This window comes from Drosophila gunungcola, unplaced genomic scaffold (genome assembly GCF_025200985.1).
Source record: "Drosophila gunungcola strain Sukarami unplaced genomic scaffold, Dgunungcola_SK_2 000064F, whole genome shotgun sequence".
Lineage (NCBI taxonomy): Eukaryota > Metazoa > Arthropoda > Insecta > Diptera > Drosophilidae > Drosophila > Drosophila gunungcola.
The window spans coordinates 569-72,657 of NW_026453227.1; the positions used below are offsets into that span (position 1 = coordinate 569).

General features: G+C 36.6%; 4 protein-coding genes across 4 annotated transcripts; 3 read left to right on the forward strand and 1 right to left on the reverse strand.

Annotated features, from left to right (window-relative positions):
- The first annotated feature begins 18,426 nt into the window (after positions 1 to 18,426).
- LOC128264287 (serine protease SP24D-like) lies at positions 18,427 to 19,307 on the forward strand. Its single transcript, XM_052999691.1, has one exon. The coding sequence runs from the start codon at positions 18,452 to 18,454 to the stop codon at positions 19,238 to 19,240; it is 789 nt and encodes a 262-aa protein (XP_052855651.1). The 5' UTR covers positions 18,427 to 18,451; the 3' UTR covers positions 19,241 to 19,307.
- An 824-nt stretch (positions 19,308 to 20,131) lies between these two features.
- On the forward strand, positions 20,132 to 21,070 carry LOC128264286 (serine protease SP24D-like). The gene has a single exon (XM_052999690.1). The coding sequence runs from the start codon at positions 20,164 to 20,166 to the stop codon at positions 20,950 to 20,952; it is 789 nt and encodes a 262-aa protein (XP_052855650.1). The 5' UTR covers positions 20,132 to 20,163; the 3' UTR covers positions 20,953 to 21,070.
- Positions 21,071 to 40,244: 19,174 nt separating this feature from the next.
- LOC128264300 (NPC intracellular cholesterol transporter 1 homolog 1b) lies at positions 40,245 to 47,146 on the reverse strand. Its single transcript, XM_052999716.1, is given in 7 exon segments — positions 40,245 to 41,194; positions 41,674 to 41,828; positions 42,173 to 42,582; positions 43,387 to 44,343; positions 44,933 to 45,234; positions 45,771 to 46,643; positions 46,645 to 47,146. Coding segments are annotated over 7 exon segments (3,768 nt in total). The 5' UTR covers positions 46,963 to 47,146; the 3' UTR covers positions 40,245 to 40,441.
- Positions 47,147 to 49,022: 1,876 nt separating this feature from the next.
- Positions 49,023 to 51,794, forward strand: LOC128264301 (uncharacterized). Its single transcript, XM_052999717.1, is given in 3 exon segments — positions 49,023 to 49,283; positions 49,340 to 49,585; positions 49,588 to 51,794. Coding segments are annotated over 3 exon segments (2,547 nt in total). The 5' UTR covers positions 49,023 to 49,108; the 3' UTR covers positions 51,714 to 51,794.
- The last annotated feature ends 20,295 nt before the right edge of the window (positions 51,795 to 72,089 follow it).

The following is a 72,089-nucleotide window of genomic DNA, read 5'->3' on the forward strand; positions in this document are numbered from 1 at the left end:
TTTTTGATAAGGGTGGGGGTCATCAATTTTTTCGAAATTTGAAATTTAAAAAAAATTTTAACTGGAAACGCCATTTGATTGGGAATTTAAAGACGAATTCACAGAGGTATGACATTCCATATTTTGGCCATTACTTCTCAGCGTTTTGATAGAAAAAACTAATTTTTAAAATTTTTTTTGGGGGATTAGGAGACTTGTCAAAAAAAAAAAATCCTAAAGAGTCCCTTTTGTTGTAACTTGGCCAAAATTAGACGTACAGCCATAAGAGTGACTGTTTTGTAAAGCTGGCGACCTATACTACCCATCCACATTCGGTTTAGATAAATAAATTTTGTTTTGATGCAAAAACCGATTTTTAAAAATCAATTTTTTGAAAAAATTTATATTTTGACCAATTTTTGCATTTTTGATAAGGGTGGGGGTCATCAATTTTTTCGAAATTTGAAATTTAAAAAAAAATTTTAACTGGAAACGCCATTTGATTGGGAATTTAAAGACGAATTCACAGAGGTATGACATTCCATATTTTGGCCATTACTTCTCAGCGTTTTGATAGAAAAACTAATTTTTAAAATTTTTTTTGGGGGATTTGGAGACTTGTCAAAAAAAAAAAATCCTAAAGAGTCCTTTTGTTGTAACTTGGCCAAAATTAGACGTAACGCCATAAGAGTGACTGTTTTGTAAAGCTGGCGACCTATACTACCCATCCACATTTGATTTAGATAAATAAATTTAGTTTTGATGCAAAAAACCGATTTTTAAAAATCAATTTTTTGAAAAAATTTATATTTGACCAATTTTTGCATTTTTGATAAGGGTGGGGGTCATCAATTTTTTCGAAATTTGAATTTTAAAAAAAATTTTAACTGGAAACGCCATTTGTTTGGGAATTTAATGACGAATTCATTCAGGTATGACATTCCATCTTTTGGCCATTACTTCTCTGCGTTTTGATAGAAAAACTGATTTTTAAAGTTTTTTTTGGGGGTTTTGGAGACTTGTCAAAGAACCAAAATCCTAAAAAGTCCTTTTGTTGTAACTTGGCCAAAATTAGACGTAACGCCATAAGAGTGACTGTTTGTAAAGCTGGCGACCTATACTACCCATCACATTCGGTTTGGATAAATAAATTTTGTTTTGATGCAAAAACAGATTTTTAAAAATAATTTTTTGAAAAAATTAGTATTTTGACCAATTTTTGCATTTTTGATAAGGGTGGGGGTCATCAATTTTTCGAAATTTGAAATTTTAAAAAAAATTTTAACTGGAAACGCCATTTTATTGGGAATTTAATGACGAATTCACAGAGGTATGACATTCCATATTTTGGCCATAACTTCTCAGCGTTTTGATAGAAAAACTGATTTTAAAAGTTTTTTTTGGGGGTTTTGGAGACTTGTAAAAAAAAAAAAAATCCTAAAGAGTCCTTTTGTTGTAACTTGGCCAAAATTAGACGTAAAGCCATAAGAGTGACTGTTTTGTAAAGCTGGCGACCTATACTACCCATCCACATTCGGTTTAGATAAATAAATTTTGTTTTGATGCAAAAACCGATTTTTAAAAATCAATTTTTTGAAAAAATTAATATTTTGGCCAATTTTTGCATTTTTGATAAGGGTGGGGGTCATCAATTTTTTCGAAATTTGAAATTTTAAAAAAATTTTAACTGGAAACGCCATTTGATTGGGAATTTAAAGACGAATTCACAGAGGTATGACATTCCATATTTTGGCCATTACTTCTCAGCGTTTTGATAGAAAAACTAATTTTTAAAATTTTTTTTTGGGGGATTTGGAGACTTGTCAAAAAAAAAAAATCCTAAAGAGTCCTTTTGTTGTAACTTGGCCAAAATTAGACGTACAGCCATAAGAGTGACTGTTTTGTAAAGCTGGCGACCTATACTACCCATCCACATTCGGTTTAGATAAATAAATTTTGTTTTGATGCAAAAACCGATTTTTAAAAATCAATTTTTTGAAAAAATTTATATTTTGACCAATTTTTGCATTTTTGATAAGGGTGGGGGTCATCAATTTTTTCGAAATTTGAAATTTTAAAAAAAATTTTAACTGGAAACGCCATTTGATTGGGAATTTAAAGACGAATTCACAGAGGTATGACATTCCATATTTTGGCCATTACTTCTCAGCGTTTTGATAGAAAAACTAATTTTTAAAATTTTTTTTTGGGGGATTTGGAGACTTGTCAAAAAAAAAAAATCCTAAAGAGTCCTTTTGTTGTAACTTGGCCAAAATTAGACGTAACGCCATAAGAGTGACTGTTTTGTAAAGCTGGCGACCTATACTACCCATCCACATTTGATTTAGATAAATAAATTTAGTTTTGATGCAAAAACCGATTTTTAAAAATTAATTTTTTGAAAAAATTTATATTTTGACCAATTTTTGCATTTTTGATAAGGGTGGGGGTCATCAATTTTTTCGAAATTTGAAATTTTAAAAAAAATTTTAACTGGAAACGCCATTTGTTTGGGAATTTAATGACGAATTCATTCAGGTATGACATTCCATCTTTTGGCCATTACCCTTCTGCGTTTTGATAGAAAAACTGATTTTTAAAGTTTTTTTTGGGGGTTTTGGAGACTTGTCAAAGAACCAAAATCCTAAAGAGTCCTTTTGTTGTAACTTGGCCAAAATTAGACGTAAAGCCATAAGAGTGACTGTTTTGTAAAGCTGGCGACCTATACTACCCATCAACATTCGGTTTGGATAAATAAATTTTGTTTTGATGCAAAAACAGATTTTTAAAAATAAATTTTTTGAAAAAATTAGTATTTTGACCAATTTTTGCATTTTTGATAAGGGTGGGGGTCATCAATTTTTTCGAAATTTGAAATTTTAAAAAAAATTTTAACTGGAAACGCCATTTTATTGGGAATTTAATGACGAATTCACAGAGGTATGACATTCCATATTTTGGCCATAACTTCTCAGCGTTTTGATAGAAAAACTGATTTTAAAAGTTTTTTTAGGGGTTTTGGAGACTTGTCAAAGAACCAAAATCCTAAAGAGTCCTTTTGTTGTAACTTGGCCAAAATTAGACGTAAAGCCATAAGAGTGGCTGTTTTGTAAAGCTGGCGACTTATACTACCCATCCACAATCGGTTTAGATAAATAAATTTTGTTTTGATGCAAAAACCGATTTTTAAAAATCAATTTTTTTAAAAAATTAATATTTTGGCCAATTTTTGCATTTTTGATAAGGGTGGGGGTCATCAATTTTTTCGAAATTTGAAATTTTAAAAAAAATTTTAACTGGAAACGCCATTTGATTGGGAATTTAAAGACGAATTCACAGAGGTATGACATTCCATATTTTGGCCATTACTTCTCAGCGTTTTGATAGAAAAACTAATTTTTAAAATTTTTTTTTGGGGGATTTGGAGACTTGTCAAAAAAAAAATCCTAAAGAGTCCTTTTGTTGTAACTTGGCCAAAATTAGACGTACAGCCATAAGAGTGACTGTTTTGTAAAGCTGGCGACCTATACTACCCATCCACATTGCTATATGTCGAAGAACTAAACAAAAAATTAAAAAACAGAAAAGTTATAATTTTTTTTCATTTATTTTTCCGATTGTTCCTATGGGAGCTATATGCTATAGTCGTCCGATTTTGATGAAATTAAAACCATAATTCTGAAATATTAAACCATTACTATATCTCGAAGAACTAAACAAAAAATTTAAAAACAGCAAAGTTATAATTTTTTTTCATTTATTTTTCCGATTGTTCCTTTGGGAGCTATATGCTATAGTCGTCCGATTTTGATGAAATTTAAACCGTAAATCGGAAATATTTTACCATTACTATATGTCGAAGAACTAAACAAAAAATTAAAAAACAGCAAAGTTATAATTTTTTTTCATTTATTTTTCCGATTGTTCCTATGGGAGCTATATGCTATAGTCGTCCGATCCGGCTCGTTCCGACTTATATACTACCTGCAATAGAAAGACAACTTTTGGGAAAGTTTCATGCAGATAGCTTTAAAACTGAGAGACTAGTTTGCATATAAACGGACGGACAGACGGACGGACAGACGGACATGGCTAGATCGACTCTACTAGTGATGCTGATCAAGAATATATATACTTTATAGGGTCGGAAACGTCTCCTTCACTGCGTTGCAAACTTCTGACTGAAATTATAATACCCTCTGCAAGGGTATAAAAATCAATTTTTTTAAAAAATTATTATTTTGACCAAATTTGAAAATATGAAAAAAATTTTAACTGGGAACGCCATTTGATTGGGAATTTAATGACGAATTCACCGAGGTATGACATTCCATCTTTTGGCCATTACTTCTCAGCGTTTTGATAGAAAAACTGATTTTTAAAATTTTTTTTTGGGTCTTTGGAGACTTGTCAAAAAAACAAAATCCTAAAGAGTCCTTTTGTGACTGTTTTGTAAAGCTGGCGACCTATACTACCCATCCACATTCGGTTTAGATAAATAAATTTAGTTTTGATGCAAAAACCGATTTTTAAAAATCAATTTTGTTAAAAAAATTAATATTTTGACCAATTTTTGCATTTTTGACAAGGGTGGGGGTCATCAATTTTTTCGAAAATTTGAAAATATGAAAAAAATTTTAACTGGGAACGCCATTTGATTGGGAATTTAATGACGAATTCACCGAGGTATGACATTCCATCTTTTGGCCATTACTTCTCAGCGTTTTGATAGAAAAACTGATTTTTAAAATTTTTTTTTTGGGTCTTTGGAGACTTGTCAAAAAAAACAAAATCCTAAAGAGTCCTTTTGTGACTGTTTTGTAAAGCTGGCGACCTATACTACCCATCCACATTCGGTTTAGATAAATAAATTTAGTTTTGCAGCAAAAACCGATTTTTAAAAATAAATTTTTTGAAAAAATTAATATTTTGACCAATTTTTGCATTTTTAATAAGGGTGGGGGTCATCAATTTTTTCGAAAATTTGAAGATATGAAACAAATTTTAACTGGGAACGCCATTTGATTGGGAATTAAATGACGAATTCACCGAGGTATGACATTCCATCTTTTGGCCATAACTTCTCAGCGTTTTGATAGAAAAACTGATTTTTAAAGTTTTTTTTTTGGGTTTTTGGAGACTTGTCAAAAAAACAAAATCCTAAAGAGTGCTTTTGTTGTAACTTGGCCAAAATTAGACGTAAAGCCATAAGAGTGACTGTTTTGTAAAGCTGGCGACCGATACTACTCATCCACATTCGGTTTAGATAAATACAATTTGTTTTGATGCAAGAACCGATTTTTATACCCTTGCAGAGGGTATTAAATTTTAAGTCAGAAGTTTGCAACGCAGTGAAGTAGACTTCTCCGACCCTATAAAGTAAATATATTCTTGATCAGCATCACTAGGAGAGTCGATCTAGCCATGTCGGTCTGTCCGTCCGTTTCTACGCAAACTAATCTCTCAGTTTTAAAGCTATGTGCATGAAACTTTCCCAAAAGTTGTCGGTCTATTGCAGGTAGTATATAAGTCGGAACGAGCCGGATCGGACGACTGTAGCATATAGCTCCCATAGGAACAATCGGAAAAATAAATGAAAAAAAATTAAAACTTTGCTGTTTTTTAATTTTTTTTTTAGTTCTTCGACATATAGTAAAAGTTTAATATTTCAGAATTACGATTTAAATTTCATCAAAATCAAACGACTATATCATAAAGCTCCCATAGGAACAATCGAAAAAATAAATTTAAAAAAAATTATAACTTTGCTGTTTTTTTAATTTTTTTAGTTCTTCGACATATAGTAATGGTTTAAATTTCAACAAAATCGGACGACTATATAATATAGCTCCCAAAAAAAACAATAAAAATATTAAAAAAAAAATTTTTTAAGTGTTACTTCTTTATTTTGTATTTTTTTTATAAATTCTTTTTGATTATTTAATTATTTTACAGTTCAGTTACGCTTTAAATTTTATTAAAATCGGAAAACGGCATCATATAGCTGGCATAGGAACTCAAATAATTGAGCTGCAAATCATCATAGCTTCAATGCTTTTAAACATACACGCAAGTAAATCATAATTTTAATGTCTTCAAGAATATTTAATTTTTGCAATAGCTGCAAGGGTATATGAACTTTGGCTTGCCGAAGTTTGCTTCCTTTCTTGTTTACATATGCTTTTGTATTTGGCCAAATTTTGTTAATCTAATTTTCTTGGAAAATGTATCCCAATTTATCGCCCAAAAATATCACTAAAGTGCCCTTAACAATGGAAATAGTGGAATGTCATAACTCGCTGAGCTCGTACTGAAATTCCGAATCAATTGGCATTCAAATCTGGACTTTTTTGTTTACGAACCGTTTATAGAAAAAAGGTAAAAAAAATAAAAACTGCGAGAATTGGTCAACAACAATTTTTATCGGTGAATAAAAGGTATTGTTAGATTCTATGTTTTTTGGCTGAGCGTCTATTTTTGGCCTTGGTAAAACAAACTTTTAACATTTCCTATTTATTTTTGAGAGTCGACTGAGTCATACGTTTAATAATACACAAGACACTTTGAGTTTTTAAGTTTAAATTGATGTTGTAACCAAAAAATTTGGTGAGTGCATGAAAAGGGGTACATAAAGCAGGGGTCACAAGAGGGGGACGTAGGATGTGGTGGCAATCCCGTTCTCTGATTCCTGGGGTGCCCGCTGCTGCGTAAAAAGTGGGCTAAATGTCGTTGGCAGTCGACTGGCAGCACAGCTGGGATCTCTACCATCTCTACCTCCTTTGGCCCCCTCGGAGCACCAATCCCAATCTGAATCCCAAGCCCATGTCCAAACCCAAACCCAAACCCATGCCCAAGGCAATTTGAGCGCTGTGAAGCGGCCAACGAAATGGTCCAATTGCCGGGCAAGTGGACCAAAAGTGCCGACGTCGCCTGTTGGATCTATGTCTACTTTCAGTCTCCCATTTACCATTTCCCCTCCGACTCGGACCCATTTTGCTCCTACTTCCCACTTTATATATCCAGTCACCTTATCCGCCTCGTTCACACCTGAGCTGAAGATTTGCGACAGCCACTTAAACTCCCAAGGATTTATAGGGACCACAACTATACTTTAATTAGGTATTAAGTTTTGGCTGGCTTGTCTTAAGCCAGCTAAGAAGCTGAGGTTGAAGCTCTACCTACTTCTTATATAATATCAAGCAATTTAAGCTGATTGTAACACATCAAACGACATCAAACAAAATGTATTCTTTAGCAATTAGTGTTGGTAAACTGTATTGGCAGGAAAATAAAGTTTTTAAAGCATTTAATAAAAATGATTTGTATTTCTTACTTTAAATGCACTAATGTTTAATTAGGTGTTTAACTGTAAAAGTTTGTAGCTGCAGTCGGTTAAGAGAATTAAAATAAAAAGTATTGGTAAGTTGTATCGGAAGAAAAAAAATATTTGTTTTTTATGCACTTTATAACAAAATAATTTAAGCCTTACGATCAATGGCAAGAAATCCCTAAACACCTAAACAATTTACGCACATTTGCCAATTTATTATGGTACGAAATTTGATTTCGTTTCGCAATTAAAATGCAATATCATTTTTATCAACGGAAATACGCGGCTCGATATTGTATGATGGAAAAACAATTCAATTTATTCAACACAAATGTGCAGTAATGAAAGCGTGCGCACACAAGCTGGCTATATCGATGGTTAGTTAGTTGTATATATTATTGATAACAATAACTAATAACTTAAGCTGCTTTTGCGGTTGCAATTTCATAATTCCATTTTTTTAATGTTTTTTTTTTGTGTTGTGGGGGGAATCGCACAGATATGTAAGTATAATGTAACTACAATGCACGGGAGCGTGGAACAGAATGCGAGACAATACAAAATTTTGCGACCAAAAATTCTAAACAAAATTGTGGCCACTAACCGAAATTGCATTTGCTGCACTCCACAACCGCTTTCCACCCATTTCCCTGGTCTGCTTTTCCCACTGTTATTGTTGCATGTCATAAATGATGCTGCTAAAGAGTCAAGAATAATCCGCTTTTGTGTGCATATCACAATCAAATGTAAACCACCAAATGCAGCCGACTATCCGCCCCCTTGAAAAAGTAATACAAAATACAAAGTAAAAAAAAAAAAACGGCTTATCGCCAACAGTAAGGATGATATTCCTGGGCTGGCACTCAAAGGACTCGGAGTTCTGTTTCCCAAATAAAAGGAAAAATACCTGATAAGGTCATTAACTACCCGTAGTCTTGGCTACTCGGAATTAAGGCAATTCCGTTGGGGTTTCATGATGGATTTCGGAAAGCCCAGACCTAAAACTTTTTAGGGAAAGATATCTAGGTAGAAAATTAAGCCTATGGGGAAAAATTACTCTTTGATTCCAATTAGCAACGAAAAAATGTACGCGAACAATTAGCCAAAGTTTTCAAGTTATTAAATAATCAGGAGAATATAAAGATGTTTAAAACGGGTCCTCGAAAATTGTAAATTTCTAAAGATTAAAATTTTAATTTTATACGATCAATTTTAACTGCTTATACGGAGTCCATTGATTTTTCGAAAAAAAATTGTATAAGATATGGTAGTTTGTGTTATCTTATGTTGTTTGCACTGCAAACGAAGGAGATCTTTAAATGTTATAGTTAATACTTTCATATCCACCCTCCCAAAGTGCTTCGTATATCATTAACCAGAATTGCAACTCTCAGCCATATTTCACCAACAATTTTACCCAAAATGGACTCAAGGCGGGGGGCGTGGCATGGTGGGGGTGGGGGAAAGGGTTCAGGGGGCAGGGGGTCATGTGCCGAGGAAGTTACAAACAACATGGCGCAGCATACCAGCAACAAAAGTTACAACAACAGCAGGCACATCAAACGCTAGAAGAACTGGGACGCTCACACACACACACTCCCAATCACACACACACACAAGTGCAAGTGCTGGACCCATACACATGGACGCTAGGTGGCGCTGGACCAGGCAGTAAATACACTGAAAAAAATAGGTGCAAAAATCCACCAGTTTTAAAGTGGCCAAAATATATTCCTTCGCAAATGAAAGAGTATGGCACTTTTTATTTTAGAATAATAACTTTAAACCTTTTATTTCATTCTTTTTATCTGTAACAACAATTTTGTATATTTTAATTCAATTTAGTTTAATGTTATCGGCAATAATAATAATAATATTTTGAACACTAAATGAGTTATGAAAATTAAATGATAACATAAAAACCTAATTTACATTTAATTTGGTGTTGTTATTAGCAGAGTTTGCTGCTGGTTGAATTTAAATTAAATTTAAACTTTCAAATTTGTGACTTTCAATATATGTTTCATTTTCTTTTAATATTATTATTATTTTTAAATCTTTATTGTTTTCACTGCACTCCTAAAGTCGTGGCTTGGAAAGCAAAGCCTAAGAAAACACAACAACAGCAAACAAACAACAACAAAACGAAGAATGAGAAGAAATCAACAGTAACACATACTCACCACAAAAAAACCCACACACACAAACATGTGCTGTCACACACACACACTCACACTTACAAATTAAAAATGCAGATTTCTATTGCAACATTCGGAAGTGCTTGAAAAATTGTTGTTGCCACTGTTGCCGCTGCATCGTTCCCAGTCATCGTTATTGCCAGCTCCATCTTCCATCGTATACCTCCTGGTCCATATATATACCCCCCAACCCCCTACCCCCACTCCATAGCTTCCTGCTGTTCCTGCTTCTGTTTAAAAAGCCTCGCAAAGCCCCCCACCCACGCCCCACCATTTGCCCACCGCCTCCTTCTATTCTCTAAGTCCCTTCTTCCTCGCTTCATTCGGTTGTTTTGAATGCCTTGAATGAGGGTCCTTTATATTCGGAAGATCCTTTAAAAAAAATATAAAACCAAACCATGAAATCATTTAGAAATTATAGTTTCAAAAGTTGTTTAAAATTTAAATCACAAAAGAAAGAAAATTCAATTAAAAATTGATAAAACAACACGATTAAATTATTCGATGTGAGTAATTCACAATACTTGAGCTGCTTATCAATTCGTTTATAAATTGTAAAACGTACAGAAATTTCTTTGAAATCATTATTCAGAAGCTAAAATAAGATATTATTACATAGTACTTAATATTATGTTTTAGGTGTTTGGTGTCCTTCTTAAACCAGTTTAAAAGCACAAGTGGTTGTATTTCAAAATCTAAATTGAACACAATGAAGAATATAATGTTTGAGTTTATCAACAGAGTTGAGAGTGTTAGAAACTTCGTTTACTTTTAAGTCGTTCGCTTTCTTTTTGTTTTCTCTCTTTTGTGTTCAGCAATAGCATCAAAATTGCAAAGAAAAGCCAGCAAACAGTCAGTAAAATATTGTAGCTGGCAGCTGCGCGAAGACTCCAAAAGAGGAAAAACGCTGAGGACTGGGGCTAGTTTTGTATGAAAAGCGAGCGTAACAAAACAATGAAAACATCGTCGTCATCACAATCATCGCCATGCGGTGTTTTCTTGCCATTTGTTTCCCGAAACTCTTTCGCTCACTCCTCTGGCTATCTCTCTTCCTCAACGTTACCCTTCTCGCTTCAGCACGTTTAGATCCAACAAAATGGAAGCGCCACAACAACAACAACAGATAGTACATCCGAGTGAAACGTGGCCAACAAAAAGTACAAATAACCCACTGTGGAGGCGATTTTCCAGACTCCAGAGTCTAGGGCTTAGGAAGACCTCGGGAGTATCCTTAAAAAACACACTAATCAAAGCAAATCAAGAAACATGTACTTAAAAATTAAAAAAAAAAAAGTTTATGATTAAAAATCAGTCACTTTTCTAACACAAGCAGAAAAATAATACTACAAATAATGTTATTGGCGCCCAACGTGGGGCCACTGATAAAGAAAGATCTTCTGCCTACCTTAACGTAAAACTTTGCTTATATTAACAATCTTTTGATGGAAGTATAAAAATAAATCACTTAGTTAACGTTCAATTAATGCTTAATGAAAACTGTGTCCATTAAGATTGGCAAAAACATCCAGTATACTGACTGACAGAGACAAAGAAATTCTGATGGTTAAGGGTCAAATACCGCTTATAGATTATCCACATTTGATACAACACTCGGAATTAGGGAAACTGAAATTTAAGCTCTGAAATTCCCAGTCATGGGTGGCCTGGAATTGGGCTCTCTTCCGGCCGGGACCATCTTCTTTCTTTGCTTGAGCCAAACGCAGTTACCAAAGTCTGGTGCTGCTGGTTGGGCCTGCCATCGAGCTGACCCCCTTCCTTCATGTGGCATCCTGCATGTGTGCATTGTCTTTGATGTTGTTGTTGTAAGTTCGGCTTCATCTTCAGCTGCAGTTACAGCTCCCCATTCGCACTCGCAGTCGCAGTGGCAGTCGTACTATATCTGTGCCACGTCTAAGTCTAATGTTTCAAGCGTCAGCAGCAGGAGTGCTGTACAAAAAACAACACACACACACACACACACACGAACAAAATAAAACAAAAAAAAAAGAAAAGGCTCAGAGGGGGAAGAAAGAACAAAAGCCATGGCCAGACAATTAACCAGCCATCAGTCATTTGGTTTTCTGCCTGGCACGCATCAGGGAAGGTTGTCTAAGTCCCAGTTTACCAGTCCCATCTCGACCAGAAGCCAGTGGGTGGTAAGGTTTGATAATCCCAAAAGGAGGTAACTCTTAGGGAGGAAATCCAGTGCTTACGACAACAAATATCACCGAAAATACCTAGTCAAAAAACCAGGTCATAACGTTTAAAACTGACTCAAACGATAAGCCAATAGTTATTTTTCTTTTATATAATACATTGCTGACTGCATTGAAAATCTTTTGCAAATAAAGAGAAAATGTCACATTGAACGACACCTGATATTGTGATTTGCAAAATACAATATTATTAACAAAATAAATAAACAGAATTTCAAAAGCAGATTATCCCAAAAAAAAAAATGTTTGCCATGCTTCCTTTGAAATAGCAAGCTTTCAATTGACATTCCAATAAAATAAATAAGTAAACTACATAAAATTGCTTTCTCTGCGGAATCTAATGGTTTCCATATGCACACGCCTATGAAAATAAATATATCTATGTATTATATATGTGTGTATGCATGAATATCCCCTCCTTTGAGTGCACAAAACTTCGCATTGAATGTTGGGAAAATTTCAAACATATTTAAAAGATGGCGCATAAATTATGCACAGACATATTGGCCAAGTGCAAGACAAGGCTCGAATCCTGCCCGAGTTCGAGTTTTCCCGCTTTTCATCCCATTTTCGCCACCCGCTCGGTGTGTATGTGAAAATTTATGGCCACCATAAATTGCATATTTCCCTTTTATTGAATTAATTAATTTCACAAATAAAATTGTGAAATAAAGGGAAGGCCAGAAAAATGTTTTTAAATGCTAATATCGATTTGTTTTGAATTTGAATTTGATGTTGGTAACACACAATAATGAAATATGATTATAGGTATTTCAAATAACAGATTGTAAAGAAATTATTTATGTAATATTGTATTATATTTTTAGATCTATGACAACAAAGTTGAACAAAGTGGGTCTTCTGTAGCTTCCCAAAATAACACCTGGCCACAGATTTGTCCACACTCTATTGCCACTTGCAAATTGGGCCACATCTGATAGACAGTCATCATACAAACAGCCCGAAACCGAAATAACCAGATGCAGTGGATTGCAGGCCTTCGAGGGATAATCGAACGGCTGGACTGGACAGGATCGGTAACAGGGTATACCCCCCGGCCAATCCTTTTGGCCTGACACCCAACAACAAGTAAATTCCATTAAATGTACGAAATGGAAATTAATTTCGTTTGCACACAAAAACACACATATGGGGAGGATTTTTATGTTTTCATTACGAAGTCGAATCTCCAAAGGGGAATCCATCGCAAGTAGTGAGAAAGTGAAATGAGCTGTCATCGCAAGGTAAGGGGAAGGGGTTGTGATGGTCGCTGGGTAAGTGGCGTGGTGCGAGGCTCCTCCAGCAGGATGAGGATGAGGAGGAGAAGGACCTAGGGGGGCAACGGGTGACCCCTGGCCAGGCCAATGTTAATTTCAATTGCCTGGAGCATGGTCCTTGGTCGCATGTCGTTGACTCCTTGCCGCAACTAAATCAAGTGCTGCACGTGGCAGATGCACTGGGCCACTACTCTTCTCTTCTTCTCTCCCCTTCTCCTTCCTTTTTCTCCATTTCTTCTTTCTTTTCCGCCCTTCAACCACCTCTTACCCCTTAAGCCTCATCCTCTTTCTTTGCTCTCTGTCTCGAGCGAGGTTGATGCTCTGTTATCGTTGTTTGGGCACACTGAAATGAAAAATATGCAGAACTGGTCACATTGCATTGGAATTTTTTGCTTGTGGCAATTAAAAGAATATATGATGTTTAAAATGTTTACAAATAAAGACTGTTTCCTTGTTGGAGGAGTTAATACAACAATAAAACTAATATGCTTGCATATTTATTTCACAAGCTGAACTGAGTACATTCCCAATTTTCAAATACAATGTCAACGTTTTTTGGATTGTTCTGTATAGCGTTGAAAATCAAAGATACCTAAGTAATAAAAGGCTAATCAAATTACTTAATGATTATTGCTGTATACTTCATACCTAAAATTACATTTAGTTTTCCTTGTACAGTTTATTTATTGGGTTGTGTTAAAGTACATTTAAGAAGCTTCCTTTTTTTGCAGTGTCGGAAAAGCAGGAAAAGCTGCTGGGCTTGAAGGACGCTGAGGGGGGGTGGGCTTACGCCTCCTTTTTTGGCAAATGTCGCGAGTCGCGAGGCGTCGCTAACGTGGACATGGACATGAGCAATGTGCAATGGCGATAAGGAGGAGCTCTCGCAACGGACATGGCCAGCATCCCCATCTCCAATCCCCCTTTTTCGGGGGCATAATTGGCCAGTCAGTCACCCCGCGTCACCCCGCCCATGGCACTCCACAATCAATTGAAGCGTAATGGCAACAGTTCAATAACTTTTTGGCCATTCTCCATGGGATTCCATTGAAGGCTGAAGATGATGGCCACCACGCCGATGATGATGCCTCAATTATCTATTATGGATCTAATGAGTTGTCATGTTCGGATATTACGGGAATTGATTCGATAGCGACTTCTGTGTTGGGGACAGACGATAAAAATAGTTCAAGTTTATGGGGGTTTTTTTTTAATATCTTTTTAGTGGATTTATTTTTTGCTCCGCTGGCTTTCAATGGCTTCTTTTTATCTTGCAGTGTCTTTGATATATCCGCTCAGGTGATTGGTAATTTAATTATATTTTGATTTAAATGCTGTTAAGAGGAAATTAAAATTTGAATTGGTAAATATTTTAAATACCTTAATTGATATAAGAATTCATTCTTTCTTCAATAAATTAATATGAGCTTGTTGCTAATTATAAAACTAACTTGTTGCCAAACTTACCAATTGCAAATGTAAAAATATACCCTGATTTACATATAATTTAACCCTCCTTCTTTAAAGTAAATTTTTGTTTTAATGTTGTAAAATGTAAACACACATATACCTTCCCTTTAAGGGCATTCAAGTTTTATTTTAAGCCAAGACCCTGAGAAATGTCCTCTGCATTAATCAAATGCCAAAGAACTTAAAGGCAATGACTAATATTTTTGGCTATCAGCAGCGCCAAATGGCCAACGTTCGCCGCCCCTGGGAAACCCCCTATGTCGGTTTCCACCGACCACGCCCCCTTTTGACCACGTCTATGTGCATATTTAAGGCGGCTACCGAGACATACACACACACACACATGCATACATACATACATACATACATACATACATACATGCAATTGGTGGAGTATATGGTTTACCTGGCTTCGGCTTTTTGGAGTCACAGGCTGGGATGAAGGTCCCGAAAAAGGGGGGTTCCCTAGAATTGATGCTGCTGGTTTTGGCTTTCGGTGGTTCGCTATCATTGCACAAGTGCGCAAAATTTTGGACTCAATTCACGTGCTCGGCTGCCAAAATTGTTGCCTGGCCTCCGTACCGCCCAAACCCCTCAATAGCAGACCCCCAGCAGCCCACCCCCCCATCCCCCCACTGCGGACCGCCCCCTTTGGTACCGCCTTTCGCTCCATAAATTTGCACATTGATCGCCCTGTGGCGCTGCCTTCTATATATGTATGTATGTATATGTATGCATGTCTTTTGTCTGTATGTATTTAATTCGATAACAGCGCCAACGGTGAGGGAAGTTGTTCGAAGGATTTTTACCCGAACTCCGCCGCCCACTTTTCCACCCACAAGCAATGCACTCTCAAGTACAGTGAAATAGTTGTGAAACACTTTGCCAAAGATGAAAGATAAATCCAAAAAAGCAAATGGCAGCGCAAACGGCAGCGCTCATTTTTGCATAACTTTAAAAAATTTAATCAGAAAATTGGAGGACGTGCAATGGCACTTAAAGAAATGGGAAAATAAATTACTGTGTTTTTTTTTAATAATAAAATGCATCTATAATTTAAGCCATACAACAATTTGCTTACCATTCATTTTGATCTAATGCATTTCTAACTGAGAACAGTAAATAGAAGCTTAACTGTACGACTTTAATCTTATAAAATAATGCATCGATAATGAAAAAATCTTTATTGAAAATTCCTGGCTAAATGAAGCGTGTAAATCGGACCTCTGCCAAATCGTTTTAAGCAATCAAGTTTTGTAAACAAATAAATAATAATTTTACTAAACCTAAATAACGGAGGAATACAATTTTATATAAGTTTTGGAATATTTCTGGGTGGTTATTCGGTTTCATTTGTGCGGACTGCCCAGTTACTTAAGGCAACATTACAAATATAAAGTATTATATCTTAAAGTTGGAAATCAACAAAAGTCTTAAATTGTTATGGGCTTGTAGTGTTTGGCTAAAGTTGCGCTGTCGTGATCCCCATTGATTTTGTAATATAATTGCAAATAAAAATCGGTTGATTGAACAACTGAAAGTTCTCTAACGGGACGAACGAAAGCCGTGCATAATTTAAATGTCTGGACCTCATCCCGCTACCCCCCCTGAGTTCCACTTTTCCGACCCGCACTGACCGCAGGTCGTGGAAAGAGATGGAAACCGGGAAAAGGGCAGAAGGAAATGCAAAAAATTTCAAACAAGTGGAAAATATACTTTTGGAAAACCAAAGTATAAATACACTTACAGTTTTGTTATATATCAATGTTATCCGATTATTGGTGTTTGAAACAAAATATGAGATAGCCTTAACATTTTTAAATTAAAAATTTGTAGGTTACAATATTTAAAATTAATTATTGGATAAAGTTTTTTGTTTTCTATTAAAAATTTGGAAAAAATGTTCAAAAGTTGGAACTTGCTGAACTTGTCATAAAAGTTGCAATTGATTGGCAATTTTATTTATGGTCAATTTCCGTAAAAAATTAATGTAACAGCTTCTGAAAAATGCAAAATTTGGACCAAAAATAAAAATATCCAAGTCTACAGTTAAGGTGGAATATTATACCTTGATGAACTTGTCATTAAATTTCCTGTTAATTTCCTAGTTGACATTTTTTTTGTAAAAAATGATGATGATATAAAGCAATAAAACTAGTAAGCAATATAAAATTCATAGTGTTCATATCTAATTGTATATTTGATGATTTATTATCATAAATAATATTGCTTACATTTTTATTGGCAAAACGAAGGTAAGACTGACGATGAAAATCAAAATACCATCTGAATATACTCTTTAATAAGAGAGAATACCTCAAGCATCCGGCCTGCCACTGTCAATAATTAAGTGCGAACCTTGATATAAACTTTACGCCAACTCCGCTGACGGCCGGCGCTACTTCCGTTGTTTTTTTTTTTCAGAGTCTGCACTAAGAGAAATTTCGCTATAATTGGAAACAAACTGTTGAAATGGAGTCTGATTCTTTGTGGGCAAAGCTAGGTTAAGTTGAGTTATTTACCTAAAACCAAGACTATTAAATATTCAAAAAGCTTAAAAAAGGGTTGAAATTTTAAAAATTTTTTGCACTTTAAATCCCTTATGTATTTAAAAAACTTATAAATTGTTCGCTTATTTGTTTTCTTTAATTAAAAGTTAAAACAATGTTTTAAAGGTTAACTAAAGGTTTGTATATTTATATATATATATATATATGCCATGTTATTGGCGGAACGTTAGTACACATAACGTTTTGGGCTTACGAGATATTCAATATCAGTAAATCTTTCTGAATAATATCATATTTCCTTCTGTGCACTAACGATTCATCCTTTTCTTTTAGTCTGTCTGCGTTTATCCTTTCGCAGTCTCTTCTCTCTTTGCATTCGCTTCGTTTTGATTAAATTAAAAAGTTACCACAGTCTCAGTCGCCCACAAACACAAACAAACAAACACGCATACGATTGCAAGAAAACAAACAAATAAGTGAGGAGAATTCCTTTCGTCCCTTCTCTTTCCCACTGCCCTTGCCTCTCGCTCGCTCTTCCGGTGGCTGCCACGTCCTCTAATTGTGTCTTCAGTCATCAATTGTTGCCGTCCCTTTCTGTCGACCACAACCCCTCTCTTTCGCAACGCCAACAATGCAGCTTTGGATGAGCTAATAGATTTATCATGAATCGTTTCACAGTCCGTTAGCGTTATTGTTCTTGTGCCACTTCCTTCGCCATTGTCTTTCAGGTGTTTGTTGTTCTTCTCTATCTCGCTTTCTCTCTCTCTCTCTGTCTATCTCTTTCAAGCCAATTCTTCAGAGTCTTTCGGCATTGCCTGAAGCTTAGGTCACCAGGGAAAGCAAGTGAATTTGAATTTAATGTTTGGGGTTCTAGAAACCATAGTATTTTCAATGCTTCTCATTAAATAATCATGTTAATTCTTCTGGAGGCTTACGATTCTCACATAGATTTTTGCACTAAAAAGATTCCACTGCCTTAAAGTATGCAACATTTTTATTGATTTGGCAAGGTCAAACTATTGAATGAAATTCCCCATCAAGATTAGTCCATAAATTGCTTGTCTGCCACTAGCAATCGCCAAATCTCCCCGATAGTTGACCACTTCGATAAGATTGGTTTATACATGAGGCCTCAAAATAAATCGCATTGCGCGATAAGATATTACAGGCTTAACGGTAAAGTTAGCAGAGGGGTTAAAATTACTTAAGTCTTCTGTAGAATAATAAAATCAAAAAAAAATGTAATTGACTATGTTTCTGTGTTTCTAAATGTAATCAAATTTCGCAGAAACAATAACACTTAAATAACATTTTAAATATGTGAAACAATTATATAAAACATTGCCGCTACTACATTTTAAATGCTTTTGTTCACATAGCGGTTAAGTATGGATAGTGCGATGCCATAAATCAAGTAGAGGTAGCAGAGTCAATATAAGAAGGAACACCTACTTGGGCTTTGCCCATTTGAAAAATGAAATCCGCTCAAGTTACTGCCCTCGCGACTCTGGTCGCCAGCTGTTTGCTGCTTCTGGTGCTGCCCGTACAGTCGGCACCCGGTAAGCTGAACGGTCGAGTGGTCGGCGGCGAGGACGCGGCCAAGGCGCAGTTTCCCCACCAAATCTCCCTGAGGAACGGCGGCTCGCACAGCTGTGGCGGCTCAATTTTGTCCAGGAACTACATCCTAACCGCCGCCCATTGTGTGACAAATCAGGATGCGAGCGGAGCTCACATTCCCATTGCCGCAGAGCGCTTCACCATTCGAGCGGGCTCAAACGATCGGTTCAGTGGCGGAGTATTGCACCAGGTGGCCGAAGTGATTGTCCACGAGGAGTATGGCAATTTCCTCAACGACGTGGCCCTGCTGCGACTGGAAACCCCACTGATCCTGTCCAGCAGCATTCAGCCCATCGATCTGCCCACCGCGGACACGCCAGCGGATGTGGATGTCGTAATTTCCGGCTGGGGAAGGGTCAAGCATCAGGGTGATCTGCCGCGTTACCTGCAGTACAACACCTTGAAATCGATATCCTTGGACAGGTGCGACGAGCTGATCGGCTGGGGAATTCAGAGCGAACTGTGCCTGCTCCACGAGGCGAACAATGGCGCCTGCAACGGGGATTCCGGCGGTCCGGCCGTCTACAACAACCAGGTGGTGGGCGTGGCCGGGTTCGTGTGGTCCGCCTGCGGCACCAGCTTCCCGGACGGATATGCCAGGGTGCACTTTCACAACGATTGGATCAGGAAGAACTCGGATCTGTGAAGGAGATGAAACCAAAAAGCAATGATACAAAATGATAGTTCAATAAAACTTTGATTGATGATTTAAACTTTACAATGTGTACTTATTTGAAAATAATCGATATTTGACTATCGATATTGGTCTATCAATCGGTTTTAATTAGCAAATGTTGCTTTATATTAGATATCGCCATAAGACATCTGTAAAAGATCAGGAATTTTATCGATAGTAAACGTTGGGCTTAAAATATTTATATAAACTATCGATATGCTTATTGTTAAAGTACTATCGATAATGTGCCAGCTCTACATTGAGCTCCTTAATGGGATTTTGTGGGTTAAATCCCTATTCTGTTTAAAAACGCACTAGGGATTCAAAATACATATTTAAATGGTTTGACCAGATTGCTAAATTATTTTCAATGTTTATATTTACATTTAAATAATAACTTCCTGAATAAAATCACTTCCAACAAAAGTCACCTAAAAATTCAGAATTATACGATTTCCCCTTTGTTACCCCTAATTATCCCATTTGATACTAAAATTTTGAAATCCATTAAATGGCAGGCTATTAACCGCACCTGCAATTTCCCCCTCTTGCCTGTTATATCAAAATGCTATAGTTCTGCGCAAAAAAAAAAAAAAAAATAAATCGATTGTTGGTGTTTGCCAAGGTATAGTAGTTTTTAAAACTGCCAAAGAGCAAGCAAACTGGCATCAAGATTAGCCAACAAGCCATAAAACAATTATCAATGACAAAATTCCCAATCGCCGCCACGCTTCGATTAGATTAAAGGCCGCACCACAGAACACCAGCTATATAATAAATCTCGTCGGTCGATGATAAGATACGATAAGATAGGGTGTGTTGCAAATCAGGAGCCCTAATCCCCGGCTCTATATAAGGAGCTTCGGCTGGTCGGGCCTTGCCCATTTGTGAAAATGAAATCCGCTCAAGTTACTGCCTTCGCGACTCTGGTCGTCAGTTGTTTGCTGCTCCTGGTGCTGCCCGTACAGTCGGCACCCGGTAAGCTGAACGGTCGCGTGGTGGGCGGCGAGGACGCGGCCAAGGCGCAGTTTCCCCATCAGGTTTCCCTGAGGAATGGCGGTTCCCACAGCTGTGGCGGTTCGATCCTGACCAGGACCTACATCCTGACCGCCGCCCATTGTGTGACCAGTGAGGATGAGAGTGGCAATCTTATTGCCATTGCCGCGGAGCATTTTACCATTCGAGCGGGCTCAAACGATCGGTTCAGTGGCGGAGTTTTGCACCAGGTGGCCGAAGTGATTGTCCACGAGGAGTATGGCAATTTCCTCAACGACGTGGCCCTGCTGCGACTGGAAACCCCACTGATCCTGTCCAGCAGCATTCAGCCCATCGATCTGCCCACCGCGGACACGCCAGCGGATGTGGATGTCGTAATTTCCGGCTGGGGAAGGATCAAGCATATGGGTGATCTGCCACGTTACCTGCAGTACAACACCCTTACGTCGATTTCCACCGCAAAGTGCGATGAGCTGATCGAGTTCGGATTCGAGAGCGAACTGTGCCTGCTCCACAAGGTGGACAATGGCGCCTGCAATGGGGATTCCGGTGGCCCGGCTGTCTACAACAACCAGCTGGTGGGCGTGGCCGGATTTGTTGTGGGCGGCTGTGGGTCCACCTACCCGGATGGCTATGCCAGGGTTTACTACTTCAGGGACTGGATTAAAAAGCATTCGGATGTCTGAGGGACTCAAAGGAAATAAAACTTTTTTTTGTTAGTTGTAAAGATACATAAATGCAGGATATTATTTTTTGATTTTCAATGAGTATTACTTATTATTACAATAAACAAAAGAAACAATACATACAAATGCTCATGAAATAAGGTAACATTTTATTATTTCTATAAAGAAAAGAAGAAAAATATTGACCTTAAGCAAATGTTTTCAAGTGATTTTTAATTTCACGGGACACAGGACGGCTTTGTTGTGCGGCCTAACTAATATTAATTAACGTATCAAGCAAAGACATAGTGACAAACTATCAATAAATTTTAGTATATTGGGTTTATTTCTGCGCTCTTAACAGATAAGCTAGAGTTCGTGGAAGCACAAGTGTCAATGCTTTAATCTAGCCAAAAAATAAATATTTGAAAGTGACTAGTCATGGTATATACTTATAAATTACATTTGTTAGATAATATATAAGTTTGTTTTGACCATTTGCAGTGGATATTTTGCCTATAAATTTACATGTGTTTTGTAAAATTCACACCGCCGAATCGTTGAAATTTTTGGCACCCTATTTGCCATTAAAGTGTTGGGCTGCCCTCATCTCCCGGCCCCCTTTTGTATGATACACATTTTTTGCATATTTGTCAAGCAATTTTACTCTAAATTTGCCAATTATGCGCATTTTTTGAGCGTGACCCGAATGGCCACCAATACCCATCCGAAAAATGGCATACCGACATGGATTTACACTTGCGAGTGTATGGGGAATATAGGCTTTTATCGCTTTGGCTACATTGTCTCCTGGCCATTGTTTTGGGCGAGGGTAGCTAGATAGTATTAAATAAAATATTTTAAATCTTATTGGATTGAAAATTAATTTAAGCCTTTATAGAGAATTCTTTTTGGTTTTTAATTTCCATGGTTTTCTATATTTAAAAAGTATGTAATATAGGCACCGTAAACTTAAAAAGTAATATACTTGTTATTTTTAAAGAATAAAGTTATTCACTAAGAATGAAATCTGCATAAGTCCAACAACAGTAAAATGAAATTGAAATTCAATTAGTGAAAAATTAAAATTTTTATTTATATTTAATGTTATTATGTTAATTTATAAATTAAAAATTAGTTGTTTTTTGTTTTTAAGAGTGTCCACAAAGCATACTTTAAAAATCATGCAAAAATCAACACTATTGAATTTAAATAATTAAAAAGGGTTCATATGGAAAATATCAGTGTTTTCATTGTCACGTTTCGGTTTTAATTAAGACTAACTAATTGGTAACTCTTTTGCCCACCCTCGCTCATCTTTGGTGTCTCTTTTTGTCTCACTTATTGGCCATGTTGTTGCTGCGATCTCGCGCATTTTCAAACTTATATTGGCATAATTTATACTTTAGCAGCATTTTTATCGCTGCGCTCGGCACGAAATACCAAATACAAAATACAATAAACAATGGGCCGCAGCCGAGGAATAATAATAGCAATAACAACATGCCCGTTCAATGTTAGTCCCATACAAAAGACCAAAAACCAGAAAAAAAAAATTCCGCCCTTAACCCCCTGCCTTAACCCATTATGCTGCATTTTCAGTGCGCCGTACTTTGCGTCACTTTGCACGCTTTATTTATTTACGATTTTTGCGTGAGCCTCGTTCGATTTTTTGTTTTTGCTTTTGTTTTGGTTTATTTATTTTATTTATTGATTTACAATTTATACATGCTCGGTCACACATGCACTCACAGTACGTATACGTAATATTTGCCAACGAGTGTGTGTTGTCACCATCATAGCCAGCATCTTTATTTGGCTTCGGCTGCGAATCTTTCTCTCTCACCCTCAGCTCAGCTCTATGTCAATGCCATCAATCATTTGTAGCAGCATTTTTATGTAAATAATTAAAATAGAAAATAATCGTAAAATAAAAGGAACGAGTGTAATTCTTTTTTGACGCAGTCTGTCGAATAAGATGACTGCGCCAGTTGTGGCGGTGGCGATAAAATGCTGGAATTTCCGATGAACCTTGTCGCGTGTCGCTCTTCATAATTTCCCTCTTAAATTATCGCGAGTGAAAAGCCACAGAAGTGTGGGGAAAAGTGCGAGTCGGGAATTGAAGAGGAAATATTTGAGTTCGTAAATATGTGGAAAGCAATGAAAGAGCCACTCGCGTTTTTATTTATTTTTAAGCAATCTGATAGCAAGTGGTTTTTTTTATACAAATTTAAAGACCTTTAAAAAGTAGTAAAACCATTTTTTGGGCTCACAATAATACTTCATTTTATATTGAATTTAATTAAGTGACACAATTTTGGAACTACTTTAGGGGGATTCACCTGAAATAAACTAGGTTTGAAAAAGTGTCCAAGAGCAAGGAATTTGTCTTTGGGAATGATTTTCACGGACTTTCGGACCTAAAATAGATTGTTTTATACTCTTAAAATCCTCATTTAATAATGTCAAAACTTAAGTAGTTACTGTGGCTCCTCAGATCGTATCGAATGAAGGCAAAATATGCAATATATTTTTGTCAGAAAAATCTTTTCAATTGATTTGATACCGTTCTGTTTGTTAGCCAGTGGAATGGGCAGAAAGTGGCCATCAATTTGTTGACCATCTATCAATCTAGTTTTACACACAAGCAATTGCAATATTGGTTTCCAAGTCAAGAGTTATTAAATTCCACAAAAATAAAACCAGTTTGATCATTATTTTTCTGTTATATGAACAAGTGCAAATTGAACAAGTTCGAAGGGGAAATAATAAACACGAGTGGCACACTCCGTCAATCCCCCAATTCGGACTGACATTTTGCGATGTGTCATTATTCGACGGTATCGACGGAGTTGAGGGACTCAACTATATTTTGCATGCACATTGGAATTTTTAAATAACAAGAGAGGAAGCAAACTGCGGCCAGCCGAAGTTTATATGCCCTTGTAGCTATTGTAAAATTGGAATATTTTTTAAAACTTAATAATTACAATATAAATAAAAACATTGAAGCTGTGATGATTTTCAGTTCAATTATTCAATGGTTCCTATGGCAGCTATAAGATATCGTTTTCAGATTTGAAAAAAATAAGAAGCGTAATTCTGAATTACAGACGGATATGGCTAGATCAACTCCCCTACTGAGGCTGATCAAGAATATATTTAATTTATAGGATCGGAAATGCCTTCTTCACTACGTTGCAAACTGCTGAATGAAATTATAATGCCCTCTAAAAGGGTATAAAAAGAAGCATAGAGCTTAAATTTAAATACTGGGCGATAAAGGGGTAGAGTGTGTGTTTGGCATAAGAATGCGTCCAAGTGTATCAACGATATAAACTTCTACGCCCACATAGACATATAGACATACATGTATTCATGTTTGCGCACATATCTGTGCATATATGTGTTGTTTTATTTAAATGAATTGCAAGCAGCAGCAGTTCCAAAAATTGATTTCGGCTAGAGAATGCAATAAGCAAAATATTTTATTTGTGTGTTTGTTTTTGCACATTTTTAATATAGTTATTTCATTGTGTCTTGGCTTGTTTTAATATTGTGTATTTCTCTATTACGTTTTGTATTCATTTAAGTCGCATACATTGATGCACATAATGTTCTTAATTTTTGTTAAAAACATTTTTTTTCATACACATGCAAAAATTTAATGTAAATTGGAGAAAGTAGAAGGGAATACCTTAATAGGTCTTACGATAAATTACCAAAAATTAAAACAATACTTGTTTGTTATTTATTTTAATTTAACAAATATTCTACGAAATAGTAAATAAAAAAATTTAATTTATTATTATTATTTTATTATTTATTTATTTATATTGTATTTATTTATGGTCTTTGTTAATTTTGGAATTTCAAATTTCAAATAAAATGGTTTTTTCCCCTTTTTTTTTCGTGCTTAAATTGTTAATTAAGAATAATAGAAATACCTCTTCGGAATGGACACTTAAATAAGCCGACCTACACTCACAATCACATTCGCATTCACAATGCGAGGGCGACAGACATGTGTAAGTACATACAGCTGTGTATATTGGGAAGTGTCGTCGGTTGGTGCTACTTTTGCCGCAGGAAGCGGTCGCAGCTGTGGGTTTTAAAATTTCAATTCATTTCCGTTGTGCATACCGTATACGTATACGTATACGTATGTATCCAAGTGTATACGTATACGTTACAACAGTCAGTCGACCATACACACGCAAGAGAGCACACGCACTGGCAAAACAAAAAAAAAAAAAGAAAAAAAATAAAATGAAAAACAAAATGCGGCTAAATGGCAGACAGGGCCAAAAACAACAAAAACAACAACAACAGCGGGGTCCAGGTCCTTTTTGGTCTGGCCAGGGCAATTTATGTGCCGAAAAGGCCAAACAGAAACGAACCTGAGGCCTGTTACCGGAGATCCCCGTCCCAAAACCCCTGAAACCCATGCAAACCCCTCGAAACTCCCTTCAAACCATGCCCAAACCACCCCCTCAAACCCCCCTGAAAACCCCTTGCAAAAGTAGGAGCCATCGAGGATTCCATTGCCATTCTTGTTTTCGGGTTCGAATCGAGGCTAATCTGTAATCAGCATTGAAGGGTTTTTCTAAGCGTGGAAAAAAAGATACATCATCAATCTACAGGAAATTAACAATTTCTGATTTTTCTTGATGTTTTAGGTAACTTTACTGGGGCTTTTTCTTTAGTGCACCGCGTTGAATCCCCTATATTTTTAAATATTTAGCCTAAATATATATTAGATTCCTTTAAATATTTACGTATTTTATAACGGATCTAAAATAATAAACAGATCATTCTTAAATTGTAAATTGTATAAGACTAATTTAATTTATGACCCAAAATATATATTATATTTCATTTGCTAAAATTGCATATATATTTTTAGGATATCTTATTTTAAATTTTTATTTGTATAATGCATGTCATGTAATGTTAGTTATCCTACAATTTTTTAAAATATATATAATTGTTATAGGGTATTTTCTGGTTGATAGTGTCAACACAATTGTTCTGGCTTGTTTTATGTTTAAAATGTAAAATGCTTCAAGTCACAAAATTCAATAAATGCTCAGTGCCCAGTGCCGTGCCACTCCCCTTTTGCCCCGCCTCCACCCCGTCAGTGGGCGTGGCACAATGGGGTAAATTGCATAAATGTATGACAAATGAATGCGTTGAATGCAGCACAAGCACAACGTTCGCTCAGGTGGCATATCATAGGTGCTATTGTGTGGCATTGACACACGGATATTCACTGTGTTTTTTGAGGGGGTAAGGGGGGGGGGGGGGCTATGGGGGTTAAAAGAGGCCAACAAAGGGGGTTCCCCAGCGGTTGCCAACATCGATATTAAGCGATTGATGAGAGGCTAATGAGCGGGCACCGCAAAATGAAATGCGCGATTTTGCTATTTGTGAAGAGGGAACAAAAGGACAATGTCCAGTTCATATATCAGTGCGAATTTTGCGTTATTTCGTCACTCTGAGGTTGGTTCAATGATTTTAGATTTGAACAAACGGCACAAACTGTGCAAATGACCACTAGTTGAATGGAAATGGTAATAGTAAATTGAATAAAAAGCCATTCTGCTCATTCATATTTCACAGAACACAACTAGGCTGGTTGAAAAATTGAGAAAATCCAAAAAAGGGTTTATATTATAAATATTTTATTAGTCTAAATTTTTCTGATTTGAACACCGAAACGGAAGTGAAACTGTTAGACTCTCAAAATGCGACTGAAAATTTAAGACCTGAAAAATAGTTTCGGCTTTAAATTTTCAATTTGCCTGATTGAGCATTATCCCGAAAACAAACAGGATGATTGCTAGAGACAACAGGTCAGGCACAACGACCAGATCACGTTGCAAAATCCCCAAGCAACCAAACATTGAAAATTCGCATCGATGTTGGTTATGAGTATCGCAAAAAGTAAACATATTTTTCGGGGCTCCAACATTTGGCCACGCCTACCCAGAAGCAATAAAAACAGCAGCAACAGCAACAACAACTCAAACTACAACTACAACTACAACATGGGAGCAACAACTTTGACCGCAGCAATGTTTGGGTCCCATAATTTCCTGGATGTTGTTGTTTAGCCTACACTAACCAAGGAAATGTCAACTGCATCTGAAGGCTCAGAGAAAACGATAAGGAAAATAAGTTAAACTTTAAACTATAATCAGGATGCTTATTTCCTACAAAAAATGCCATTGCCTCTTTACACAGTCTGATTTGAGTCTGAGATTTTAGGTTTTTTTTACATTTAGCAACTTGAAGGTTGTAATAAAAACAAATGGTCAAATATATAATAGATATATATAACATAAATCTTAATTGTCAATTTAACACTTTTAACCATTATTTACGTCAAATAAATTACTGTATAAATAAAAAATAAGACTGTGTAAAGAAGCCCTTAAGGTTTTAAATCTAACAAAAAATGCGACATTTAAATATGTTTGTTTTTTTTAAATCAAGTTATAATATATAAAATTAGATTTTGAAGTTATAAAGAAAGAAGTTTCACACTAGCTATGAACAAAGTTTAATGCGATAAAATGCGTCGCTAGCATTAAACAAATATTCTATATTAGTACATTTTTTTTTAGTTATGTACAAAAATTCTTAATTATTTGTAAATATATTTTTTATTAATTATTTGTAAATATATTTTTCATTATTACTTATACATATATTTTTCTTTATTATTTGTAAATATGTTATTCGTTCTTTTAAAGGGCATTTACCACTAAGTTTTTAAAAGTCGCTGGCAAAGTTCCTCCATTTGTTCAAGTTGCTTTTTGTTGCGCTACTGGGAACGTGCAAAGATTTAGCAAAAGTACTTAGGCAAGCAGCCAGCTCGGACAGGGGAATGGAGTTGAGCGCGCCTCGGAGCTGAATCTGAACCCGAATCTGAACCTGAATCTGTGGCTGGAGCTGCAGCAGCAGCAGCAGCTCTGGGCCATGGCAATAAAGGTAACCTTCTTAATTTGTTATGACTGTCATTTTGGGGCACGTAAATGGGTGCGGCTCCACCGGGCAGCTGTCCTGACCCGTCCACCTCCCCAATCTCTTCTTGCACTCCGTTTTTGCCCAAAGTAATCTGGCTCTTCTAGGGTATTTCGTATTAAGATGCTCTAAAGACTGTTGGAGAAATGCAGTTTTTTATACTTGATTTAAGGTGAAATGTTGAAGAAATGGTGGAAATGCATTTCTAAGTATTAGTTTTTAAGGTGAAATGTTGAATAAAATTGGTGAAAATGCAATTCTTTGGTTATTAAAATAAAAGGAAGGGCATGAGAAAAATTAAAAACATCTTTCTGTAATATATAACTTTATTTTGGTTTTGTATAATTTAAATAATGTTATATAATAATATTTATTAAATATTGACTTAATAAATTTCAGCAACAATTCAGTAGTTATTAAATGTATTTAAGATATTAATTTAGAGTTAACATAAAATGCTCAAAAGTTATCCGAAAAACTAATGTGTACTGTGAGTTAAATAAATTTGTTAAAAATAAATAAATAAATATAATTTTGTTCTTTATGATAAGTTTTAACCCATTTATAGACCTAGCAAGTAAATGCATCTTTGAGATTACTGGGTAATCTTTGGTTGGATAGCTCCTGTCTGGATTTTCCAATTCTTTCACCTCCTTCTCTACCATTTTCCCCGCCAATCTCTTGGCCAGCTGGCGTTTTTGGTTCGTCTCGGAGGCGCCGCCAGCGATTTTGGTCCAAAAGTGTGGGCCATGTCTGCGTTTTGTTTCAGAAGTTGCTGGAATATTTGCATTGCGGTGTTGGAGGAGCTGCGATTTGTGTGTGAAGTGTGCGAAACACAAAGAAAAGCGCCGCGGCGAAGGGGTGGAAAACTTTGCATTGTTTACTTTTTGTTTTCGTTTTTTTTTTGTATATTTTTGTTTTATCCACGTTGTGTCAGTTTGTTGCCGGCTCAAAGCGAAGCGAAATGTAAAGCTAATGCAGAGGGAAAAAGCTGAAATTGAAATGGCTGAAAAATCTGAAAACATAACGAGTGAAATGGTTGCTAAATAAATGCATAATTGGGCGATCTGCTATTTAGATTGTTGGTTGGCGGAAAAATTTACAAAATCTCCAACCATTAAAAGCTGAACTCTAAAGGTATTTTTCCCATGCCAAAAATAACCACTGCAAAGGCAACAAATCCCAATTCAAAAGCCGATAGGAAAAGATCAAATGTTGTACATTTCGGGCTTAAAGCGTGGAGAATTCCCCCAGGTCATCGATAGATATGTTACCGGGAGCATGTTCATCCCGCTGTCTATTTTCCAACCCCCCCCCCAGGAAACCGCCTGCTGTGCTACCTTGTGCCAAGTGCTCTGGATTTTTCCCCTCTTTTCTTTTCCATTCCATTTTTTTTTGTTGAGCCCACGCTAAGCACACAAAAACATAATTTGTTTGCTTGTCATTTTGCCATAATACGCTGACAACAACAACAAAGACAAGCACAGCAAGGAGGCCACGAAAAACTGGGGATGTACGAAAAAATGACGGGGGAAAAAACTAAGGAAGCTTGGGGGAGCAAGAAAATCAAGCGCAAATACTAATAAACGGGAATGGGGGGATGCTGCGAGAAAAAGGAAAACTTGCGCTCACCACTAATGTGTTTTAATTTTTGGTCAAAGTGTGAAAGAAGGAACGTGGGCGGGGTCACAAAAATTTTACCCGCAAATTTGAAGCCTGAAGAATGCTCTTAAAATGTTAAAAAAAAAATACTTAAACTTATCTTTGTTTTCAAGACAACGTTATTAAAACCTCAATTTCTTACTATTTTTCTACAATGAAATTGGTCCTTCGAGCCGGATAATTTGTTGAAACCTTTTTTGTTTAACAAAAATCCTTAAAATTATTTAAAATGTCTTTAGATCTTAAAAAAATTAACAAAATAAAAAGTATTAAGGTAAATCTGTTTGTTTTCTAAATTGTTTCTATTATAAATTTGAAGACTTATTTTTTTGCCGACCATTTGAGGGTGACAACATTTTTGAAGGTATCCAGCTATTTAGCCCCCCGATCCACTGCCATACCTTTTTCTGTCGGACTCTGGACTCTGCTTACAGAGCATAATGAATGTGCTTACGAATTGGTTATTATATTCTTCGGGGCATGGACTTGCTGGACACAATACCGGGATAAACCGGAGGCGGAGGACACACAGCTCTCTGTTTGTTTGTTTGCTGTTTGCTGGCTCTGTGTTTGCTTTTTTGGCTGCTGCCTGTTGACCTGCAGAGCGCAAATGGCTAAAAAGAAAATTGAGCGCAAAATGCTTAACAAATATTTTATGACTCCGAAGTTCAAACGCTTAAATGTGGCAACATTGTTCTTGGACCAGCTTTTTTCTTTTGTTGTCGCCGGCAAATTACCCACAGCAGCAGCAGTGGCAGCAGTAGCAGCAACTATTTCCCGGCCAGAGTAGCAACAACTATGGCATGGCATATTTTTGGTCCTGCTCCTGCGAAACAAAGGGACAACAACAACAGCAACATAGTGCACACACGGGGAAAAAGCTGAGAAGAAATGCGGGGCGTGCTGGAAAAATATATGTAGACAAAAAAAAAAATCAGAATATAAAAAAGGCAGCAGCACAAGGAGCCGAGAGAGTGGGAAAAAATTGTTTGAAATTCCTAACAAAGCATTTTAACAATTTGCTGACATTATAACGGCGACAAGTTGAGCGAAGTCAATAAACTGTTAACTGAAACTGAACAACAAAATGTCACAAAAAAAGCGTAGTAATACGACAAAAAGCTGTAAGGTCAAGTTTTTGAACATTGCGATACCCATTAAACTGATTTCTTTCAGACTTTAATTTTGGGGATTCCTTAAAAAGATGAGAGAAAATTTATTGTGAACTTTAACTTCTAAAAGTTACTAAGTTCAATACAATTTTTTTGAGCAGGTAGTTCTTAATCAATGAAATATTGAATATTTATAAATATGTATGTGCAGATAATTTATAATAGGAAACCTTATATTTAAAATTGCAAACTATATTAAAAAAGTTTTAACCAATCTGCAAAAACAAGCCAATCTAAAGTTTTGCATCCATTTTTTTGTTCTAATAAAAGTACATATGGTACTTTGATTTCATATATATTTTTTTTACTGAAAATATAACACTCGCTTAGATTCGGATGATGGGTACAAAAAACAGGAAAAACAAAATGCGCCAAAGTGAAAAAAAGTGCTGATAGTAATAGACTGGAAAGACGTGCATCATGAGCGCCTCAAATGCCCCATAACATTTCTCGGTCAGGATGGGATTAAAGGGGGAATTCGGGGTATGCGGGGTATCCGGGGTATGCGGGGTATATGGGGTATACGGAAAGTGAGGAACCATTGAGAACCGTGCGCCATGGGATTGACGAAAAAGTTTTTAACAAAATTCCCGCACAGCAGCAGGAACATCAATGTTTGGCAGCTGGCAGCATAAACGGCATGAAACTTCATTAAAGCGATAAAAATCAGAACCGAGGTGCCAACGAAAATGCTGCCACTAAAAATGAGTAAGGCAAATGCTCGACTGTCAGTTGCCCTTTGATTTCAATGAGGAAATACATTTTGTTTTAACTATTCTTTGTTTTAAGCAAATACTATCAATTATATTTAGAGAACAAGTTTAATATTAATATTTCCAAATATTAAAGTCTTTCAGACTTTACACTTTTATTATCTTGAATATAATATAAGATTAAATGCATATAAAAAATTCAAAATATTTTAAACATACCTATTTATTGACTATAAATAATATATATATAAATAATGCAGTTTTATTCTGAGGTAGAATGAGCGAATAAATGAAATTAATTTAAAAGTATCTAAATGATATGTTAAACTATAATTAAAATGTTTTTATTTTTTAAAGCATTAGTTTTGAGCATTTAAAACATTGTGTTATGATGTTAGTTTCTTTTTTATCCAAAGGCCATGCTAATTTCAGCATTTCCAGGTGGCAAGGGCAAAAACAGAAACTGCAAGGGAAAAGCCTGGCTCAAAGCATTGCCGTGCTTACCGCAGTCAAAATATCCGGCGGAGCCACATCACCTGAACGTACCGCAACAACAACCAACGGCAACGGGGGGTTAAGCTTTCGCCCAAAGTTATTAAACTTGTTCGAGGGCTTGTTTATGCAGCAGGATTCCCACTCGCATTCCCACATTTTCCATCCACATTACCCACTCACCAGGACCAGGAGACCACCCGCCTCACCTGATTAAACGCCGGGCTTGCCAGTCAAAGATTTATGACGAATTGTCTGCCCTGTAAGTGGGTAGTGGGTATATTAATTAATGGGGAATGGGTGAATGAGGGGGGCTTGGAGGTGTGATTTAATGTGCAGGTGCTGCCAGCACATATTACAGCATTTTTGCACTCGCTGATGATGGACATTGATGGACGTGAATGGAAGTTTTATGCACTGGTCCAGCATATGCCGCAGATCGTTCCGGAAATATATATATATATATATATATATATATACATAGAGAAAGCCCAAAAGTAGGCAGTGCTAAATTTTTGGCAAGGGGATTCCCCCGAAAAGCCAAAAGGTTGGCAAACCATTACGGAAATGCAGTCATAACCTGGGAATAATTCGGTAAGAATTTAACTAAGGCATATTTTGAATTTGAAATTTAAATTTTGTAAATAAATTGTATAATTATTACATTAGATATAACAAAAGGAAAAAAAATGTCTAATATATATTTAATTTTTGTTAGGCTTAGAAATCTAGAAATAAATCCAAGGATTTATTTCTTTAACCTTCTGATGCCACAATTTACCTTGAATTAAGGTCTGTTAATTAGCCATAACGTAATTGGTCTAACCAAGTCAAGACGTTCGACTTAAGTGATGAGCCCGGCCAACACTTTAGTGGCCAACCACAATGGACCCGTATGAAAAAAAAACCACACACAACAAAATAACTAAAATAATAAAGAGGCAGCAGCAACAAAAGAGCGGCATAATTTGTGCCATATCAAAAATAGTTGCGTGCTTTCACCGCTTTCGCCACATTTCCCACTCGCCCACTCTTCTTCGGTCCGCAAGAAAAGCGGGAAATCCGGGGGGAAAAACACATAGACTGGCATATAAAGGAAATCAACTATTTTGATTGAACGCACACCCACACATGAGTGCACAGAGGAGCTGAGCAGCGCTTTTTGGTTAGCAAAGATTCATAATTACGATAAACAACGCAACACTGAGAGAAACCGGGGGGTCCATCGGGGTGTCAGTGGGTGGGTGAGAAAATTTAAGTGGGCAAACAGCAGCGGAGATAAGCAAATGCTCCCCTGGTTGAGGTTTCCTTTTTGTTGCCACACGGTTTGTACTGCTGCTGCTGCTCTGCTGCTTTGTGATAAATCACAAGGGGATGCCTCCTTCGTCTTGGCGGGGCCATAAAAATGCTGAGAAAAAAAAGGGGGAAAATTGGGGTGAGAAAATGCCGGAAAACAACGGGGGAAAACCGGGCCCCGAAGTGGGGGCAAAACATCTGTGGTTCAGGGATAAGAGCAGCTCTCACCGCAATCAGTGTTCTCTGTGCTTTTAATTGATATCATTGGCCATGATTTTAATTGAACAGTGGCTGGCCATAAACCAGTAAATATTATCCTTGCTCAACCTCAACCGCGTTCCATAAAACGAATTCAACTGGAAAACTTGTAAGGGAGCCATAATAAATTTTGTTTTGATGCTAAAACCGATTTCTAAATATCGATTTTTTGAAGAACTTAATTTTTTGACCAATTTTTGATTTTTTAATGAGGGGGTATATCGTCATTTTTTGCGAAAATTTGAAAAACTGAAAAATTTTTAACTGTGATTGGCAATTTAAGGACGAGTTCACCGATGTATGACATTCCATCTTCTGACCATTACGTATAGCCATAAGAGTGACTGTTTTGTAAAACTGACGACCCATACTGCCCATCAACAATCGGTTTGGAAATTTTGTTTTGACGCAAAAACAGATTTTTAAAAATCGAATTTTGCAGAACTTAATTTTTTTACCAATTTTTACATTTTTGATAAAGAGGTTCATCATCATTTTTTAACTGTGAATGCCATTTGATTGGAAAGTTCGCGGCGAACATTGGAGAAAAGTTATAGTGCTTTTTCCGTTATTAGAGATTTGAAAATACAAAAAAAAACATTTTATTGCAGATCACAGAACATCCTTCCTAGCTCTTTCGGTATGTGTATGCGCACGTGTCCTTCTGTGTTTACCATGCCATTAATTGGATTATCTAGCGCTTCGTGGCACCACAACAAAATAATAATAATAATATTAATTTTTATTCTCGCTTACATTCATCGCTGCACTTGGGGAAAAAATTAATTAAAAGTTATTATCTTGCGTGTTGCGATCTATCGAAGGCCAATCAATCGATAGCTGCATTGCCATCTTGGCTGCCATTTTGCATGGCATTTATGAGCCACCACCTACGACCCCTTCCACGATTTTCGCCACTCATTTTCGCCACCCATTTTCGCCACCCACTTTCGCCCCCCCTACGACAATGCATTTAGATGTGGAGGTGGGGGGAATTTTCCGGGCTGCTGTTGAGCTCATGCTGTGCAGGCTTTTCCATGTGTTGGTCAAATGTGTGTTTGACATTTTCGTTATGTTCGGTGGGCAGCGGGCTGGGAAAATGGGGTGGGGGGTTTGGGGGATTGGGGGAAAACGTGCGCCATTTAATGCAACCAGCTGCTGATGCTGATGCTGATGCCTTTGTTGCTGCCGCTTTTTGCGGCATGTCCTGCGTCCTGGCTCCTGCATTTTGCATGAAATTTCTCAAAATTGTGCGCATTTGTTGAGGTTGTTGTTATAATTTAGTTGGAAATTGCTGTCACACCCACACAATCGCTCCCGCACAACACACACACTCGCAAAACATTAACCCACTGAGGCGACGGTGTCATCTCAACTTGGATTTAATCTGCAGTAATTTGTTTGATTTCTGTTATTGGCCTGTCACTCGATTGCCGGCCACAAGAAAACCCGGCAAACATTTACCACAAGTTTCCAACGGTTTCGGAATTTCCTTTCATATCTTTTCTTTGCATTTTACGGGTTGGCTGAAATTGTATTAATTACTTACTTTTTGAAATTGCAGCGACTTGAATTTAATAATGTTAACTTGTTTTCCGTCTTTTTGATACGCATATATTGGCTTAAGGTATTCTTAGCATTTCTTTAAAAACAACATGAACTTTCTTGTATTTTTGTATTGCAAAGAATTGTTTATTTCTTTTAAATAATTATTTATGATTACTCAAATTTATACAAAAAAATTTTAATTAAAATTTAGTTAGTTGTTTTATTCTTAGTTTTTTTTTTTAAATTCGAATTTCAATTTATAAGAACCTAAATCCCTAAAAACTTAATTTCTTATTTATTTAAATTGTAACTTATTATAATTATTTTTTTTTGTCAGCTTGGGGTTAAATTTGATGAATTTTCAATTTAATTTCGGAGGGAAATAAAAACAAAACATTATAGGCTGCGAAAAAAAATGAAAAACCAAACTCATTCGCTCACGCGTTTTTGCTTGGCTTCAGTTTCAGTTTGCAGTTTTAGCTTTCAGTTTGGCGAAAACCCCCTTATATATTTTTCGTCTGGGGGTTTCCCAGCCCCTCTAAAATCCCACACTCTGGGCCAATTCCACGGCCATGGCCATGGCCAACTGGCCAGTTTTGAGTTTTTTCAGTGTTGATAACATTTTAGACTCGTGAAAAACGAGGGAGATGGCTAAAATGCAGAGCGGTACTGAGGGAAAACTGTTGAAAATGGGTTTTTGGCCTGCTGCAAGTGTAATTTTAGCCAAAACGGGAATTGCGAATTGGATTGCGGCTTATAAGCACGTTTATAAATTACTGATTCGTCTATGGACTAGGCTAGCCGTGGTCCGTGGTCCGTAGTTCGTAGTCCAAAGTCCGTGGTCCAGAGTACATAGTCCATAGTCCGTAGTCCCAAAGCCGGACCCGGGCTTATGTCAGCGAATGAATAAATTAAATATTCCATCTCCATCATTGAAAATGTGGCCGTGTGTTTATGTGAGTGCTGGCGCGCTCCGCTTTAATTAACTTTTTTCGCGTTTGGTTTTGGCAGATTGTGAACTGCTAAAAATTGAATTTTCTCTTTCGTAATTAATTTGTATTAAAAACCAATTTTAGAAGGGGGCCACAGTGGGAGTGGCGTCCAAAAAAACTCCGGCTTAGTCCGGCTTAGGCCTTGTCATTTGACCCTAATGCAACAACTGACTTTGCCCCTTTGGCTGATTGCATTAATTAAGCTCCCACAAAAAAACGCATGTGGATATAATTCAAAGCAAATACAAATGCTAATTGAAAAATAATTGAAATATTTTCCCTCACTGAGTTCAAAAATTTGGGGATTATGAAATCAAAAGATGAATATTCTGGCAGCATGACATGCAAACTGGTAAAAGACATATTTATTGCCTTAAGCAAAGTGAGATGAAGGGTTACAAAGAAGTGAAATGCAAAAAAAAAAAAAGAAAAGAGAATATAAAGGCTTTAAGACATTGCTTAAGTAACATCTTTAATTAAAAACATATTTTACTTTCTCACTGTGAACGAGAAACTTAAAGGTATTTTTAAGGGCTTATTTAATACTCAAAAAGCTTTTGCATAATTAAAAGGCTTTGCTTGAACTTTGTTTACCGTATTTAACTTTGTGATTGCAAACAGTAGCTTTAAAGGTATTTTTAAATTTATATTTTATCAAAATCAAAAGCTTTTGATTTAACTTTGTAAACTGTATATTCGTTTAAACGAAAAATCCCTTCTTATCTCATTCCAATTTCCGTTTCACTCTCGAACGAATCCCGAAATTCCCCAACTAATTAAAAAACGCATAATTCAAAAATGCCACAAAAAATATTGAAAATGAAAGGCAATCCCCAAGGGCAGCCAAGTGAGTTTCCCTTTTTGAAAATCGGGTTTTTGTTTGGCCGGAGCTTTTATGGCCAGATTGCAGATACGGAGTTGTACAGATAAATACGCCTTTACTGCCCTCTCCGCGCATCCAATAACCGATTAATAAATATGCGCAAATTTTATTTTAATGCCTTGCTCGTCGGCACGTGAGTTATGACCTGGTTAAGAGTCCTGGCCGCTGCCTTTTGGTCTTTTGGCCCTTTATGGCCTATGGCCATGATGGCAGGCCGCCTAAATTGGCCACAAATCGTGCGAAAATAGCAAAACACTCGAGAGGATCTGTTCTGTGTTCGGTGTTTCGCTTTTGCATTTTTCGACCTTTTGCACATGCCGCGAGCAGCGCGAAATCAATTAATTTAAATTTTTATTGCCACACTTGCCACATTAATTCGTTGATTCGCCTCAATTTCTGCGCGAAATGTGTGTTTTGCTGCTCCACACGGATGATTTATGCGAGTTTGCCAAGATGCTCCTAATGGATTATTCATTAGCATGGTGTTTATGTGTTATGTGTTCTCTTCCAGTGACGCTTCTCGAGAGAGATCATAACTGGTGTTAAATGACTGCGGGTCGGGCAAGTGGATGCCATTGAAAATTTCGAATGAAAACATGGCCCATAAAGAGTTCTTTGGAATACAGCATATTGGGCAGATACAATAAAATATTTCTTTTCAAAAATAAGTACTCCATTTAAAATTGTGTGTTACAGTAAACATATGTCTAAGGAATATTGTTCGGTAATGTTTAAATTTAGTTCAACTATTAAAATTATATTTCTATATTATTCTTAAAAATTATAATTATTATCTTTTTTATTCCAACTATAATTCTAAAACTGTTTGAAAAATGTAAACAAGTATTTATAAACAATTGTTTAAAGAAGTGTGAAAAGAATTTATTATCAATTTGTGCTTCTAAATTACATAATTGCTTAACATTTTAAACTAACAGCTTATAACACATAATATCTGGAGCCTTTTAATAAAATTAGCAATTGGTTCGAATTAATTGTAAAAAATATTGCTTAGGGTGCCATTTACCATTTAGAACTCAAAACACTTCGTATAGTAATTAAAATTACGATTTACGAACTTCAACTCGCATTTTCTGCATTTCGCATCTAAAAATACTCGAAGACTATTTGGGCATTCGATGAGCGGCGGCATTCACGTGTTTATTTTCTGGCCGAGATGTTCTGGCTCATTGGGTTCATTTTTGGCATTAGCACTTGGCATTGTTAAAGCACTTTGAATGGCAATTAAGTGGAGGATGAAAAACATACTGATTCTGATTCTGTTTCAGATTCAGAATCTGATTCTGGCCCGCACACGCACAGTCACGGAAATATGCGTAAATACGAGTGCAAACACACATGGACAACTCAATTTGCACTTCATCTGGATGGGTGGATGTGCTGGTAATTGCTAATTGATTTTGCCATATGCATTAGTTGATACATTTATAATTATGCCTTTCAATTGTCGGCCGTTTAAAGTGCCGGCGACTCGATGAGGCATGAATCTTAATGCCGCACACATTTCTCATTAGGTGATTAAGATTGGGATAAAGCAAAGGAGGGGTGCTTTGCGTCAACCAAAATTGTTGGTCTAGTGACCACGGTGCATGCGGAAAGACCACTCTAAACTTTATTAATTTTAATTAAAAACACTCGACTCATTTTAAGGGTTAAACGCTTCTCTTCTAGCTTTTCTCTGTGTGTGTCTGGTTTCCATAAGCCGCAGAGCACTCGACTGGCCAGCAGGCGGCGAGGGCAGTTAAAAACATGGAAGCCATCAGCAGGAAAACTTACTCCTTTCGTCCGCTTCGAGTCCTGGCGAAGCGGTGAGTTTCCTTTCCCGAGTGGCTTACACCTGAAACAGCATAAAACGGTTTTTTTTTTTAGCTTTAATTTCTAGCTTATGAACATCTAAAATCATTTTAAAACCGTACATTATTCAATTCTTTGTGGGAAAAATATCAATGAATTTTTTAAGCGTTTTCATGGTTTGTAAAATATTAAAACAAGTAAGGGAGATTCTCATAACATTTATTTCAAGTAATTAAAATTCTTTTAAAAAATTATTTTAAATCAAATGTTTTTAGGTGACTAGACTTTGGGCTATGATATTTCCAAAAAAAAATGGAAAAAACAATCAACAATAAATTTAATCTATCAAAACATTTCCATGTTCCTTTTTAAAACTCATCAAAAATATGCTAAGGCCCTGCTCAGTAATGTTCAGTAATCATAAATTTATGGGGTTAGGGCATTCAGGCGTTTCCTAAAGAGAACGGAAATATCATTAAAAAATCTGAGCTAAACTTTTGCCCAAAAGGCGTAAGACGTTTTGTGTTTTCCGAGAGTCCAGAGACCAGAGACCGGGACACCAAGGAGTCAGGATAAACACGGGGGTTGCCCAGCAGCCCGGGGCCCTGGAAATCGTCGGTTTGTGCGACTTACAACCGCGGCCCGCTTTTTGTTTATTGTTTTGACGCCGCACGCGGCAGTTGGTCGCTTTAAGCCATAAAAAGCAAAGGTGCGACGACGATAAACAATGGTCCAGGGCTCAACCCCCCACCGACAATTATCTTGGGCAAACTGTACAGCTTAAGAAAGAAATTATCTTTATTAATATATTTTGAAATAGACAAGTAAACAAAAAAAGGGGTAACTCCATTTTTACGACCTTAATGGCTGGATGAAGTCGGCATTTGCCTACCAACTTCTACTATTCTTTAGAGTTACTTTAGAAAACTTAAATAATCCATGCCTAAAGTATACTTTCATTTCAATAGTTCTTAAAGTTTTACAGGTACCGAAAAAATTTGGTTTTCAGTTTTCAACTATTAAAAGACTTCTGTGAATTCCATTCATAATCGTCACAATATGAAAATAAAAAAAAAGTATTATGAAAATGAATAATAATTATATGATTATAAAAAGTAATTATAATTTCATTGTGAAAATTAAAAAAAATTTTATTGTTATGAAAAGGAATAATTATTTTAATGATATGAAATGAATTATTTTGAAAATGAATAATAATTTTTTTTGTGACGATTATAAATGAAAATCGCATATTGCCCATAGAGTACAAAAAAGTAGCCAAATTGGTAAACAAAATAAACTCTGTATACTCTTGGAAACAAGATTTAGAAAAATCGCAATTAAAATTGTTAAATTATGATTTATTTTTGCTCCCTGATATACAAATCTCTTCATGTTTTTAAGGTTGCCAAAGCTGACAGTGATTGAAAACTCGTTTATTTAGATTAAGATAAATTATTTTATTGTCTTTATCAATATTGTTCGACCACTTTGGCATTGAAAGCTCGCTGCTAATGACAAAAAATCAGACCGTAAAAAAAGTGGTTTAGTCAGGCACTCACACACACAACAGCAGGCACACTCTAACGGCTACAGATGTATATTAATAGATATATTTTTTTGGGGGATATTCCCGATTCATATTCCCGATCAGTTGGCGGATGTAATGGGCTCGCCACTCGAGCTTCTGCCCAATTTGTTCAGCGGTCCCAGGTGACTGAGGAGTACCGGCAACAGGACCAATCCGTGGGCAGCTCCGATCAGGACAATGCCCAGATACATGCGGAAGTAGAAGACCTGGAAGATCTGCGAGTTGGAGAAGCCCAGGACGGCGATGCCCGCGAATTTGGTGAGTGTGATGCCCGAGAGGACACTGCTCCCAGTCACGTTCAGCGAGTGACGAGCCCGCTCCTGGGCTGTTCCCTCCGCCCGCTTGAAGGACCTCACAATGTGCGCCACAAACTCCACACCGATGCCCACACAAACCACCAGATTCACCAGCGATATGGCGTTCAGGTTAATGCTCCACGCCCACATCATTCCCAGCATATTGATCAATATGCAAATGACCATGAAGAGTACGATCAGTGTGGAGGTGATGTCCAGGCCAGTTATCAACAGGGTGACCAGGAAAATGGCCAAAAGCGACATGCCCAGCGAAAACATGGCATCCTCCCAGATCGTCAAATACTGTTCGTAGTAAATGTAGAACACACAGTAGGCGAAAATCTCCGCATCCACACCGTTCTCCGCGAACATGGCATTTATCTCCCCCGAAATTCTTCGCACTTCGCGCAGCTGCGAGTAGAACTCCTCTGAGGTGGTCGATGTGGTCGAGTACTGCATGAAATAGGAGTCCTGTACAGTGGACATTCCCTCATCGTCGATGGTGTAGATCACGGCCTGTAAATCAAAGATAACAATTAGTTTTATTGCTTGGTTATTTTAAATATTATTTGACTATTTCAGGAAATGATTTTAATATTTAAACATTTAATATAATTAAAATAAAATGAATTTAAACCAAATAGGTACTATTATAAATCTTATATTTTCTACATTGATTAAAATATTTGTGCATAAAATAAAGTAATTTCAATATAATTTTTACAATTTTGAATTCAATAGCAAATATGTTATATAAAATTCCATATGTCTTATCAATGTTAGCAAATACTTCATTTTTCTTGATTTTCAGCATTTGGCATTACCAATTTTATGTTTCATAGCTCAATGTCATCACCATCTTAAGTTTCATTATGATAAAATGCATTATGTGTAGGCAAATGCATAATTTACAATATTAAAAATTGTACACCTCAAACATTTACCACTTCTTTATACTTTACTTTATTTCTTTTACTAATAAAAAAGTGACTTACATCAGCATATGACGCTCTTCCAGCCTTGGCGCACTCGGCATCGGGCAGATCGAACAGGAAGTAGGGAATATACTTGTTAAAGGTCTCCGCATCAGGTCGTAGGCCATTTTCTGTAAATCCACGTTCACAGGGCAGGCAATCTTCGCTCTTTGAGTCTTAAAACAAAGCAAAAGAGACTTATATATTAAAAATGTTTTTTTTTTAAATAAATAATGTATATTAAAATTAAACGAATATAATTCAGCAAGATAATGGCAATATAAGAAAAAATTTTGTTAGAACGCAAATAAGATTTGATTATTTTAGATAAGCACTCGTTATAATGGAAAAAGTGCCTAGTTATTTATGTGCTAACAAAATGTTTGCAATTAAATAATCAGACTAAAGCAAAAATGTTTCGAGATAACTTATCTGTGAGGTCTTTTAATATTTTTTCGTATAATCTATATGCCTCCATATTATTTAATTTAATATTCACTGTTTAACTTAATGTACTCACTGCTGGAACAAAATCCGCCGGTGGTGACGTTGTACTTGCAGCAATCGACGATGGCCAACCAATCGATATAGTCGTCCAGCCAGGAGGCGGCTGGTCGGGCCATTGACGTGATTTCCGGGTATCGGGATTGCGTGTACAGTTGCACGGACAGCGAGTTATTGTTGCACTCGACTCCGCCGCAGATGAGGTTCTGCTGCAGCGGCTCCGAGTAATTGAGTCCGGGCTTGAGGACCCAATAAACCGGAGCTCCCATCGCCAGCAGGTCGACCATGTAGCGGAAGTACTTCACCACATGCGAGTTCGTCGGCATGGACATCTCCTGATCGAGGCCCTTCTCAATGGAGGGCGTCACCATCAGCGAAAGGCAGGTTATCACGGTGAACACTAGCAGAACGGTCACTTTTACAGGTCTGCAATGGGAGTGATAGGAACAGAAATTAGATATATTAAAATGTTTAATCAAACACTAATAATAATCACTCTACACTCATACGAAAATGGAATAGTAAGAATAAATACCTGACTATTGAATTCCAAATTTATATAATACTTTAATGCTTTAATAAACGTGATATATGATTTGATTAAAATATATTTTATTTAAGTTAAGTATGGTTAAAATTTAAATTAAATTTTTAGATATTAAAATTAGTTAAGGAAAAGTCAAATAAAATATGTAAAATTACTAAATCCCGCAATATTTAAATTAATTACAAACATTTCGACGTACTACTTCTTTTTTTACCAGTGTACTGTATAAAAAGGAGTTGCTTAGAAAATGATTTTTCATTCAAAATCTCCGAAAAAATTAAGAAATCATTATATAAACATAGTTTCTTCTTTGAGTAATATAAATAATAGTATGCTTTTAAATGCTTTTCCCTTATGAAAATAAGGATTATGTACAAATATTTAAATAAAGACGTTGTTCCTTCTGTGAGTAATATTTAAAATAGTATATAAATGTATAATTGAACTCTAAGGATCATTAATCTTCTGCATTATATAAATGCTTCCGTTAGAAAATATTCTTCCATTCTAAAAATTTGTTGTATCTTTTGGGAGCAACAGCAAAATTAGTACAGAAGTGTTTAAACAAACGCTTATAATAATTAAGAAAATTTTATGTTTTTCACTCAAAACATTTGGCTAAATATATAGATCTTAAACTAAATTTGTTGCTCTTAAAATTTCTTTTATAGTTATCAACTTACTTGGTCAGCAGGAAGGGTGAGTAGAAGTTCTTGAACATGGACTCCAGCATGCCGACCTCCTTGGGTCTGTCCACACCGTCCCCGTCTTCATTTGTAGTCCTCTTGCCACCACTCCTCACACAGCACAACAAGTCCAGTCTGCCGTCCAAATAGCGCTTCTCATCGATGGCCATCAGAGCCACGAATGCGGTGATCTGGAGCAGGAAGTCCATCAGAATGGCGATGGCGGCGTACATGGCAAAGGTCTTCACGGCCGGCATATCGGACATGCAGCCGATGGCAAAGCAGGCCATCTCACTGCCCGCCGTCTGAAGGATCGAAGGACCAATCTGGCCGATGGCCTCTCCAATTGCCTCGTGTGTGGTCTCGAATTTCGAGTGGTCCAACCTCTGATACGTGTGCACCATTATAAAGATATTGTCCACTCCGACGGCCAGCACCAGAAACGGAATCACTTCGATGGCCAGCATGGTGGTCGTCACATCCAGGTAGCCCCAGAAACCCAGACTGCAGATCACCGAGGCCAAGACAATGACAATGCCGCCAATGGCCAACATGATGCGGGATTCCCTCAAAAAGCCGCAACAACTGCGTATGTGACCCAAGGCGATGGCCACATAGACGAACATCACCACATAGCTGATGACCACTGTGCTCACTTCGCCCTCGGACAGCTCCACCACCGCATCCTGGATGGATCTCTCCGCCATATAGGCTATGTCCAATCGATCGCTCTTGTAGTCGCGCAAAAAGTCCACAAACAACTGCTCCCACTTCATATTGGGCTCCAATTTGGTCACGTCGTTTTGATTCTTACCCAAGAAGGTGATCACAAGGCCGGTGGCCAACATGTAGTCGGGATCGTCACCCACCGCGACCTTGGGCATTCCACCCACTGAGATTGCAGGCTCAATGGGTCCACCGTATGTTCCAAAGCAATCCTCCAGCATGGGCACTCTGAAAAAATGGGGGAAAAACATAAAAGGCTTTAATACGGTTTTTAAAGGAAACATCTCTCTTATTTCGTTTTCAAATATACAGTTGAGGTCAAAATAATAGTACTAAGACAGCATGAAATTCTTTAAAAACTAACTTTTAAACCACAACAGGATTTTCTTTAAATTTTTTGATAAAGCTCTCTTATTACTTAACACAAGAACTAAAAAAAATAATTGGATTTTTGCTCACTTTCTCTAGGACAATTAAAAATGTTTAAATTTCACTCTTAAAATAAATATCAAAAAATTGTTGAGAAAATTGATATTAAATTTCGATTATCTATACTTCACAAGCAAAATTGTTTTATCAGAACTGGTTTTAAAATTACAAATGTTTAAAATATTAAATTATTATTAAATGGAGTATTTAATTTTATTCTCAGTTTGTTTATAAAATAATAGTATAACCTTTAAGAAAATTTAAAACAAAAGTGTTAAAGTAGCTATAAAATTTGTTTTGAGCCGCACCTCTTAAAAAAGGTATATTATTTTGATCTTGACCGCAGCTGCATTTATAAGTGAATCACATAACTAATCTATTTCCTCACCTTAGACAATCCTCCAATTGATTGAGATAGTTGACGGTGTAGTTGTTGCTATCGATATAGGAGTTCTCGAATCGATCCATATCGTGTTGGAAATAGCCATAGATCGACTGGATAACGCAGCTGTCGACTGTGGCTGTTTCGCCAGCCATCAAAACGGGGGCATAGCAGATCTTATCGAGGCCCTCGTTCGTCTCCATGCCCAGCTTCATGATCGCTTCCTGCAGCTCAAAGACTTCCTTGAGGAAGTTGTACTCGAAGGCAGGACCAAAATTAAGCACGCCACTTTGCGCCTCGTGTGTGAACTGTTAGGAATTCATAACATATTTTTATCTATTATAGTATAGTTTTTAATGTTCTCCACTTTTAATTTCCGAAGGCTTGTAGAAGGATCATACTATTTTAAAACTCTGCTCATCGGAGTCACTTTTATCGTCATTTAAAAAAAATCCCTTATAAGCTGATTTTAAACTATTCATTTCAGAGTTCATACATTTTGTTACCCAATTTAAGGTTTAATTTTTTCAAGACTTTTATGAATTGTAGAAAGGCTATCACAAATTTAACTTTAATGAAATCCAATATTATATATGTTTTAAATTCCAAAATTTTGAATGTGTTACTTCGTTAAGTTTATGGACCATCCAGTCTTTCCAAAGTTTTGATTGCTGACAGAAAATCACCCCAAAATTGCATTTTTGAAGCCGATAGCTTAAAACCCACTTAAGCCAAAAAATGTTTTTGCACTAATTTTCAAAAAATCTCTTTCAAAATTTTGCATTCACAATGTCCATTTTTTGTTAAAAGTTTGATATTTGCTTCCGATATTGCTACCACTTACATAGGTCTGATTGATGGCCTTGATGAAAATCTGATTGTTGCGATAGAAGGGCCCAAAGTGCTGATCGAAGTAGTCCTTCTCGATCCTCGTCTGGCTATCGGCGCCGGCCCACAGCTCGACAGGATCGGTGGTGATGGTCATGAACCGGATGCCGTAGGCCAAACCAGCGATGGCCCAGGAGCAGAGGGCAAGCACGAGGACGGGATGCTTGGCGCAGAAGGTGCCCCAGATGCGGAAGCCGTGGTAAAAGAACTCCCCGAACAGGGTGGGCATGCAGACACTGGGCGCCGAGCTGCTGCCGCTGGCCCCCCAGCAAATGAGTCCCGAGAGGACGATGCCAATTACGAGGGCCAGGATAAAGGTCACCCCGTACAGTCCTCCGATCTTCCAAAGTCCATCGGGACCGGTGGGCGCATCGGTCAGCGGACAGGACTCCTCGCAATCGATGCAGGCACACGCATAGCTGTCCTCATAACTCTCGCCGCACTTCAAGGGACTCAGCTCCAGATAGATCTCCTCGGAACCCTCCTCCCTGTCGTCCGACCACTTGTAGTTGATCTGGAACGGCACATAGTCACCGTTCACATCGCCCATGAACTGGTACCATCTGCGGTAGTTGCAGGTCTTGGCATTGTAGGCACCACAGCCCAAGTCCATGGCCGGGCGACCGGTCTGCGTGTGCTGAATGCCATCGCAGCTCTCGTAAATTTTCGAGACCGTATCATCCGATATCCTATAGTCTATATACTCCACGTAGTCAACGCCACTCGGATTCTTGGCATTCGTGCCGGTCAAGAAGAGTGTGTGATTCTTGGCACAGGTCATGGCACAAACGGTCAGGGCCATGTTTCGCGTACAGGTGGGACATCTGGAGGAAAACGCCATCGGCCTGCGACAAGCCCGATTCCATGGTCTCGATTTGGGCCGCATCGCAGCACAGGCTCAGTTCGTCCTCGCCGCTTTCACCCTTGTATTCCTTGTACAACAGCGGACATCTCTTGGCGAACAAGGCCTCCGCGGTTGGATTGTTTAACGGTCGCGCTGGTCCCGTATCCGCCAGATTCTGCCAATGGGCACCGATCAAGTGACTCTGGCCATACCAAATGCAGCCCAGCTCCTCGTCCTGCGACCGAACTCCTCCTCTTCCGGCCGAAAGCCACAGCAAGATCAACGACGCAAGCACTTTCATCATTCACACCAATCAAAAAAAAAAAAATAAATGGGTATATAAACAAATAGCTCGGAATCGCAGAGGGAGTGAAAACAATTCGCGCCGGCAGCACGCCACTAACTGAAGCAAACTTTACAAAATCCACTGACCATTTACACATTTGATGGTTGGCTGGCTATATCGGAAATCGGCTGGAGTGCTCCACCAACGATTAGATTTCGCCTCTTTTGGGTTTTCTTTCTCCGTTTTTATTTCACCGGGCTTTATCACGCCGCGATAAGCTTCTGAATTCGTTTGGATTTCGCGTTGGAGCAGGCTTAATGGACAGCCAAGTGGTCTTATCTTCACGGGGATTAACGTGGGCGATCACCTAGCGACTGGCGATCGACAAACGATTAGATATTAAGGGTCAATTCCGGAGATAGATGGATTTTGAGCATGGTTCTTTGCATAATTGGATTGTCAGAAACGAACTTGCCTGGAAATTAACTAGTTTTTGCCTTTGAAAATCGTATGTCTATCTATTATGTGTATATATTTTATAAGTTTACTGCAAATAGATGATAGATATTATTCAGATGTTAGTAGACATTATCTTATTTTCCGGAACAGATCTATAGTTATTGTGGGCCATAGAAAAGATAAGAGTCTTTTGCTTGTTTAACACAAATTGTTTTGTGTTTTCTTAGTCACACTAAGCAGCTGTACAAACATTGTTATTGGTGGTTGCTATATTTTTTCACTAAATACGATTGATATAAGCCGGCTGCTGTTAAAATGAAATAAGTTTAAGATAATTTACAATCTGTTTTTATTATAGCATAAAAAGTTAGCAAGAAAATATTTATTTAAATATGATCCCAAATTTGTTATTTCATATTTTATTTTTGCAATGGAGTTTTATAGTAATTACACATATAGTTGGGAATTTCCCATTTAATTGATAATTGATAAATTGAAGTTGACTATTTAATTATTAAATCAGAAAAGACCGTCTTTAAAATTTATTGATTGATTGCTTCTTCATTATTTATGCTTTAATATTACAAAATATTTTCAATTTAAGTGCGAAAGAAAAGGTGCACCATAATCCTTACTGCAAACATTTCTTAAACAATATTATCTACGGAAAAATGTTAGTTGGAACCGCACCTGTTCCGACACCTGAGCATGTATATTGCGCTTATCGTGGGGCAGCTGGCTCAGCTGGCTCAGCTGGCCGGTACAATAAAATCGCGATCGGCTCTTTTTTGGAACACCTGTTCCCTTGTTTGTTGATAAGTCGATAAGTCAAAAAGCCCTCTCGAGACCCTCAACTGCCGTAAAAGTTATACGGCTCGGCAACGTCGACGCATTCGTAGGTCTTGAGGAACGAAAACCGACGCCGGATGAGTGATTCATTGAGAAATGCCAATCATTGGAAGTAGCCGAAAATGTTAATCAAGCTACAGGCTAATCGGTTCTGGCTTTCCAGAGCAATATGGGCTACGTTCTTGGAACTGGGGGCTTACTTAGATTAGGTTTGCCTAATGCATCAGATTTATAACTAGTAATTTTACCGGCCCAATTATGTGGCGATTAATACGAAATCATGGAATCGAAAGGTCACCTCTAAAAGTTCTTATTTTACGAGGGAATATTATCAAAGACAGTTTTTTACAAATATGTTTTAAAACATTTTTAGGAAATCGCGTAAAATGTCATTTCAAAAAGTTATCAGTTTGGGAAATGATCTTGGCAATGATCGTTTTTTAAGTTCACACTTTGAGGAGATTTTTTAAAATGTATCTGGTTTTAAACAAAAATAACACTTTAACCATAAATTAAAGTCAATGCTAACTCAAACAAAAAAAAAGCAGCTGCTTATATATTATTTTGCTTATAAGTTCATTTTGTGTAAATAACATTTTTAATCAAATAGATTTTCTTAAAAATTTGCAACTATTTTAAAAATTGTTTATAAAAAGAATAAGCAAAACTATTAATGAGAACATATTTAAACAGTTTTGATATTATTGAGAATTCAAAATGTCTTAAAACCTTAAAACAGAGTTCTGAATCATATGGGTTTCGGTTGACGCTTCAAATATCAAGCAATTCAGTTTTCTAACTCTATGTGAAAATCCGTTCAAATTTCATGTTTCGTCAATAAATTATTTGAAAAGCAATGGGAAAGAAGTTTTGCTATTCAGAGCTACAGGCAGCTACTCAGACAACACAGCGGATTGCGAATGGAAGGAGTTATGGCCAGATAAGTCAAGATCAATTGGAGAAGAATCCGAATGCCGAGATGGAGGATGAGGGCGACGGGTCAATGGAATGTCCCAAGAAGTCAACGCAGAGTATGTTTTATCTATCTAATAGGGTAACATTTGTATATTTTGGATAATTTATTTAGTGAATGTAATGCTGGGTAACCTGGCCCATGGTTACTTGAAGTTGGCGGACCAAATCCAGGCTCAACTTTGCCCTCCACCTTCGACTCCATCTCCGCCTCCAGTTGACCAAGTTGAGGAAAAACGGGAGGTGGGTGGAGAGATCCTTCAAGATACGCAGGCCAAAGAGGAAATCTCAGAGTCTTCGGAGGAAAACTCTGAACCTTGCATTGGCTTTGTCGATTTATTCTGGCGCAGTCTTCATTTCGAGCGTTGGACATTCCCCTCACTCCCTTGGAACTTTTCTCCATGGAATGCCAGCGAAGGGAAGAATCGAAGGCTAGAACTCTCGGCGGCTTTCGATCTGACGACTCATCAATAAGTTCACAGAATAAACTTCAGGAATGTGAACCTCAAGAAGTTCTATTCAATAGAGCTTTTTCTAGAGAGTCTCCTTCAACCGAAACGAAAAATCCTCCAAGCACTATCTTTGAACCGCACATTTCAAATTTACCATTTGAACATAAAAGAAGTGACCCAGAATATTTACTTGATGATCAAAACCCCTCGATAAATTGTTCAGAAATTGAGCTAGATCAGTATTCGCATACAAACCAGAGTCAAAGTTTGGCAAACAGATTCCCCAAGAAAAATTTCTCCCAAAATTTATCATATTTTAAATCTGTTCTTGGCTCCTTTCATGTACCAGAAAAAAATCAAAGCCAAAATCCAATTGTTCAAACGACAACCCAAGACTCTAAAACAGTACCTGAACAATCTCAAATTCGAAATTCTATACCAACACGAAGGTGTGTTAAATTTCCTGCTCAAAGTCCAAGCAAAATGTTGGAAAAAGTAAGACATTCCAATCAAAATGCTAAAAAGAAATGTACAAATCCGGAAAATGGAAAATACGTTGACTGCAGAAGAGCTTGTGAAATGGAGCCCTGCGGTTCTATGAAAACTCGCAGATGCCTTGAGCAAAACGAAGGTTCTAAGAAGCAAGTCACAATTAACAAAAGAAATCTATCAAAAGTGTCTTTAACTCCACGTTGGATTCCTGGCAGGCGAGAAAGTAAGCTTTACCGATCGAATCCCCAAAATGATAGCAGAACTAATGAAGCTCCCAAATTAAACGATTCCAAAACAAAATTAAAAACGTTGCAGACAATATTATCACCCAGACGTTTGAAAGAATGTCATAGCAGTGGCAGTGAGGACTTCAACAAAAGTTCTAAGAGTTCTTCTCTAGAGGAATTCGATGAACACTCGAAGACCCTGCCCAAAGGTGAGCCTAAAAAATTGTGCCTGAAGAAGTCGCGTAGTTCAGATGGTCTAGTTCCATTACATTCCACCGATACATTTGCGGAAGTCTGGAAAAAAACTGGCTTTGGCAATGGCCAAAAGGCCGAAAAGCATCGAATGGGTGGACTTTACAGTCAGGGCGATAAGCTAAAGTTTCAGCCCATAGATCGATTGGATGTTGGCTGTGCTAGTCTGCCTCTTTTCAAGGAATCTGAGGAGACCGGCGAGCGGACCCAGTACTTTGTGACCGAGTTCGATAGACTCAGCCACGCGGAAAGAGTGCAGGACATCGAGTTGAGAATGGTTCAATTGCGTTTGCTGCAATTCACCTCGGATCAGGAATATTTCCGGCACTTTAGGGATCAGAGGGGGATCTTCAAGCCGGTGCTGACGAATTCGGTGAAGTACGGATGTCCTTTGAATCACCACCACTGTCCGGCCGTGATGAATGCCACTCTCTTGAGTCACTTTGTGAGCCAGCATTTGAACGAACCCGGTGTCGAACTGCGTGAGGTTTTCGAGAGCGATCGAGTGCTGATTATCTTCAGACCACAAGCATTTCAGCTGGGCAAGAACACCTGTATGTCGGTGCTTGTCTACGGTGGCATTCGGCGTGAGCCTTGCACTCTGCCTGTGCAGAGATTTATGCCCACCCAGAATATCCATTTGCCAGAAGCCTTTGTCCGCTACTCCGGACATCTGCCGCTCTTCGTGATGATCTGCAGAAATCGTTTGAGCAGCTGGAAGGGCAAAAAGGTGCGATTCGAGGGACTGGATGAAGATGACAAGGATACCGTCGCCCTGTGGATGGCCAGCATGGATCTGGCGCAACCCGTTCATGTGGTGATGACCATAATCAACCGGCGACTGGACATCACCAGGAGTTCGATCATGAAGGTGAGGGAACTCCGCAAGTCACACGATTGCCTGGAATTTATGCCATCGAGCAGGCAGTATATGCGACTATGCGATCAGGACTTACGAGTCCTCACCAACGATCATACGGAACCGCTCTACTTGGAGATCTCTGTGAAGGAGTATGCCGGTGTTTTTCCCTGCCGTCATTCAATCCCCTGCAAAGGTGTCAACTAAAAAGAGAATGGCTATTTAAAACATATTTTTAAAATGATCCAGTCCAATAATGGAACAATTTTGTAACATTTTATATCTATTTTCGACTAGCCAATAAAATTGTTAATTTAATTGATTCGCAAATTTTAGGGAGGCAACTTTAGATTGTCAAATGGACATGTTCCTGGTTAAAAATTTTCTACTTTAATTATGTTTTAATTACTTAAAAATTATCATCAAAGTCAGGCATTGCCAGTTCTTAATATCTGTAGATAGCCATCTCCAAATTTTACTAGTAACTACTTTGTTTAATTTTTTTTGTAGATATTTTCATTGAAATACACATAATAATGGCCTATAAATGTGCTACAACATAAATATTTAATAGACAGAAAATGATCAAAATAGTCAGGCATAATCAGTTACTAATACCAGTAATTAACCATTTCCCAATCTACCCTCTGCCGTTCATGTTTACCAATTGTATACTTTATTGTCTGGGGCGAACAATTACTAATTTTATTTCGCTTACTCATGCTTATCAGTTGCCAACACATTCGATAACTCGGCTGACGATCTGCAGGGCTAAGCCAAAATCGTTTCCGACTCACTATCTTATCGGTATTGCAGACCCTCAACCGTAGATCACAACAAAGTTGCCTTGGCCAAGTGGTTTTATTATAAATTTAACATTACCACTTTGGGCGGCTTAAGCGAACCAATGAAATTATTTATGGCGGAAGCATTATCGCTTGAAAATTTTAAGTAATATTTAAAAGGTTATATTTAAATGAAATGAAAGGAGTTTATAATTTAATTAAGTGACTTTAATAATATTAGATTTTATTAAATAATGTTAAGTAAATACCCATTAATATATATTTGTTGATGAGCTTTTCAGATCGTTTGAGAGAAAAGGATCACTTTGCAGGGCTATTAAATTGACTCTCGCTCATTATTTTGTCTGTTAAAAGCTTTTACTTACATCTTACTAAATGTTAACAGCCTGTTAAGCTGTCTGTCTCGCTCTTGTTGTTTTTCTCTCATTTTCACCGTGGCAATTTCTCTCTCACTGCTGCAGCTGCAAGCTTCTGGTTTTATTTATTTTTTATTTGCCAGTCCAAAATGCTATTGAACTCACACGCACACACACCGACACACACGAGCGCACTCACAAACACTCACGCACACACACACACAGAGAGTCAGCGTCACACACACAAACACACACACGCATCTATATTAAGGGGGACCCTTATTTAAATATTTAAATTGCCCAAAAAAAAAAAAAAAGAAAAATTGAATTGGGCTCTAGAAAAATGTGGAAAAATAATTATGACAAATTATGGATAAAACGAAAATCGGTCAATCTATAGAAACCACCCACCGCAGAGCCACCCAACGCAGGAACACCGGGGACACGTGTCCTGAAAATCCAGACCTACATCAACAAAAGCAGAGCTTCCCCCCCACTCCCTCCCCTTTTGCCAGATGAAAACCGAAATCCGAATCCCGATTCAGGAATCCCGATTCCCGAAGTCGAGAAACTCGTAATGCGCCGCTGCAAAGCTCAACCCCGATTGCCCCCGATTTCCCCGAGGAAACCCCATATCATTGCTCCCGTTTTTGTTTCTGCTTTTCTGCTTTTCGGCTTTTTCCCTCCGCTCCGTTCCAGGCGCATTTTCTGGAAAATTGTGTCATGCTGACGACACAATTTTCAAATCGCATGCCCGGAGTTTTGCACATTGCAGTTTTCCCCCACATTGCAAGTCGGTGAAAATGCGGCGCTGCTGAGCGAATCGAGAGCGGGAATGTCGGAAAACCGCAACCAGAGAGCGAATGAGAGAGGGAGCAAGAGGTGCCGTTCTTTTGCCGGCATGCCACACAAAATAATAACGGTACAGTAGCCCAACAGGAAGTGGTGCATTAACACGCGCCGCTTTTCACCTCGAAAATTCGTGCTAAAATCAACACAAAAAAGAAAAGTGGAAAACTTCGCGTAACAGTAAACAACAAAAATATTTTAGAGTCTTTATGTGTTTGTTTGTGTGTGAGAGAGGTGGCATGTGTGTGTGTGTGTGTGTGTGTGTGGAATGCGGCATTCGATTGCATCACCTAAAGAAAGCAGAAACAACAAAAACAAATGCAAAACCTTGTGTGTTTTTTGTGAGTGTGCATTTGTGTGTGTGTGTGTGAGAAAAACTCTCTTTAATTTTGTTGTGCATTTCTTAACCAATTTCAAATTTGTTATAGGAATTTTACGCATTTTTTTTCAATTTTTTTCCGGTGCTGCTGGTTTGTAAACATATAAAAAGCATTAAAGCGTAGCAAAGGAGAAAAGTATTTTGGCGTTTATTGTTTTTTTGTTTGAGTTAATAGATTATTTTTTGGTACAATGAATATTAAAGTAATTTTTTAAATAAAGTTTTAATAATATGAACTCGGATTTAATATTATTTAGATACATATATTGTTGTGAAACATGACTTAAAATTAATAGCTTGGAAAAAGGGAATTGTTTTAGGTTACAATATTACGTATGATTTTGTGGTAAGCAAATTGTATGTTATGCCAGGTTTTTTTTTAATATATAAATATACTAAAAAGCCAAATAGTCGGAGAGAAATTTAAAAATATTTTCAATTTTTAGTTCAATTGAAAGCCAGATTTTCCTTGAATTAACCCACATAAATATGCAATATTTTTGTTAACCGCAAAAAAAGGCAAAAACCGGCTAGGCCAAAAACCTCACAAAGAGCGAAAGAGTGAGCGAGAGAGGAGCAGGGAGGGAAAGATGGGAAAGAGGAGAGCGGGGATGCTCGGCTCGGAAAACGTGAAAAGCACGTGCAGCACGAAAAGCGACGGAAAAGCGGCGAAAACTTTTTGGTGTGAATGCCTTCTGCACAGACACAAAAACGTGTTTTTTTCGGCCAGCGTCAACATCGACGCCGACTGCGCTGCCGGCGTTAACAGCGCTGCATCGGCGAGCGATCTCTGTTAGGCGGTAAATGTTAACTAGGCCAACATGTTAAAAGCCGAAATTTTGGACAGCAGCTTTTCCAGCTTCTGGTGCATATTCTCAGGAGCCCAGGACATTAAGTGTGTTTTTCCAGCAAAAACATCCTAGAAAATTAATCAAAAAATGTATAAAAAGGTTATAAAATTTAAACGTTTATTCCTTTTAATCTTTTTTACAGTAAAACTTTAAAAAAGTAAAATTTCTTTTTAATAACCTTTTTTTTTATAACAAAGGAAATAAATGGTTTTAAAGTGTTTTTTTAAATAAGATATACTAATACATACATTTTTATTCAAATATTAGATTTCAAATTATAATGTATGTTATATTTTATTATTAAAAGAGTATATTTTAACATCTTGCAAAAAGTAAAACAATGCTGATTAAAGTTTCATACGATTTAAGAAATATAGAGCAAATTGTACTAAACATACAGGCTTTCATAAAAACGATGTGATTTAGCTTTCGTACCGTCCCCCACCAAAAAAATGTTTAGATATACATAATAAACCTTATTTTAATGTATATTTTGGAAACCTAAATGAATGGAAAATTTTTTTGTATTTCGACCAGCATTTCTGCAGTTTCTCTGATAAATATATATATAATTATAAGGGTTTAAAAATCACACATTATCTTATATATTGCCTTTGTCGGCTCTAGGTTTTTGTACACCAAAATGTTTCGCCAAGATTCCTTTTTGGCTAGCTTTTATTAAGTAATAATTAATCTAAATACATAATTTCAAATGCCTCACATTTCTAATATTTTGTTATAAACGTTTTTTTTTTCTACTGAAGGGGGCACCCTTCTGCTTTATTGTTTCTGGTAAAAAATGTTTTTCCCAAACAATAAGCTGATTGATTTTATTAAATTTAACTGGAGCCCAGTTCAAATTTTTGAAATGCATTATTCAAGTTTTTATACCCTTGCAGAGGGTATTATAATTTCAGTCAGAAGTTTGCAACGCAGTGAAGGAGACGTTTCCGACCCTATAAAGTATATATATTCTTGATCAGCATCACTAGGAGAGTCGATCTAGCCATGTCCGTCTGTCCGTCTGTCCTGTCCGTCTGTCCGTCTGTCCGTCTGTCCGTCCGTTTATATGCAAACTAGTCTCTCAGTTTTAAAGCTATCTGCATGAAACTTTCCCAAAAGTTGTCTTTCTATTGCAGGTAGTATATAAGTCGGAACGAGCCGGATCGGACGACTATAGCATATAGCTCCCATAGGAACAATCGGAAAAATAAATGAAAAAAAATTATAACTTTGCTGTTTTTTAATTTTTTGTTTAGTTCTTCGACATATAGTAATGGTAAAATATTTCCGATTTACGGTTTAAATTTCATCAAAATCGGACGACTATAGCATATAGCTCCCATAGGAACAATCGGAAAAATAAATGAAAAAAAATTATAACTTTGCTGTTTTTTAATTTTTTGTTTAGTTCTTCGAGATATAGTAATGGTTTAATATTTCAGAATTACGGTTTCAATTTCATCAAAATCGGACGACTATAGCATATAGCTCCCATAGGAACAATCGGAAAAATAAATGAAAAAAATTATAACTTTTCTGTTTTTTAATTTTTTGTTTAGTTCTTCGACATATAGCAATGTTTAATTATTTCAGAATTATGGTATAAATTTTATCAAAATCGGACGTCTATAGCATATAGCTCCCATAGAAATAATAAAAATATATAAAATAACTATCTAATAATTGAGCTGCAAATAATCATAGTTTCAATGTTTTTTTTTAGCACATACTCAAGTAAATCATAATTTAAATGTTTTCAAAAGTATTTAATTAATGCAATAGCTGCAAGGGTATATGAACTTCGGCTTGCCGAAGTTTGCTTTCCTTCTTGTTTTTACATAAAGTTGTTTTATTTTTTGTCTTTTTTCCTAATCCCCGGCTTCCTCTCGCTCGTTGTCTTACTCTTACTGGTAAAAAAAATTAGCGCTTCAATGTAGGCAATTTGTCAATTACTGATGGCAATGCAGCAAACGGACAACAACAAGACAAGCAGCTGCAGCAGGAGCACGACTTTCTCTCTCCCGCCTTCTCTTCGGAAAAGCTCTGCTCTATCTGGCAGGAGAGAGCGCGGCAGCGACGTCGGCAGAGGGACACGAAGTTTCATAGTGTTCGTTCGGGTCGCAGCCGAACATCCTGCTCTCTCGCTCGCACTCACGTGCTCTTACCGCAATTGTCTGTCTGCCGAAGACTTCGGAAAAACCTCGGGTGGAACTTCGGCTACGCTGCCGACGTCGACGGCGCCGTCGGCTATTCAGCTGAATTTCGTTTTTCCGAATTTCCCTGCAGCAAAAACAGTTTGCATTTGTTTTTCCGCGTGTTCGCACACGTTCACGGGTCTGCGTTTTGGTTTTGTCTTCTCAGATTCTCACATTCTCCACCTGCCACACTTTCCCACTACCATCTAAATTCTCCACAACTCTCTTCTTGCGGCTTTTTTTTTGGCTGCCGAAACACCGTTATTGCACCGCGTGTGTTTGTGTGTGTTTTTGTGTGTGTAAAGGATTCTAAAAACTACATTCGGGATTAACTAGTTTGTGAGATTATTTTCGGGTTCCGCAGGGGATTTTAGCAGGCAATTTTAGTGATTCCTCAATATGCTAAATCAAAAATTAGCTAAAATAATTTTAGGTCATTCGAACATTTTTTTTTAATTAAAAAAATTGTTTTTCTTTGGGATATATGTGAGATGTTTTTTTGTTTTAAGGTTGTAAGCTAATCAAAATTGTTTACAAGTGTGCGCTTTTTTAGGATCAGTTTCTGTAGGAAAATCTTTCCAAAAAAGCTTGTCTAACTTGTTTATTATATTTTTTTTTGTTTTTTTTTAGCAAATTTCTTCGGATTTTAATCGTTTTGCATAGTTTTTAAGTTTTTACCGTGAACTTTAAATACAAGTAAAGCTTAAATAGTGTGTAGCTAAGGAACAATATGTAAAGTCTCCTTCAATCTATTTTATAATAATAATAATTTGCAAAATGGTAAATTTATTAATTCGTAAAAAAAAAGGATTCAAAGAATTTTTAAAAAATATTTCTTCACTTTACACTTAACTTCAGAAAAAGTTAAGAGGCTAAAATAAAATTAATGCATAAACCACTTTGTGTTTTATTTTTTATATAAATATTCAATGCTCAATTAAATGTTTAATTAGAGTTCTAAATCATTACTAAGTGTTTTAGAAAAGCGTTTGCAAAAAAAGTGATCGGCTTAACAAAAATTTTCAATTCCGAATTTTACAGAAGTTATTCGAAAATTTTCTAAATAAAATGTTTTTAAAACTCAATACCATATTTAAAGCATTTCAGACGATATCCAGAACTTTAAGCCGGAAAAAATGTTGGGCGCAAATAAATAAAAATTTTAAAAATTCCCATTAGTTTTAAGCAAAGTTTTAAGCCATTGCAGTTTGGAGAGAAACTCTCCAAAAACTTGCAACTCCACTCCGTAGCGGCCACGATGACTCTCCCGCTGCCGGCGCCGCAGTCGGCGTCGCTGCCGCAGTTAACGTAGACGGCAGCAGTGACGCCGACTGCAGGCTGGGCAGTACTGAGACAGAAGAAGAAAAGTCGAGGAGAAAAGTGGAGTCGTGTCGAGATCGAAGCGCCGAACGGAACGGAACGAACGGAACTGAACGGAAGTGCAGTGCAAAGCGGAAACGGAAGCTGGAGCAGTATTCCCACTTAGTGCTTGGCACGCACACACGCACACTCGCACACACAAACACACTCCCAAGCGGACACGCACGCACACACACACGTGCGTTTGGCGGGGCTCCCAATTTTAATATTGTTTGTGTTGCACCTTCTTAATTTATTTGGAATTAACAAAACGCGTGCAAGCGTGCTATTTTTTTTGCAAATTTTTTTAACGTGCTCTCTTTCTATATACAACAAATACAAAAAAAAAATAAACAAAATATATGAAACATATAATATGTATAAACAACAACCCAAAACAGCAGCGAGAACAACAACGTGCGGTGTTGTGAGCTTGCCGCAAATAATAAATGAAAGTCCAACCGCAAAGCAAAGCGAATAGCAAGTCTACTTAAGTGGCAATATGCAGTGCGTGTGCATAGAAAAACCAGATATACAGCGGCCACAAGGTAAAGTACTTTGGACAAGTGTAAAATCCCTCGAACACCAGTGAAAATCGAAGGAAAAATCAACACAGCATACGCAGAGAAAATCGCTGGAAAACCGGACAAAATGTTTGGCAGCCAAAGTGGCTGCCTTTGAGGCTGAGTGAGTGGCTCAAGGTGTGTGATTTTATCTATGTTCATATATTCCATATATTCCATATAAAAAAATAAATAAATTAGAAGAAACACGCCCAGTGTTTACCCGAAATTTGTTTGTGTATTTTTCTTGTGATTTTTTATGAGCTAAGTCCGCTGATTTGTGATCCATTTTTTGGCCAAACACTTCCGCTTTTATATCTACGCGCTGAATGGATTGAAATATTTCACCGGGCAAAATCAAAGAATATTTCAGATAATAAATATTAATGTTGCGGTAATTTTTTCTGTCTTGGCTATAGTATTCATGGCTAAAGTATTTCTTTAGCTATGGCAAAATGGAAATCCATCGCCCCATTTGTTTATCTATTGTTTAATAATAGGAAATGAATAATTAAATATGCAAATAATACTTAAAAAAAGCAATTGCTCATCATAAAAGTTTTTTCTTTGATTTTGGTTTCACCGGTTTGTTTACTGCCCGATATTATAAACCAAACGATTTTATGGGGCAATTTTTTTTGTTTGTTTAACAACATTATCATATTATTATACAATTTAAAAGCTTAACAATTTTGCGATCTTATTACTTAACGATTTTTAAATTTATACATATCTTAGTATAATCTAATCGACTATAGTTATATATTTACATGTTCCCATAGAATATAATATTATATTATTAGAGGCAATATTGGTTTATTTTTTGTTATGACCAAAAATATTCTTGAATCGAAATAACTTAAAAAAAATTTACTAAAATGCTGCTTTAAAAACTATCTCCCTTATGTCTTCTTTTTTTTATAAGTCATGAAAGTTTCTAAACAATCACTGCAGTCAGCTGCCGCCGCTAGACAAAAACAAACAAAATCAAGAAAACATCTAAGCGAAATGGGGAAAAGTTACAATATTTTCTTAAATAAATGCCGAGTTGATTTGATGATTTGTTCATGTCTTTCGGCATCTTTGCCAGGCCATCGCTCATTGGGAGCCCAACGAACCGCAGCGGGAAAAACATCTCGCGATCTCGACGGTCTTTTCCTAACGGTCTATTAATAATTTTAATGCTTTGCCATCTCCCTCTGGTTTCTCCTAAAGTCCAGATCGCTCTTACGCTAACTTTTGAGGGCTTTGGGTCTTTGATATACGAGTTTTCAGACTTTTACTGCAAATAAGACAAATTCTTTTATCTTTGGTGGAGGAATTTTAAAATGCCTCTCAAGAATTAAGTTAGGAAAATTCTTAAAAGATTTATTATGCTGATCAAAGCTAATTTTCGTTTTGATTTTTTTAAGACATCAAATAAGGTATTAAGCAAAAATACTTCTCGGAATTATAAAAAAAAATTTAAGCTAAATAAATATCAAAAAAAATATAAACATTTTTATTAACTTTATCCCCAAACATATAAAAATAAACAAAAAAAAAAACATTTTAACAGAACTCTTAGTAAGATTTTTAGTGAAAAATGAAGTTTTCAAAAAAATACCCATGAGCTTCTTAACATATTCGTTTTAAAAGTAAGGCTACAGCATAAGTATGTTTGAATATTTCATCTTCTTCTGACTAAAAAATAAAAGAATATTCAATGACTTTTCATTATTATTTAATTCGTTATTTTAACACAGCACAAATTCCCTCGTAAAGCCAAGTTATTGTCAATTCAACCTTAAACATATTTTTGTTATATTTGAAAACATGATTTCACATTTTATTTATTCAATTCGTTTATATTAAAAACAATGCTGTCACATGCATTTATGCTCAATCGTAAAATTATTCACAATTTCGCAAAGAAATGGCCACTTGGCTTCCTCCATCAGAAATAATTATTGTATCAGGGGCTTTTTCCCTCTTTGTATTTCATTTCCACGTATATATGTTTCGAAATTGGTTCCGCACACTTTGCCATATTAAATCATCAAAATAGAGAAAAAAAACAGTCACATCAAAATGGCCACAAAAAATTAATGCAAATGTTGGCGCTTTCGTATTTAATATGCAGAAATAGCAAAAAACAAGTTTTATATGGAAAAAAAACAAGCTGAGCAAAGTTGAAAGGAAAAAAACAATTGGAATAATTGTGCAATATTATGACATATGAAATTTCATTTCAATTTTGTTTTTGCATCTTTTTATTTATATCCATAAGCCGAAACAGCAGTGCAGAGGAAATCATGTCCATAAACTGAAAATTGCCATAAAAGGCAAAAAAACGCCAGTCACACACGAAATGAAGAACAAAGGCAGCAGTAAAAATAAAATAAAATATATATAAAAAAAAAAAACCGAGCAACTAAATGGATGCATAATATAATAAATAAATTAAAATTAAATAAATTTACTCAGTGCCAGCATCATCAATTGGTCAGGCGAGCAGAAGAAAAATTGTCGGAATCGTAATCACAATATTCCGGTACAGGGTAATCCGCGGTATATTTGCTTAATATTTATTTATGTTTATTTTTTTTTTAAGTCAGGGATTTTCTTTTAGGTACGTATAAGTTTTTAAAAACATGAGTTTAAAATTTTTTGTGGCATTTTTTCTTTTCTTCGAAGTTATGTGTAGTATTGAAAGCTTAGTATAATTGGTTTTGTATAAAGTAATATTACTTAATTATATCGCTTCTCTAAGGATTGTTCTTCCCAGTTCACTAATTGTATTTTTTGGGAAAACTCTTATTTTTTGGTAGCCAAAAGTCTACTGCTTGTGATAGATTTCATTTTAGTTATTGTCACTTCTTGACTGACCCAATTTACGAGCAGGAAAATGGAAACAAAATTGCAGAACGAAAAAATGAGATGGCAAGATAATAAGGGAAAAAGGGACGTGTATCGAACGTGTCGCATATTTGTCGCTATCTTGTTTCTCTTATTTTTAAGCCTTCTAAAAAATCCATATAGGAGCACACTGTATAATGGCAAATAATGCGGACTGAAAACAAAAGTGACTTCCTTTATTGTCGTCTCGACATATCCTTCCATTGTTGGTCTGAGTTTCAGCTACGGATTTGGGCTTTGGATTGTTGGTTTTGGGTTCTGGGTTTTGGGTTTTGGGTCCTGCGCCTGGCCTCATTTGTCCTAGTTTAAATGGTCTTTAGGTCGCGCATTAAACCATTGCAAAATTTTGCATACATGCACATAGCCAGTTGTTTCTATATGGCTGAGTTTCCCTGTGTGTGTGTCTTCCTTTGTGTTTGTATTTATTTGTTTGCTGTTGGCTTTGATTTGGTTTCTGGCCTGGCCAGCTATCGCCATCAAATCAGACACACAAACATAATTGTGTCTCTGTGTGTGTGTCAGGATCTTCGTTTGTATTTGTGTGTATTAGTGAGTATCTGTGTGTTTGTGCCAGTGTAAATAGCAATTACAGGCCAACTACCCGCGCCCATCGCGATGCATCGTCGCTCAGTGTGTTAGGGTAAATATACATAATCAAGCGAATGCCCCCAAAAACGAAAATGCAATGAGGCAGCGCGCAAAAAACAACAAAAACACACACAATTTTTACACTCGCCAAACAACAACACCGGCTGGGGTACACTCGAAAAAATGATCTGCCTTTAATATATATATATATATTCTACGGACTACTAGTAAATGTGTTAATCATGAGATTTGTATAAGTATGGTTAATGGTTATCTTTTCTTGTAGATGACAAGTATTTATATTCTGCCTTCCAAATTATCTAATTTTACCAAGTAATTTTCAAATATCAACTTATTTAAAGATTTTTTCAAACAAAGCTTTTGCAATTTTAAAAACTATAATAATCTGGGCCATACCAATCATTTGCCGAAATCAAGTCAATACAAATATTTATTTTTAAAGCTTAGATTAAAAGTTTACCATTTTTTGCTGTGCTGCAGGGCAACAACAGCAATGTTGCACTTAAGCTTCGCCTGCGCCCATAAGTATGCTTCGATAAGTGTGAATAAGCGTGCCTCGTGATGACGATGAATAGCGTGAAAAAATGGATGGCTAAAGAGAAGAGTACATAACGATGCACTAACTTAGTTAAAGTGCTTGAAAGAAGATGAGAAATTGTCTGGCTATAAATAGGATACACAATGTACTTTTATGCTAAGCGAGAGGATAGCTAATGATTATAGAAATACCAAGGTATACCAGTATATTGTTGCTATAAGAAAGTGATTTTGGCTTGTATAGCTTAAAAGCTATACATCTTTTATATTACTTTTTTATTTTATACATTTGTTACCTGATGGCAATATCTTATTTATTTTGTAGTCGACACTTGTCGCAGTGAAGGTACAAATTTACGAACATTATAAAAATACAAATCTTACAAATTTAAGCTTTTCAAACTTTCACCGATTTTGTTGTTTTTTTACAAAAAAAATAAGCTATTGCCTTCTTTTTCTAAGCAAAATATTGAGTTTTATTAAAATGCTGAATAATTTATGAAATAACATACATATTTTGAGTTAAAAAACTGGCATATTCTTCAAGTTACAATTTCCACTTTAAGAAGTTCGACTACCGAAACTCCCAAAATGAATTTCATCTCCATTAACTTCTGCGAGTGGCATCCATAAAGTCCAAACGGAAAGCCCCAAAAATTTCGCCCGGCCAAAAACCGCGTGAAAGGGTCGCGCGAATGGGGTTGCTTCTCTTGTCCGTGCCCAAATGCAAATTGGTAAAACTAACTAAATCATACAAGGAAAAACACCAAATTTAATTACATAGTTTGGGATCCAGCGAGCGAGTGAGTGAAGGAGGGGTGTTTTGGCGTACAGTGAGACAAGAGACAAGAGACATGAGACATGGACAGACGGCACATTACACAATATTTATTTAATGGCATGCCTTTTCATACACACAGAACCGTCGCCAATTTATGTCGCCCAGAGTTCTTCTTCTCCTTCGTCACAGCCACCCCCTGAACTCCGTCCCCGTGACCGAGATTCAAAAGCTGGCTATGATGACGATGGCGATGAAGCCTCAACCCCTTTTGGCCAACAAGAAGTTCGACTTTTGGCTTTGTCTTGAAAACGAAAGCAGCCCGGAAATGTTTGTGCTGGCCCCATCGTATGTAGTAACTACTTAACTGTACTACACCGTATATCAAAAGGCGGGGATTAGGTAAAATGGCAGTGGAAGGCGCGATGTGTGCATACATTATGCAGTCGCCTCGCATAGCAAGCCGCAGCACGTGAAAAAGCTGGAAAAACTTTGCGAAGGAAAAGAAAAGTTCAAGAGAAATAATTTAATCATGCATTTAAAATGTTTATTTAAATAGGCATTAAAAAGTAAAACTAAGCGGAGGAGACTATTACTTTGAAACTATTCGAATAAACAAAGGGCACGCCTTATTAATGATTTTTTTAATGAGAACAGGGCTTATATTTTATAGTATGACCAGCTCGCAACATAGCTTAGTTACATGTGACCATAATTCCCTAAACTTAACTTAAGTAAGTTTAAAAGGTCATTTGTCGATTTTGTACAGGTCATTGTGTTCAATGTATAGATGTTTGTTTTAGTTTTTGGTAACTTACAAACTGAAATGCCACTGATTCTTTATAACTAAAGAAAGATTATCTAAGTAGGACCATCAGAATTTTTGCTTCTCACTTGAGGTTATTTTTTCGCCCAGTGAACTGTCTCAATCTGCAACTATTTCTTTCTTTTCTTTTACCAACTCTTCGCTTGCCTTTTTGCAGTTTTCGCTTTAAGTTGGCTTTAATCACGGCCCGCATATGCATATAGGTATATGCACTGGCACACTGATATGGCCATATGCATATAGCTTCTACATATCTACATATATGTATATATTTATGTGTTTATACAGATGTGTGTACCTACAAGTCTGACAAGCCCGATTTTCCACTTCTCCGCCACTCTTCTGTCTCAATAACTTTGGGCTTTGCATTTTCGTTACGTTTCGTATGCAATTTTCGCATTTGTCTATCTCGCTCGCACGCCGGATGGACGGGAAAAATGGGGCGGTGGGCGGTGGTAGGGTGCCACGCCCCTTTGCCCGCTTGTTAAATAGCATCCAAAGTTGTTGTTGTTATTGTTGTCGATGGTACGTGTTGGAAATGTAGGACATTGTTATGCAGGCAGGCGGCACAAAGGAAGAGCAAATGAGTGGGAATGAAAGGGGGATAGTGGGCGGTAAGGCGGTAAGGGGGAGTGGCAGGCAGGCAGGCAGGAGTATGCCAGACTCATGGCACGAAATGTGCAACACAAAAGTTTTCGTCATTATTGGCTTATGAGGTAAAATTTATTGCAGCATAATTCAATGGAAAACGGCAACGTTAGCGCGCTTTCTTTCTTTTGCTTTCTGCCATCTCCCTCTTTGTCTTTGGGTCAATACAAAAAAATGAGAAAATAATATGACATCAAGTTCCCATTATAACACCTATCAACTTGATGAAAAACAAATGACTATTTCAAAAAATAAATAGAAATTATTAAGTAAAATCAATGGAAGATAAACACAAATTAAGGAAATTAATAGGCTTCACGTTTTTCTTAAGTCAAAAAATAATATAAAATGCTTATATATTTAATTTATTGAACTAACTAATGTAAGCTTATTTTTAAATATTAAGAAAAATCTTCTCTCTGAATTACTTATTAACTACTTTCCACATTTTTTTTATTTCAGCACGAAGACCTTTTTTAAGACAAAAGTTTAGAGGAACTAAAAAAAACTTTCGAATTATTACGAAACTCTTCTATATTTGAAATATTTTCAATTCAAATTTAAATAACTTTATTCTTAATAAACTAATTGATAATTAAATACATAATAGTAAACAAAGCTCAAATAGACTGAAATAGAGTCCAAATATATTACGAAAGTAAAATGCAATTAATTCAACATATCATATAAATTAATTAGAACAAATTGCATTTAAGTTATTAACAAAGTAAAACAAAACAAGCGTTTAATAATTACACAAAAACAAAGGGCAGTTAAAGCAATGAACAAAAGTAACAAATAAACACGGAAAAAAGCGAGAATTAAGTGAACAAAAAAGATCAAAGTGCAAATAGTGTGTGGTGGCTCCATCGCGCAGAACCAATAACCCATAATACTGAATAATTAAATTCGTTTTTAAATTCGCCGTTTAGTTCGCGTTTCAATAAAATAATTAAATATATTATAATGTTTAACCCAACAGCCAACAGACCGGCGACATAAATGGATCATCAATCGTAGAGGCAGCCGAAAAGAAATCAAGGTAAATAAATTGAAATTCCCCTAAGATCTGCGGCATTATTTAAATTATTTTCTGGAATTTAAGATATGCTGAAATAGGGGGAAGATTTTCCGGAAAATGTATGAGAGGTCATGGCATTGCCCGCTATCTTGCCTCTCCTTCGTTTTATTCTCAACAAGTGCCTGTGCCCCGAAGTTTCTATTCTTAGACAAATGTTTTTTTTTTTTTTTTCGTTTTTTGGTTTCCCCATTCAAATTGTCTCTATTTATTTGTTGTTGCTGGCCGTTTATTTGTTTGGCTCCTTGTGAAAAATGATTTCTTAATGAGTCGCAACTGTGCGGTAGATTGAACAGAAAAAGGCCTCCGAAAAAAGATTTTCGGAATAGATTGGCATAGATCATCGTGAGTATTAAGCTGACTAATGGGCGTCTAATGAGTGGAAGAAGTGAAAAATGCCTGGGAAAGTTGCTAAAGACTGTGATTTGAGCAAATAAAGCATACTGTTAGCATTCGCTTTGAAGAACACAACAATAATTAAGTCTTATCAAACATTAATTAAATAGAAAATAAATCTATAAAAAATCGTAACATTACCCATTTATGCAGTTTAATATTATATCTATTTGATTTGTTTTAAATTCAATCACCTAGAAAAGTGTTCGAAATCAGTAAGACTGTCAGTTGCACATTTCCAAAGCTTGCTGAATTGTAGCAAATACGAGAGAGAACGTAGAGATTTTTTTTGGGATAAGTAAAAGAGAAATCAAACTTTTTGCACATACCGAGGAGCAGCCGGCGCTTCATTAACATCATTCCACTTTCGTAACTCAATTTGGGAACTGAAAATTCGTGGCACATGTGTGACAGCTCAGGAAACAAGCTAATTCCAGAATCAGAATCAGAATCCGAACACATATATATATATATATATAACATGTATATATATATATATATACGGAAAACGCTGACGAAGCCAGACCAATTTCAAAGCTGAAAAATTGAGGGAAAAAATCATAAAAAAAAGGGGGGAATGATTTCTCTTCTTTGTGGCCATTCATTGGGATTCATTCATAGAGCAATCAGACGAAGGATTGCGGGGGGTTTGGCACTAATCAAATCAAAGAGTTCGAAGGAGCTGGAAAAAAAACACACTTCCGCAGGGGGAAGGCAAACAAACAAATACGAGACAGGAAATGAGGAGCCATGGTAGCTTTTTCTTCAGTCAGCCAACCGAAAAAAAAGTATTACATAAGTTAGGAATTAAATAATATCAATAAAATACTTATTTAAAAATTCAAAATAAAATATATAAATAAATATATACTATCTTTGCCAATCTAGTGGTTGTCCCAACCATTTTTGATGGCAATAAAAAAAAGTTCGTTTATAAAACAAACACACTAGCCATGTTTTCCCTTGTCTTGTCACTCGGCGGCTTGTAAGATTTTCCAACAGCTTCACGCCCACTTTTCCCACCTCCATCACCCCCGCCCCTCACATGTTTTTCACTTGTCTTGGGCGGCAATAAATACAATAAAAATCCCTTCGTACGAGAACAACAGATTTTGTTCAAGACTCGAAGCATTTTCCAGGAATGAAGTGGCCCACAGATAAATTAAATAAGATTGGCTGATATGTGAGTTTATGGATTTTATGGGCACTTAATTACATTTCTTAGAAATAACCTTATTTCTCAATTTTTCTGATAACTTCAATATGTTTTATTTTTCATAGTGTTATATCTGGTAAATTCAATTGTAAGTTTTTTATTGTTGTTTCTTTGTATTTTTGATGTCAGTTTTTTTATTTTTATTATTGTTATTTCGTTTTATTTTATGTTAATATAATATTTTGACTTATGTCTGACTTTCTAAACTGTAATTCGCTTTAAAACCATTTTTAAAATAATTATGTGATCGTCTTAAAACCTTGGGATATAATTTATTTCCCATTTCTACTTATTTATAGTTTTTGCTTTATATTTTGTTAAGTTCACAATAATTTGTTTATAGACGATGATATATTTTGTCTTAAAACATATTTATTTCTTTGTATTTTGGCACATTATTTCATACGAAAGAACATACGAAATTCGGCTTAAGATCTGTGTTCTGATCGGATTTTTCTGTGTTTGCCCTCCAATTTGTCTGCCGGGCCAACACCTTTGAATGTTGTGTGAAAGTTCCGAGCATGTGTCCCATTTTTGTAAGGGGGCGTGGCACAGAGTGTTGATGGATTTCCAGTTGTTACGGTTGCCAAAGGGCCGTTCCTAAGGGCGTTGCGCATACGCCCCATGGGATGCCATAACCCTTTTAATGCGCTTCCATATTTTACGCCGCCCACACAATTTGTATTCATCAGCCGTAGATTTCTGGGCTACGATTTCAGTTGTAATTAATTTTAATGCAAACATTTTTGCGGCTTGAGGCGGCATTTCATTTGTTCCCGTTTACCGCTTGATGTTGCTAATTTTTATGAGCATAATGATTGATTGATTGATGGATGGATGGCTGAATGGTGGCAAGAGCGGGGCCACACGGTGGGGGATGAATCCAAATGAATGCTGATGGTTTGGTTGAGTGAATTGCTTTTTGATAGATCACAAATATGTCAGCGGGGGTGAAAGGGGAACAAGTCGGTCCCAGTTCATTGTTCGTTGTTGTTGGCCCCGACCGAATGGCAATCGAAATGGAAATTCAATAAAAAAAATATAAAAAAAGACGAAACAAACGAAAATAGGAACGTAATTTGGTTTATGAAGCGCAAAAATGGCACAACGACAACTCAAATTGGATTAACCTCATTACGCAAACTAAGCCCACAAATAAAAAATTACCAAACACCATAACTGCAGTGGTGGAAAAATGAAATTTAATCTGTGTGCAAGAAAGTCTATTAAATGGTAGAAAAATGGGATTATAGAAAAAAAATATATACAAATTAAATTGATACAAATAATAATTAAACCACAACTGTTGAGCAATTCTTTGATACTTGACATTGTTTATTGAATATACATATTTGTAGATAGGCAGATAAATAAAATAACCAAATTAAACAAATTTAAAATTTATATTTTATTTAACAAAGAGAAAACAACAAAACAGCAGAAGATACTCAAAATTCGCAGAATATTTTTGTGTATGTTCAAATATATGTTTATATGTATATTTCAGTTTTCGTTGAAAATCGGCTTTAATTCCGAAAATTGTAATATATTCAAGCGGCTTCCTCCCCTCCTTTGAAGGCCTTCAGCCATTTCTCTTTGTCCCGATACGAGTATTATTTTGTTAAGCTTTTTGGTGTTGACCAAACAAATTGTAAATTTAATTTGAGCACCAAAAAGGGCGGAAGGGCGATAGCAGCACACACAAATGAATGCCGTATGTGGAAGGGGCTCAAAAGCGAGTGCAGTTGCCACGGAATGCATTTGGTTTTGTGTCTCGCATAAAGTTAAACTCTCATTTTTTTGCGCCACAACGATCACAATAAATAAAACTCTTTTTCCAAGCGTAGAGGAATGAATAAATTTTATACAACGAATGCATGAAATGGTTGGGAAAACTGAGACACATTTGACAAGTTCATAAATTATCATGCATACAAAAAAATGTGTGTATATTTTTTGATTGTTCGAAATTTTTCATTGAAAGCCATTTGCCACCACCCCCTCCGCCTTTAAAATGTATTAAACACAATATAAAATTGCTGAGAAGATTTCCATTTCAAATGGGGCGTGGCAGGCACTTGCAAGGCAGGAAATAAATAAAAGGAAAGTTTCGCTGGTGAAAAAACTGTAAAGAAGAGGATAAAAACTTGTGTGAGGCGCATAAAAAGCAACAATAAAAATCCAACAAAGTGAGACACAGCCACCAAAACTACCGCCAACTCTAGTTATCCAGTTCTCCAGAAATGGGGAAAAAAACTCCAGAAATATGTGGTACAAACAAAGCTGGAAGAAGGCGATTTAGGAGAAGAGTGATAAGTGGAAATAATGGTCAATGCGGCGTATTCGCGATTTAAATTTTTCAACGGAACAGAACGGGGCCTTAAATTATACATATGTCCAGCGAAGGGGAGGAAAGACAGGCAATAGATTATAAAAAGATTCTTTAGAAACGGCAAGGATTTAAAACAGGGAAGAATGAAAAAAAAATTCATAAATAAAAATGGAAGACGAAAGAGTCGAAAAAGAAAATAAATATCCTGGCTGCATTTTAAAATTTGTGAACATAAATATTTAATTTATATAATTAAATGTCTGTAAAGGAAATTTGAATTGTTTTTCTTGGCCAGGTGTCATATTAATAGATAAAAACTAAAAATTAAACGAAAAATACAATTTTCTTAACAAATTTGATCTGGATAATTTTCAATATTTTTAAATGATATCATATCATTTATTTTTAAAATAGTTTAAATTTGTTAAATAATTTTAAATTTCCACCATTTTTAAGTAATATGTCCGGAAGTTATATTTAATTCAAATTTTTCATCATATTAAATTGTCCTTTTCTGCTTCAATTTTGTGCCCGCTCGACTTCTTCATTTATCAATCATCCGCCCCGTTGCACTTGGCTGACTTCATATGCAAATAGTTTGCCCTAAGTGAATATTTTGTAATGTGTTTTGCGTTTGCTTCTGGGGGGCCCGGTCAAAAGCCTTTCAAGTAAAATGCATTTGCCCCCTTGGCCAGGGCTTCTTTTTTTACTCCTTTTTTTTTGTTTGCCTTTTTTGTCGTTTGCAACCCCATCCCACATATATACCGATATTTTGAGGGTCATTTTTCTTGAAGGCAACGCAAACTTCTTGCGCCCAATTTTTCTTGCTGCTCCTTTATTATCTCATAGGGTAAAAAATGAATCAGGCCCTTACACACACACATATAAACATATATAAATATATGGATGTGGGGATGTAGCGAGGCGGAGGTGCCTCCCACATGGCATACAATGAATAATGGTGGCTGGAGGTCCTGAGAACGAGAGATGCCGTTGCTGAAGCGATGACAACTATAGAAAATATTATAAGGATATGCGACTATAAAGCAAAAGAAGACCAAGAACAACGACCAGCGACATCGAACGACGCCGGGGAAGACAAATAAAAGAGAAATCGTTTATTGCAAAAGAGCCCATAAATTGATTTTTTTCAAATAAAAATAAAATATCGACACACGAATGGGGAACCACGACCACCACCACCACCACCGCCACAGCCATCACCCGAGAGTCAGACAGATAAAATAAGCCATCTACCATAAGGAGCTGGGTGGTTTTTGGGCGGCAAGGACTAAGTGAGATGCTGCCAAGATACACGACTCAATAGCCTGCTTGTGGTCCAAAAAGAAGCCGCCTTCAAGACGCCACCAAAAAAGAAAAAAATAAAGTGAAGAGAAGAGATGGCCAGAAAGAGTGGGAGATAGTTGGGGAAAAAATACGCAGGAAGGGCGGATGGAGAAACATTGTCCTCGGCATCTTTGTCGTCATGAGATTCGCCTACGTCCTTTTTTGCCAAGGTATATGTCTCCCTTTTCTCTCCACCCAATGGCAAACCCCTCCCCCCCCACTTAAGTTAAAAACTATTAGGAGGCACCCACAAAAGCCACCCACTTTCGTAGTACATAAATTAGGTGAACCCACACATTTACCCCAAAAAGAAAAAAAACAAAAAAAAAAAAAAAGAAAAAAACGATGGAGTTTCTTTTTGGTGAGGGTTGGATGAATTTTTATTAAAAACTATGCCCGTCTCTTTAATAAAGATGTAAGCGGCACACGAACACATTTAAATACGGAAACCATCACAAGGCAAGGACCATAAATAAGGACACACACAGACGGCATTTATCTAGCCCAGAAAAACTGATACAAAATATGGTGGCGGCGGCAGTGGAGAATACGCTAAA

What these genes read in the sequence shown, in the direction of transcription:
- LOC128264286 (XM_052999690.1), top strand. Translation starts at nt 20,164, where the DNA reads ATGAAATCCGCTCAAGTTACTGCCTTCGCGACTCTGGTCGTCAGTTGT.
- LOC128264287 (XM_052999691.1), top strand. Translation starts at nt 18,452, where the DNA reads ATGAAATCCGCTCAAGTTACTGCCCTCGCGACTCTGGTCGCCAGCTGT.